This window comes from Myotis lucifugus, unplaced genomic scaffold (assembly GCF_000147115.1).
Source record: "Myotis lucifugus unplaced genomic scaffold, Myoluc2.0 scaffold_133, whole genome shotgun sequence".
NCBI lineage: Eukaryota > Metazoa > Chordata > Mammalia > Chiroptera > Vespertilionidae > Myotis > Myotis lucifugus.
The window spans coordinates 1,375,696-1,444,915 of NW_005871181.1; the positions used below are offsets into that span (position 1 = coordinate 1,375,696).

At 41.8% G+C, this 69,220-nt stretch overlaps 1 protein-coding gene across 2 annotated transcripts; it reads left to right on the forward strand.

The window, feature by feature from the left end:
- The first annotated feature begins 9,284 nt into the window (after nucleotides 1–9,284).
- Nucleotides 9,285–39,498, forward strand: GPATCH2 (G-patch domain containing 2). 2 transcript variants are annotated; one of them, XM_023758598.1, is made up of 5 exons: nucleotides 9,285–9,375; nucleotides 12,836–12,875; nucleotides 17,504–17,568; nucleotides 32,565–32,653; nucleotides 38,590–39,498. In XM_023758598.1, the coding sequence occupies exons 1-5, from the start codon at nucleotides 9,341–9,343 to the stop codon at nucleotides 38,817–38,819; spliced, it is 459 nt and encodes a 152-aa protein (XP_023614366.1). In that variant the 5' UTR covers nucleotides 9,285–9,340; the 3' UTR covers nucleotides 38,820–39,498. The 2 variants fall into 2 exon arrangements, with proteins under 2 accessions (XP_023614366.1, XP_006094376.1); XM_006094314.3 differs by having other exon boundaries at nucleotides 9,288–9,375; nucleotides 17,498–17,568.
- The last annotated feature ends 29,722 nt before the right edge of the window (nucleotides 39,499–69,220 follow it).

Genomic DNA, 69,220 nt, shown 5'->3' on the forward strand with positions numbered 1-69,220 from the left:
CGCGTGCTGGGGGTTATCTGGGATGTCAGCCAGCTCACCCCGGGAACAGTGGTGAGCAGGCGAGATAATGGGACGGAATTCTGAAATGAGGGTTGAAATAGACTAGAAATGGTCACAGGTGAGAACAATAATTTTAAAAAATAAATGTAGTCACCTTTTGACATCATTAGGCATATTTGGTAATAACTTTTAATGGGATATATTTTTTAAGTGGCTAGACTGGGTAGCATACAAAGTGAATCGTATGTAATTTTATGTTGGAATAGATAAATAAGAAATTACAAATTCTATCACACACACGAGATTTTTATTCATAGAGAACTACTGAGCAAAAAATGGGAAAAATATTTTTCTCTTCTCTATTATGATTACTGAATAAACATTACCTAACACTACTAAGGTTTCAACTTCTTAAGGTTTGGATATAAAATTACTTCTACCCAAACACAGGTGCAATAATGTAGAAATCTTTAAAAATGCTTTGCTACACTATATATCCAGGATAGTATCTTCATAAACAATTATTCATTCATGCCTTTTTTAAAGTCACACATGCTTTAAAAGATTTTTTTTTAATTCAGTCTTTCTTTGTACTTCTCTGCAAAGTCAGTTTGCCATACCTAACTATACTCTTAATTTGAGAAAAAGTGTGTTTTGTGTGATGAGCCTCCAGAAAGTGTTTATTTTTAAATATAATTGTGAATTGCTTGATATGAATTAAGATAATTCAACTATCATGGCATATAAATTAGAATTTTGGAAGCGGTGTGGATTTTGAGTGTAGTGATGTAGGTCGCAGTGGGATGATTTTGTAAAGTATTTCAGACCATCGTTTGTAGTGTGTTTATTCCTTTGCATGGTCTGTGTCCACAGTGGGCTTTATATAAGTACATGGACATTCCTTATTTTCCTGAAGCCCACAGCCCTGTGAGCATCATCGATGAGTGAGTTAGGAAGCCGTGGTCAGCCAGCAGAGGCCACTCACAGCTCGCTGCTGACACTGGGAAAGTGAAACTCCTACTTGAGTCACTATGGGCCCTCACTCGGAGCCGGTTCATTTTTAATCCCTTACTGCAGAAGAAATTAGGCATGGGGCAGTATGACAAAACGGTGTTGCCGTATTTGATTCTGAATTATGTAGATTATTCTTTCCTATGAATGCATTTAGATTATTAGTGTATACCGGAAATGAGAATGTATGCCCATATTAGAAGTATTATTATCCTAAGAGGCCAATAATTCTAAATTCATTATTAATGCTGACTTATTTTAATTGGGAAAACAACTGTTTGAAGATTTAAAATAATCATTGTTTACTCTTAGATGACAAACACGATTGCTAATGTTATGTTGCATGTATGTGTCTGCATATTTCTAAACCGTCACCAGTTTAGTCCCCTTTGCATTTGGACGATTCTTTGAGAGAAAGATGTGAGCTACTGTCACGTGAGAATGTCCTAAGACCACTCCAGATCCCCCGTCTGTCTTCACTGGCTGCTTCCCGGAGGCCGGCAGCTGCAAGGTTAGCATCTTCCTGTGGCCACGCAGGACTCCTGCTGCGAAGGCTAATCCCCAGGGGACAGGAGAGAGAGCCCTGTGCTCGCTGGGCTGCATTCCCTCTGATTTCTTTCTTTTTGGTTCTTCAGGAAACCCTTCTGGTGTAAGGTGTAATCTCACATTGGCACTGATGCTGCTTCTAAAGGAAAACATGGCCCGTGTTCTCTAATGTTCAAGTTCCTGCGCGTACTCGCATTAGGAACATGTGGACTCCTCTCTGGCTCAGTTTTTCCATGTTTCACCGCTTCGGCCTCAATGACGAGTAGCGGAACCATCGGTCATTCTCATCAGTGTGTCCCTAACACGGGCTGACAGCCCTGTTTGAGCCACCAGCTCGCTATGCTTACCACCGCCCAGGGCCACCCTGGGGTCACAGGGAAGCAGCACAGTGTTCTAGGCTGGAGATCTCGCGGGAGCATAAAGTCGCCCCCCGCCCCTATCCCCAGGGGACATGTTCTAAGACCCCTGGTGGGTGCCTGAACCCGCAGATAGTACCAAACCCAATACATACTGTACATCCCTACCTATGATAAAGTTTAAATTATAAATTATGCACAGGGCGAGGTTGACAACAATCACTAATAGTAAAATTGAGCAATTAAAATACACTGATAAAAGTTAATGTATGTGTCTGCATATTATAAAAGTTAATGTGAATGTGGCCTCTTTTTCAATACCTTACTGTCCTGTACTCACCCTTCCTATAGTGATGATGTGAGATGATATAAGGGCGTGTGATGAGCATAGGGCGGGGAGTGATGTGGGCGTGGTGACGTAGGCGTGGGGATGTAGCTTAGGCTGCTGTAAGAGGGACTGAACACAAGCACTTAGACCCCCTGACAGCCCATCCAAAGGGCGAAGGGATGGTGACTCACGTCCACCCTGGACGGGTCAACCCCAGATTTCCTCCCGCTGCTCAGATCGGGGCGCGATTTAAAACCTATGAATTGCTTATTTCTGGAATTTTCCTGTAATTATTTTTGGTCCATGAGAGTGAAACTATGATAAGGGAGATTCAGCCTGCATCTCCTGTGGCCGGTCCCCAAACACAGAACACACGTGTTCAGGGTAATTGTCTCTGGAGAGTAGTGGGCTATGAGCAGGACAACTGAGGTTCAAGTCCAGCTCGGTGCAGTGCTGTGATCCGGGCACGTGCCCGCACTCCAGGGAGCGTCAGTTTCTGCATCCAGTATTTGAGAGTCATTGTCTGTGCACTGTAGCCACTTTGCCTGTGAACACTCCTTATAGGTAGGCTAGCGCTATAAAGAATAGCAGTGTCGTTATCATTAATGACAATAATATTTCTACTAACTACATGCATTCTTGATGGCCATAGTGGTCATTATCACACTTTTTGTTGTTGGTTCATTTATGCTTACATCCCTCCACGGTGTGATTAAAGAATGCTTAATAAACATATAACTGCACAATTTGGAGCCCTTAACCTTGACTCAGGTTAAAAATCATCAGATTCACCTCCTGTGTTATATCCACTTCAGCATAATTTAGATAACACGAAGGCCATGAATATAAGATGCCACATAGATCCTAGGAAGAGGTTTTTTCCCTTAAAGTCTTACCAGTGTGAGCTCCGCTGATAAGAGCAAGATTGCTGGTCAATATTGGTATATTAAAAAAAATAGGAATGATGATGGAAACTTTGTATACTTTTCTGTAATGTTATTCGATTTTAGAAAATTCCAAACACTGAGGCATTTTAGTTGGAAAACCAACTTACAGGGTATAAATTTAGTCATTTAGTGGGGCCGTTTTTGGAATCTCAGGAAATTCACTTGTCCTTAGAAATGATCGTCTTCCTGAATATTCCTTCTAGGGCAGTGATGGCGAACCTATGACACGCGTGTCAGAGGTGACACGCGAACTCATTTTTTTGGTTGATTTTTCTTTATTAAATGGCATTTTAAATATATAAAATAAATATCAAAAATATAAATCTTTGTTTTACTATGGTTGCAAATATCAAAAAATTTCTATATGTGACACGGCACCAGAGTTAAGTTAGGGTTTTTCAAAATGCTGACACGCTGAGCTCAAAAGGTTCGCCATCACTGTTCTAGGAGGACGCTGTCTGACACCAAAACTCCTGGGAAGTGAGGATTTACGGTGGCCCTTCCCTGGCATCCTGCTTCTCACACGCACACCATCACGCTGCAGGCACCTAGGACAGTCTCTTGAAGCTGGTGAGGGGACTGTCCCTGGTGCACTGTGTAAACCCACATTTTATTTTAATAGAGATCTAGACAGAAAAAGTTAAAGTACGAATTTCTACGTGAATTCTTTACTGATATTTTATTCTTAAAAAAATACCTTGGAATTAGAGGGGTTCCTTAACATAAAACTTAATCATGACATCAAAAAGTTTAAGCCTGGCTGGTGTGGCTCAGTGGGTGAGCATGAACCTGTGAACCAGGAGGTCACCATTCGATTCCCTGTCAGGGCACATGCCCCGGGTTTTAGGCTCAACCCCCATTAGGGGGCGAGCAGGAGGCAGCCGATCAATGATTCCCCCTCATCATGGATGTTTCTTTCTTTTTTAAAAAAATATATTTTATTGATTTTTTACACAGAGGAAGGGAGAGGGATAGAGAGTTAGAAACATTGATGAGAGAGAAACATCGATCAGCTGCCTCCTGCACACCCCCTATTGGGGATGTGCCTGCAACCAAGGTACATGCCCTTGACCGGAATCAAACCTGGGACCCTTCAGTTCGCAGGCCGATGCTCTATCCACTGAGCCAAACCGGTTAGGGCCATCATGGATGTTTCTATCTCTCTCTCCCTCTCCCTTCTTCTCTCTGAAATCAGGAAAAAACATTTTTTAAAAAAGAAAGACTAGTTCAATGTAACAGGGTAACTAAGATGACCCCTATTACCATATACTACTTGTTATATAGTAAATTAGAACGTAATTTCATTCACACAGTAGGTAACTAGTAAGCACCTGCTGAATTGTACCAAGTGGAGCCGTTTTGGCTTTGGAACAAGGAGAGTTACTGCCTAAGGAGCTAGAGTAGAGAGAAGGTTTGCGTTGGAAAGCAGGAATCGGACTAGGGAGTGCTTTGCGTGTGTTTCTCACTAGTTTTAATTTGACTCCCAGGGTCGAGCCTGGACGGCTCTGGAATGGGAAACTGTCACGTGGACAGCAGAGTCGGGTTTGGCGAGCTGCTTCAGATGGACTGAGCTGGGAGAGTGCATGCGCCTCCCTGCTCAGAGCGGGTTCTGTCTCCTTGTTCCCCTACATCAGATACCTGCTCCGTTTCCCTGTAATCTCATAAGTGGGACCCCTTTGTGCTCCCTGAGTCGTTGGTTTTTTTGCATTTGCCTTAACAGTAATTCTACAGGAATTTTTACGTTTTTGTATGTTGCTTTAAAGGGAATTCTACTGTTATTTTCTTGAACATCCCCATAGAGATTGTGCCTGTTGTGAATTGTGACCATTCTGCAATATTATATGTGAGAACAGATGACATGGGAAATATTTTATTCATTCTCCCAGCTATCACATAACAGAACCTTTTCACCAACTTATAAAATTCGGGGGCCCTCATTTGAAATACTTTGGGGAAATCTTTCTACTTGTGTATGAGGTTAAAAAGGTAACTATTTCACGCATTCATTTTAGCGGTTATTAGTTAACATCATTTACTGCAAAATATTTATCCAATTACCTTCTCAGGCTTTAATGGTGATCTGTGTGCAGGCAGCCGAGCAACTCCCAGTTTTTCCGCCTCTGCTCTCCTCCCCTTGCTCCCAGCCCCAGGGTTGAAAGTCCTATTTTTAAGCCTGTTTCCTTTGAGTTGTTTTCCTTCATATCTGTCACTTGCTTTTGACTGACACGTTTGTCGAAGGCACCAGGGGGCCTTCATTGCGGAGCCCGCTAAACTTTAAAGGCTGGTTTCTCTCTTCAAAGGGATGGAGTCAAATGAATGATGGTCCCCCCAGGAGCTGGGGACTGTGGGGCTTGGCAACCTGGCAGGGCTCGGGCCTGTCTCCCTCCGGCCTGGAGGCCCAGGCCTCTCAAAACTGAAAGCTCCCTGCTGAGGGGCAGCTGCTGCCGGGTGTTCATCAGTGTGGACACCGAAGCAGGATGAAATGCAAATGGAAACGAGAACAGAGGTGAAGAGAAGAAAGGAGGATGGCTTCTGGCAAATATATGGAGACACAGCACTTAATTAGTTCACAGAGGGAATCTTAATTGTTGAGAATATGAGTAGAGTATCCCCCATATTAAAGAAGAATATGAGTGGAATATCCCCCATATTAAAGAAGAATATGAGTAGAGAATCACCCATATTGAAGAAGAATATGAGTAGAGTATCCCTCATATCGAAGAATATGAATGCAATATCCCCCATGTTGAAGAAGAATATGAGTAGAGTATCCCCATATTAAAGAATAATATGAGTAGAGAATCGCCCATATTGAAGAAGAATATGAATGGAATATCCCCCATGTTGAAGAATATGAGTAGAGAATCACCCATATTGAAGAATATGAGTGGAGTAGCCCCATATTGAAGAAAAATATGAGTGGAGTATTCTCATATTGAAGAAGAATATGAGTGGAGTATTCTCATATTGAAGAAGAATATGAGTAGAATATCCCCCATATTGAAGAAGAATATGAGTGGACTATCCCCCATATCGAAGAATATGAGTACAGAATCGCCCATATTGAAGAATATGAGTGGAATATCCCCCATATTGAGGAAGAATATGAGTGGAGTATCCTCATATTGAAGAAGAATATGAGTGGAGTACCCCCATATTGAAGAAGCTCTTTACTAATCCCAGAAGTCCGTTGGGGTTCAGTTGCCTGATTTGGGAAGTCAGATATTCGACTATCTAATTGTAGAAGAATGGGATGGGATGCAGTGGATTCAATAATTATAAAGTGAAAGTGAGATAAAGGCAACTGTTCTGTTTATCTTTTGATGAAAATCCTGAAATTGGTGTTAATAATTTAGTGCTAGAAAGAATAAGAAATTGCTTTTAATGTCTCTAATAAAATTGAAAAAAGTTATTATTTATATCATATAGCTACATTTCCCACATTGGTACTTAGGGACTTTAAGAATTTTTATGGTACTTGTACACTGGTTATTAAATTTTCATCTATCACTACTACATCCCTACTTTCTAAGGTTGATAACTTGATTGTAAATAACAATAGCAAAAACTTAAGACCCAGATGGTCTTTTAGCATTACAGTTTACTTCACCATTTAAAAAGACTGGAAGTTGACCTAAACATTGTTATCTAGAGACCATCCATCCCTTTCTAGCTTTGAGTTATGTTTGTTTTTCTATTTAATAATTTGTGTAATAAACATAGGTAATGAAAAGAAATATACCTACTTTATTTAGCATTGTAGTCACTATTGATGTAGTAATATTTAACAAATGAATCATAAGAATTCAGGGCACAGAGTGTGATGTCTAAGATTATCATCAGTAAATATTAGCTAATTATATAAATGATTGTCTCCAGTGTTTTAACAAATAACAAGAATTGGATTGTGGAGAGACTCCTTCTCGTGGACAGACTACCTGTTCCCTACCTAATCTTGTGGGATGAAAGCTACGTTTTCTAACAGATAAACTTTACCATGTGAATATTGGTAATGAAATGTTTACATGTGAATATTGTATTGGCTATTTAAACAGATATGATTTTTATAATTTGTGGTTTCTTTCTGAGACATTTCTGGAATGACTGGGAGGCATATTTTGGGGGAAATAAAATTGTGACCATACTTGATTATTTGCTAGAAGTGAACACTTTGATCTGATGTTTAAAATCGCTTCATTGTATTTTTATAAAGATTATTCTCCTACCCTCAATTGTAAATTTTTAGAAAGAATTCTGTAAGAATGTTTCTTGACATTTTCTAATACTGTGAAATATCCACTAATAAGCCATCACCGTAAGTACATGCTTTCAAGTTTAAAATGTACTGGCACTCCAGCATCGTGCTACTTCCCACAAGCTGAAATCTCTATTAAAGTCATTTGTCAGGTTTTCAGAAAGGGCGTCTCGTGACTGAAGTGGCACAAGGTTCCCACTGTAAGAACTCTGTACCCCTGAGGCCGGCCAGTGACATTGACCCTGAGAAGATCATCATGCATGGATTTCACTGTTGCTTAATTTCACTTAAAAAAAATTGAAACTGTACCTGTTTGCACATCTTTAAAAGTAAAACAAAAATTGGCTTGAAATAACAGGACAGGATATTTGCTTCTATTTTTTTTTTAAAGCACCATGTACTAGGTAGATCATGCAAAGTCATTTAAATATTCACATTGGCAACTATAAATCTTTCGTGGGTTACTTGCAGCAATTGGATTGAGCTTATGCTTTATATATAGGTCTGATTTCTGAGAAATACGTACCCTGATTATTTCTGATCAGGTTGAAAGCTTACATTTGTATCGTGAGGGTAAATTAGTTATAGATTCTGTTTTATTGTGTTCAGTTGCATTGTTTACATCAGGCAGTTTATCACATGGGTGCATGTGAAATTTCTCCATTTATTAAATTTCAGATTATGTATTTCAAGCCCGTGCAGGACTCTAAACATTTTTTTCCATACGTATAGCTTCAGGTAAACAAGCAATTTTAGCCCCGAAAATAGCTTCTGCTTCTGTCAACACGCTGTTTATTCTTTCTCTGAGATAAAAAGTTCAGTTTTCTGATATTTGTACCAAGATAAAGTCAGTAAACAAGATTAATACAGTGTGGAAAAGGTTGTCAGCAGCCCTGGCAAAGGAAATAAGTTGCCTGTACATAGAACACACTGTAAACTGAATAAAAGTGTCAGGTCCACCAGGAGATAATGTGATCATGAACCCTTAACAAAGCATGACATGGGCCCGGCCGGCTTTTCTGGCAGCCACAGTGCGGAGAATGGATTACGGCATCCCAGGGATACCCGCTGGAGGAGCGTGAAAACCGCATTTGGAGACGAATGCGGGATGGAGCCCTGGAGAGGAGCCACATGTTGACTGGCAGTGCTCGGACCTCAGGGTTGTTAGTGTCCTTGACCGAGCACGTTTGCAATATTTGCATTTCTTGGGATTGCCGATGGTACGCTGGCGTCCTTGTTACCCAAGTGATCCAAGAAGAACATATTTGAAAATGTTAGTGTGGGTTTTTTCCCCCCTCAGCATGCCTTTTGTTAAGTCTATACTCTAAATGGCACTTCTGTAGTTACAGGGGTATTGCATTTTTATTACCTCGGAGTATAGCAGGGCCTTTTGATGTAAGTTTCTGTCCTGTTGATTGTCATGGTGGGTTCATTCTTGCATGGTGTTGCTGATGCTCTCTTTGAGAGCCTTCTGTCAGGAGAGTTGTGAATTTATTTTTCCATGGGTGTAGGTTTCATTATGAAAATGCTTTTGAACCTTTCGTCCTTTATCAGATTTGTAAAACTTTTTAGAAGTATACAAATAAAATATTGTTCTTTTAGGCGCAGTTACGTTTTGTTGTATGCAAATACACAGATAATTCCTAACTTTGTGGGAAAGCTTTAGAAAGTTTTGTATTTAGGAATGAATGACAAAGACATTGGTCTTGGGAATGCCCTTTGCTCTGTGAGATTTTGTTTAGATGTTGAGACTTATCAGATTGTCCACTCTACAGCAGATGTCCTCAGGTGGACCTGTCTCTCTACGTCCCTGTCTTTCTAGAAACGCACCTGTGACTGTTTCCTGTTTGAATTCTCCTTGCAGGGGACCGCTCCGGGGCCAGTCAGTAACAAGAGGATGGTTCACTTCTCCCCGGATTCTCACCACCACGAGTGAGTGCCCGCTGACTGTACGCTGAGTGTAATCTCCTTGTTGGTGTTCTGCATCTCTCTTTGTGGAAACTGGTAGCCATTGCTGGTGAAGGCGGTTTAATTGGGTTCTATCTTAAGAAAGAGTCAATATCATAGACCCGTGACGGATGCAACTACCATTTCAATGCGTCCCATGGAGAAATTTAAATAAAGGTTTTTAGTACAGTCCTTCTTTTATTTGTGGTGGAATTGGAAACTCACGTGTTATCTGGAAACATTTAAATTGTTACATGAAGTAGCATCAAGCTCTTCTCCTCCATTCTGTCTGACTTGCTAACATGAGGACTAAGTGACTTTTTCTCCTGACTTCTCCGCGCTCTGCTCCTGTCCAGCATCAGCGGTGAGGGACCGTAATGTATTTCCATTTAGCAACAAAAGGAAGAGACTCATTCACTACATAATTCAAAAAACTAAGTAACTGAGCTTTGACTGGGATGAATTATTGGGTAAATTTCTAGGTGCTAATTCCTTTTCTAAATACATCTTTGTTGGAAGAGCTGAAATACATTATATACTTTGGCTCAGTCCCATATGTCTCCTGCGGAGTTGGTTGAACTTGAGAAAGGCCATAAAGTATGGAAAGACATGAATTAATTATTGAATTTTTTCTGGCAGCCAATCATATTAGGATCCATTGGATTCTATTTTTTAAATCCATTCTTTAATAAATATAAAATTTATAGATCAGATATAGCTTATTTTATATAGATTAATATAAGAATAATTTATGTGATGTAAAATGTTATTTATATAGATATAATTTTATATAGCTATTCATTTTAATAGCTTATTTCCTTCATTTTTATGATTCTACTAGAACAGTGGTTCTCAACCTTCTGGCCCTTTAAATATAGTTCCGCATGTTGTGACCCAACCATAAAATTATTTTCATTGCTACTTCATAACTGTAATGTTGCTACTGTTATGAATCATAATGTAAATATCTGATATGCAGGATGGTCTTAGGCAACCCCTGTGAAATGGTTGTTCAACCACCAAAGGGGTCGCGACCCACAGATTGAGAACCGCTGTACTAGAGGCTTAGTGCATGAAATTCATGCCCTGGGGGTTGGGGGCCCTCAGCCGGATTGCAAGAGGGTATAGGCCAGGTCAAGGGACCCCACCGGTGCATGTTCAGGGCCGAGGAGGAATGCAGGAAGTTGGCCAGCCGGGGAGGGACCACGGGAGGGCTCCAGGGCGTGTCTGACCCATCTCATTCAGCCCCAATCAGCCAGACCACAGCAGCAAGCTAACCTACCACTTGGAGCGTCTGCCCCCTGGTGGTTAGTACACGTCATAGCAATTGGTCAACTGGTTGACTGTCTGCCCCCTGGTGGTCAGTGCACGTCATAGTGACTGGTCAACTGGTTGACTGTCTGCCCCCCTGGTGATCAGTGCACGTCATAGCGAGTGGTTAAGCAGCCTTAGCATATCATTAGCATATTATGCTTTGATTGGTTGAACAGATGACTGGACAATTAGCATATTAGGCTTTTGTTATATAGGATAAGACCTTTCGATTATCCCTTGAACAGAAGGGAGGAGGGGAAGCAGAGTAAAGCATTTATTATCTCAGAATGACAACCAAAAGACTGGTACATTTTATCCTTAATTTTCAGTTCTGATATAAACCCAAAACTCTAGCCAGTAGATTTAGAGTTTTTTAAACCATAGATGCCTTTGGTAATGACTGTGAAAACTCTGAGGGCAGACAGGTGCTGTACCTCTCTCTCACCTGTTACCCATGGCACAGTGCCGGGCAGACAGGAAGCATTACTGAGTGAATGGAGAGGTGAAATGTGAATGTAAAACAGGACATTGTGTATTTCATTTTAAGGCACTTCTTTGTAAGGTATGGGATATTTACCTGAGGGACTGTATGTACAATGACACTTACTTTAAATGCACATGGATATATCTACTTATATCCTATGGTGAATTCCTTTATAAAGCAAATACCCTTTATTTTACCTTTTGTGTAAATATGGAGTTTGCTTAAAGCCAGATTTGCCTGGATCATAGGTTATGTTCACTGGGAATACTGTTACACTTTGAAATGTAGCATCTACTGCTATATAGTGAGAGTGGCTTGAACTTTATGTTGCGATACATCCACAAACGGGATCAGTTCCTCCTCTGATTTACTGTGATTCCCTTGGGTGAGTCGTTTAGCTTGCATATGTCTTAATTTTTAGTTATGGAATAACGGTAATAACAGTCCTTTCTCATAGCAGCCATTTTCACAAAATCCTTATGTAAAATGCAGAACGGTTATTAAACTAGGTATAAACATTTCAAGATAATGATGACGATGATGCTTTCTTTGGATAGCGCATTTTACTTCTCGAGTCTTTTCATAAGGGCCACTCTCCTCAGTGTGTTTACTGCTTCTCTGAGGCATCACAGCGATATCACATCCCCAATTTATACGTAATGTGATTGTTCTAATGCCAAACACTGTCCTCCACCAAAAGTCAGTTAAAGAAACAAATGTCTTCAGCATCTATTTCATATTTGCTAGAATGTTCCACCTTTCGGTGGGGCGGGGGGGTGACTGATAAATATTACCCACAGGTTTTGGCGTCTTTGATGACATTTAGGGATAAAAATTCCCTGAATGAAAGTTTGCCTATTACTCTGCTCGCTGTGTACAGTGGGGAAGAAAATTAGTATTGAAACCACTATTCTGTGCCAGATTCTTGGTCCCGTTTAAGCCTCCCTATACTGTAAGGGAGGCGGGATGAATTTGATTTCCTGAATGTCAAGCTCTGTCCCTGGACATGCCCACACTGGCCCTGTACCACGGGGGGACGGAGCTTGGGGACCACGGAAGGTGGTGAGGTTGGGATGAGATAACCCATGTGTGACCTTGAGCCTGGTACCCAGCGCACAGCTAACATTTCCTGGCCGGTGGTGTCATGAGCCTGGAACGAATGGGTTCAGGTACGTTCAGCTGATGCTCCCAAATCCACATCAAGGGCTTTGTGGAGCATAGCCGGGCGATGTCAGATTCTTTTTTATTTTTTAATGTTTTTTAAGACTCCCACCAATCTAGAGGTCATCATTTGTTGTAATGATGCCATAATTAAGTTGTGGTAAATGATAGCATTTGTAGATTTTACAACCAGAATTGATTCATAAAATGAATACAGTCCCAGCAGTTTATGTTAACATAATTAAATGGAAATTTAATTCTAACTGAGTTTGCTTATTAAATTGAAAATTACTGGGTTGTGAGCACTCTTACATTTCTGTCCAAATTGCTGTAAGTCTAGAATTACATGAACTATCCATTAGAATAAAGCCTATTTCAGGCGCCGTGGCTGGCGGTGCATACATTTCCCACAGCCTGCAGCCTGGTGGCGGGGGACTACGCAATTGGGTCAGGTTCATGCTAACCCCTCTCCTCTCTCCTCCGCAGCCACTGGTTCAGCCCCGGGGCCAGGACCGAGCACGGCCAGGTAAGGACCATTCCCATCCAAAGGAAGCTGCTTGGTCTCCTTCAAATACTTAACTGTTTCCCTTCAGGGCGGTAGATCAGCTTTACGAGAAAAAAATATAAATCTGAGCTTGAGGAATTAATTGTGTCCTCGCTTAATACACAGACCACATGAACGAGCCTCGGTGAGCACTGACTTCCCCCACTGCCACCATCTCAGTCACACCTGTCTCCTCTGTGAACAGACTCTGGGGTTCATCTTTGTGGTTTTTGGCAAAGTTAAGGCACCAAATAGTCCGTATGTTTAAGTAATTTGAGGTTATTTAAATGAGATCAGCCAGCAAGAGGATATTTTTGTCCTTGCCCTTTAGAAGGTGGCAATAGTTTCCTACACGTTATGTTATATTTGTGGATGTGTGTTTTATTTGCTCTCTTATTCGTCCACCTGGCAGTACAGTGATCAGTTGACTTAGCCAGAACTGACGTTCCCTTTAGTTAACTTTACACATAAAGTTAGTTCTCTGTGGCATGCTAAGGTAGTTTAGGGCTTACAGTTTTTATGTGTTTTATAAAGCGTAGATATCTTAGACTTGGCATCGTGGCCAAGCTTTTTTTTTTTCGTTATTGATGATAAACTTATTATTTAAGTGGGTCAAAAATATGATATGTAAGGAGTACATGGGAACGATAAACCCCAAATCTACGGAGATCGTTTCTCCTGAGGGTTGGTAAGTAGTAGGGCGGTGGGTAGAGGGGCTGGGCTTGGCAATGATAATTGGAAACATTACTGTATTGACCAGGAAACAATAACCACAGGATGATGATAGCTGCTTGGGAAAACCACAGAGGGCGCTGTACACCCTCTAAGGGCCACAGAGAAAACATGTAGCTTCCTGAGTCAGAGCAGAGTTTAGAAGTTGCTGAGTTCTCCTTTTTAAGGCTGAGGACACTGAGATGCCGGCTATGAGGAGGCTTGACGTTATTTTGCAGACATTTGAGGAGTTACCTGACAAGTGGCTGCCAATAGAAACCCCCCAAGCATTCTGAATATCAGGTAGTAAGGAGAGGTTTGCGGTGGAGTAAGAATTCTGCTCTTGGCTTCTTCCTTTCCTGTTAGGGATTTGACTCTTTTAAGAATCTTGTAAAAATATCATGAGTTACCACAGCAACTCCTCGCCCCCTGTCTATAAGAGTATCAACCATGATCCCCAAGGAACACGTCTCTTCCTGGTTTCATTCACCAACTTTTAAAATTGTGTTGATTGCCGCTCAGTGGTTGAGAGTTGACCTATGAACCAGGAGGTCAGGGTTCAATTCCCAGTCATGGCACATGCCTGGGTTGCGGGCTTGATCCCCACCCAATGGATGATTCTTTCATATCACTGATGTTTCGTTTCTATCTCTCTCTCCCTCTTCCTTCCTCTCTGAAATCAATAAAAATATTTAAAAAATAAGTAAATAAAATTGTATCCCTTTTGTGAACCTCACATTGTACTAGGCTCTGTGCTTATGAATTTTAATGTAATTCTTATGTGAGTCCTTTTTCAATATACACCTGCAGGTCACTAATAAGGGGCTTGTGTCTCCGTTTGGCCTAAGTCCAGCAATCTGAAAGTTGGAAGGTAAGAAGCACTTCGCACCATATTCAGAAATTCTGTTCGTAATCAGAGTTGACACTGTTGAGTCAGAACCTGAAAAGGGACCTCACTTGTGACACGGATAGGAGTTCAAGGAAACAAGACAATTACCAGTAAGAAGAAGGACACGTTTCTCCGGGCCGAATGCCTGCCTAAGCTTGCTCACCAGAGCACAGCTCAAGGATTCTTGTCTCTGACCCTGAATTCCTGACCTGACCCACCCGCCCCCGTGTTCATTCTATGAGGCGTGGCATACACCTGCTGGGGCTCTTTCGGATACAAATATATGCTTTTTTAAAATATATTTTATTGATTTTTTACAAAGAGGAAGGGAGAGGGATAGAGAGTTAGAAAAATCGATGAGAGAGAAACATCGATCAGCTGCCTCCTGCACACCCACCACTGGGGATGTGCCTGCAACCAAGGTACATGCCCTTGACCGGAATCGAACCTGGGACCCCCCCAGTCCGCAGGCTGACGCTCTATCCACTGAGCCAAACCGGCTAGGGCAATATATGCTTTTTTTACATTCTGGCAATAGTCTGGGTTAATTTTTTCACCGTTGCCCCTTAAAAGATGTAGGTTCCCATCTTAATTTGTTAAATTCATGACCCAAAGATCCAAGTCTATCTCTTTTTACCTGAGTTTGATTGTAAATTTGCAGTTACACCCAGATTTATAATATTAGTGATAAAGTGAGAGTGTTGTGATGGATGCCTAGTACAGGTGCACTGTATTAAATAATTCCAATATTTGTCCCTTTTTATAAGTAAAGCCTGTGGAAGCCAAAGATGTGAGGAAGGAAAGAAATCCCCATATGAATCTAATAGAAGGAGCCCTGATGTTGGAGTTCAGAGGTGTTGTTTCATTTAAGTTCCTCAAGGGGGTCCCTCTGAGCACTAGCCAACCCCGTAGCCAAAACACAATATTTATTTTGGTCACTGTAGTCACATTTTTAAAAACTAAACTATAGAATTCTCTTCTTCTCTCAGAATATTGTGTTAGGGATTTTGAGTTCTTTGTTTTAACTGATTTAACACAAACCTCAAGTATAGAGTTCATATATCTGTCTTTTATCTTAAAATTAGGAAAGTTAACTACTACCATTAATTTAAGGTGGAGGGAGAGATTTCATCACGCCACCTCTAGCTATCTGTGTCACAAATGTTGGTTTGTATATACACATATATATGTTTTTTAAAAGACACTAGATTTAGAAATGCCAAAGTAATTAACTTTTTTTTTTTAACTTTCAGAAACAATTTAGTTTCCATGGTACGAAGTGTTTCGAAATGGAAACACTTTCAGATTAATGGACTTAAGATAAATGGTTGCTCTTTTCTCTAAGTAGTAAATGATGAGATGCGGCTTCAGCTAAATATCAGATACAGGATCTCCCTCTCTACTTCCTTATCTCATTTATTTATTCATTCAACAAATATATATTGACCAATAAAAAGAATCCAGACACGTTGCTGGACCTTGGCTATGCAGGCAGATCGAGTAACAGAAGCAAAGGGCGAAAGGGGAGCAAGAACGCGATCCACTCCCCAAACTAAAATGTTTAGTGTGGCTGGGCTATATATTGTAGAAGTAAGGAGGTGAGGTTGGGGGGAGGAGGAAGTGTAATAAATGACAAGTCTAGGAATGTAATGAATCGTGAAGGGTCTCGAATGCCTTGTACAAGAATGTGGGGCTTATCTGGAGAGACTGGAATCAGACCTCAGTTTGGAATTCCTGGCTGCAGGGGGAGAATGGATGAGTTGAGGGCAGGGAGGCGCTTGGGAGGCTGTTTCCAGGGAGAGGAAACGGTGTCTGGATCAGGTTGGTGGTTGTGGGCTGGAAGAAGTCGATATTTAAGAGAAATTTAGTATGTACTTATTTAGTGAAGACAGTCCTGAAAGAAGGAAAGATCTAACTGTATTCTTGGTGATCTGATTAAGGTCCATACCTTCTCCAAGGCGACCAAATGCTGCTACTAACTGATTCTGAATGATGCCGTGGGACAGTTCAAAGCAGTTCTTTCATTAAAAGTCATTGACGCTGGTCAGACAATGCCCACTGACAAGCAGGCTCTTTAATGATCATTGTAATTGTCGCGTTTGAACCATTTTCTCAGCACGTCTAATGGTCATAGAGCTACGGGTCTCACGTGGTTTATTTAACAGAGCAGCCTTCCAGGTAGATATTACTGTTATCTACGTTTTATAGATGGAGACTGGGACTTAGGGAGGTGAAGTCCTCTGCCTGAGGTCAACACAGCCTGTAAGTGGTAGGCCTGTCACTGCCACTCGGAGACGTGTGACAGGCACAGCAGGCATTGGAAACCCGCTCTGCCCTGTGTTATTCCTCCTAAGATTTCTCTTTTTGTTGCTGTTGGTTTCTAACAGGGTACAGCTTCTCTTTAGCTGTATAATCATTTTCTGAGTGAACCCACAGTAAAGAGGATTGACTTTTTTGCTTCTTTTCAAAGAGTTAAAGTAAGTGTGAGAGGGTAGTGGACGGTGAGGCATTCTGAGATGGCAATCAAGTATATATTCCTTCTATTTATCTATTCTAAAGCCAATAATATCTTTGAAAACACAATGTGTTCAGTGTATTTCCTTGTTAGGCCAGTAAATACAGAGAAGATGGTATGTCATTCACGTCGGCCTAGGTGGCAAAGCCTCAGAAAGGTCCGAGTTGGTGCAGTGGTGGAGGCCGTGGGCAGAGGTTCCCCGACTCCCACCAGGACTGCAACCAAGAACGGGGCTGGAACTGAGTCCTAGACCTCCAGCTCGGGGCCCTCAGGGAAGCCCCCGATCGCCAGCTCTGACGGACATTTTTGCAAGGGTCTTGGTGGCATCTTCAGCCACAGCAGTAGTCTCTGTTCATGAGAAGTCAGTAGGGAAGAAAAGCGATGCAAGTGAAGGAAGAGTTCCCTGTGAATGAGAACACTTTTCTGCTCACAAAATAATACAATGAACGCGTTTCTGTGTCTACAACTTTGTCTTAACTCTTTGGACAGCATCAGCTTCTGAGAGACAGCCGAGCCGAGAGAGGACACAAGAAAAACTGCTCTGTGAAGACGGCCAGCAGGTAGGCAACTCGAAACCACGCTCCCTCTGATCTCTGACGCACCTGCCCTTGTTCCCCAGGCCAGTGACATGCCCGTGGTGAGGGGGGTCGGCTTGCCTTTGGTTCTAAAGAGCCGACTTAAAATATTTTGAGTGTCGTTTATAAGAATATATTTTAGGATTACTAAAATGCCATGAATTGAAAGATGCCATTTTGTGTTTATTTTTATTTATTTTTTATTTTTTAAAATATATGTTATTAAAAAAAATATATATATATGTTATTGATTTTTTACAGAGAGGAAGGGAGAGGGATAGAGAGTTAGAAACATCGATGAGAGAGAAACATTGATCAGCTGCCTCCTGCACACTCCCCACTGGGGATGTGCCCACAACCAAGGCACATGCCCCCGACCGGAATAGAACCTGGGACCCTTCAGTCTGCAGGCCGACACTCTATCCACTGAGCCAAACCGGTTAGGGCTTGTGTTTATTTTTAAAAGGTGATGAAAAACAAAGACTAAGATTTTTTAAAAAAGGAAATTTTCTATCTCCCATAACTAATGGATTTTAGTTGGGGTTTAGAATAATTATTTTTTTTAATTTTCAAAAGTAGAGTTAACTTGTTTCCAAAAATGTAAATGGTACTTAGACCCCATGAGAAAGCAACATACTTATTTATTCTTATAATATGTAACCGGGTATATAGAAAATATATTATTTTTAAAAAGTGCTCCTAGGTTCTTGCTCATTTTCTATTACTGAGTCGATGTTCTTTTTTCCCCTTTAATGCAAAGAATTTGCCCCAGTTTATTGCTTTAGGTGCTATAGCTTCAAAGTTTACATGTGGTGATTCTGAAGACTGAATTTTCATTTAGATAAAAATGGCTGTTATAATCCTGAGCAGAACAAAATAACAGACCTCAGCAGCCACTGTTGCATTCCACAGCTCCCCATGGCTCGTGTGTTAGCCACTATGTTCAGATCCCTATGTAGGCACCATTGCTTTCAAACACCATGTTGTACAAGCTAACCCAGCTGAGAATCCGTTAGATACCTGCCGAAGCAAAATGTCAATTCTATCTTACAGACCTAATGCTTCAACAGCAAACAGAAGTTGGACATCCGGGACAGTCAACATAAAACCAATATATTTATCCCAAAGAATATCAGATCCTTTTGCTCTGCCTTCACCTCATTAGAAATACAATTAAATAATTTCACCTTGTTTCTTGGGTCTTGGGTCATAACCTTTGCTAAGACCAGAACATTCAGTGTGGCCTTCCCCAATTGGAAGTCAGCACAACATGTACTGAGCGATGCCCAATACTAAGTGGTGTAATGTTCGTAACACATTTTATTTTTTATTTTTTAAATATATTTTGATTTTTTACAGAGAGGAAGGGAGAGAGATAGAGAGTTAGAAACATTAATGAGAGAGAAACATTGATCAGCTGCCTCCTGCACACCTCCTATTGGGGATGTGCCCACAACCAAGGTACATACCCTTGACCGGAATCGAACCTGGGACCCCTCAGTCCGCAGGCCGACGCTCTATCCACTGAGCCAAACCGGCCAGGGCCATAACACATTTTAATGTTTAGTGCGTAATAATTGGCTTTATTGTTCTAAGAATCCATACAGAAAGACTGATTGTTCACAGCATTGTGCTGAATTACGTAGATCACGTTAGGGCCTTTCCTTTTGTGTTGGGTTCTGTTTTGGGGTGTGTTTCTTTGGGGGGGAATTTGCCCTTCTTCCTTACTTACATGATTTTTGCCATTTACTATTGTGAAGCACAGAAGCTAAATCATCTTAGTAAGTAGCCTGATACATAATTTGAAATCAAATAAAAACATTTTTACATTTTTATTGCCATTATTACCTTCTACTAAACATTTTAAAATGCATTTTAGAAACCTGTATTAATTCATTTTCCTTTGTTCTTACGAGCATTCCATTTTTCATCTACTTAGTATGAAAAGATGTGACAATCCTGGAATCATGTGTGCTATAGTTTCTTATATACTTTTTCTTTGCTATCATCATGTCTGACTAGTAGTGAAAAGTCTTCTAAAATTTTTTAAATGACAATAGATTTCATCAGAGAATCAAAACAAATGCCATCACATTCACACACACATTATTTTCACACACACTCATACACATTCACACACACACTCACAGTCACAAACTCACAATCACACACACACAGTTACACACACACACACACAGTTTGGAAAGAACATTTCTGTTCACACTGACACAGCTCACTCATTTCCATATGATGACACACATCACTGTATTCTGTTGCAGATGTAACAAATACAATTACAGCTGTTCTTTATTTGATCTTCCAAAGACCCAGAGATGCTGGAGGATTCAGTTTGCTCAGTGCTCCCCATAGAGTCATCTGTTATTTGGGAAGGAGACCTAATTTGCAATAGATACAAAACTATTTGTCATTTTGCAGCTTTGCCAAAAATAAATGAAACTATTAATTACTGCATTTTTGAGCAGCTGCTAATAAATTGGGAGAGGATAACTGTTCATTAGAGTTCTGGTTAATGACATGGACGAATGTGCTCCGTGCTGCTTTTCACAGGCGTATATCAACAGCAGTAACTGATGCATTATTTCTGTTATTTAAGATGAGAACTTAACTATCTTGTGTTAATAAATTTAGAAATTTTAACAAATCCTCCTTTGTTGTACTAAAACTAATGATTCAACACCATATTTTAAAGCATCAACTTTATATATTTTGTGTATTTTATGTTTATATGTCCAAAATAATTGCTTGAATCTGCTTTTAAATACTAATTTTAAAAATTAAACTTCTACTATTTTATCATTGTCTCTTTCCAGACCTAAAATTAGCATTAAATTTCATTGTTCTAAAAAAGTTTACCCAGTCCTTCAGATAGAAAAGCATAGTTTAAATTATTTTAATTCATCCATATGTATGCATGAATGAACAAATAGAAAGTCACATACTCCCTCTAATTAGAATGTATACATTCCATATTTTTTTAATTGGAACACATTTAATTGCATATGTGTTCTAATTTTTTTTAAAATTTGAATAGCCTCTAGGTGTAGAGGTACTTAGACTAGAATAATTGGAAACATACCACATATACAACATCAAATGGTTTCCAAGGCATTTGATTCATCTGTTTTACTCTATGTGACCAAATTATCGTTGTAAGAAGGGCACATTCTCCCATTGCCGGCTCTCAGGCCTGCTGTCCGTTTGGCATCCTGAAATTCTAACCTCCCCTGCCGGAACTTTAAACTAATGATTATAGACTTATTTTACATTGTGATTACACTAAATAAAATTAGTTATTAGCCAATTAGAATTCTGCAAGCTTGCCTTCCGTGTGATATGAATAGCCCATACGGAAAAGGGGGATTTGCCATTTGAAAACATGTCATGTGTCCAGAGTGTGGTGAATAAAAGAGCAATGGAGCACTCCCTGGGGAGGCACTCTTTTCCGAGATCTGGCAGATGAACTCGGCTTTTTCAGATGATGAACGTATGCACAGCTGGGCCCCTCCAGAACAGCAGTTGCATTTGGCCATCGTCGCTAATATGGAACACAGTCAGCATCTGAAAGGTGTTCCCGTGACCTGTAGCTGCCATAGATTTGTCGTCTGAAGCCCATTTCCGTAAGGACAGGTGTCTGTTCCGCGGTTGGCACGCTCTGAATTGGTGCTGTGATTAAACGGGCGTGTGCACAGAGATCACCTTTCATGCCCTGAGACGGGTCTCCCGGGACGCCAGGAGGTGCACCTGCAGGGCCGGCACAGCAGGTTTCGGCCCCGCTGCTGCCGGGGTATAACTTCATTATGGGACGTCTGGGTCCCTGGCATCCAGTCGGCGTGCGTGCGTGCGTGCGTGCGAAATACTCCCCCAAACAACAAGCATCCTAATCTATTAGTAAAGGAATCGCTGTAAAAATTAATATTTTAAATCGGCCACTCAAGAAGCAGCAGCTGCTACCTGATCATCTGTACCTTAAGGTCCCCAGACTAAATCTAGTAAGTTCATCTACCACATTGTAGACACTTCCAACTTAAAAATAGAATGTTATGTATCTGTAGAGCAGATCACGTCACCTCCTGGACTCAGAGACTCATAATATAACAAGAGTCATCCTGCAAACTAAAAAGTTTAACGCATAAGTGTAATTAGAACCTTTTAATGTTCATAACTGAAAAAAAATTCAAATATTGAACTTTTAATTGTCACTTGTTTTAGCTCATTTTCATTATCTTTCAATTAGGAGACAATTTAAAACTTAACTTAAAAATCACAAAAGAATGTCCCAGAGAGATAGAAATATGTTTTGAAAAGAATCCATTTTTTTATGATCAGTATTTTTCTTGTTCTTTCTCTTTAGAAACATGTTTTCATCACTCTGTAGTGATTTGTTTGTATACCAAGATATTGTTGGGAATTTACTTTTGCTTATTTCATATACTTCTGATCAATTCCAGCTCATGCCCAATTATATTACACTAAATTAACATAATTCAACAGATGTTGATATTTAAATGTTTTCTGGCATTCACATCTTGGACAGCTGTCTTTGAGCTTGGGGAAAAGGCAAACATTTAGAGTTAAATGCTGAACATATGCTTAAATTACTAATTAGAAAGATGGAATAAAAACTATGCATTATCCTTTCTAAGGACAATAAAGCTCAGATAGGGATTTCTGTAATCTTTTTACATCAAGTTATAGTCCGGGGTATCTACAGACCAGAAGACGTAGACTTCACGGGTAACTTAATTTCAGTTCTCATCATTCAGAAATTACTGAGAGCCTCAGTAAGACTTGAAAAACCTATAATGACTTTACATTGTCAGTCTTACGAGTTGAAAAGATGCCTTTTCACTTATGATGTCAGGATGATAAAAGCCATTTTTAACAATATTATTGTTAAAATTTTCATCATGCAGAAATAGAGAAAAATAGAAACTCAATGGATACATCCCTGGCTTAGATATTTATCAATGTGTGGCCACTGGTGATTCGTTTATATCCCTACCCACTCCTTCCTCTTATCCCAAAGCCCATCTATTATTTCAACTAAAATATATTAGTATGCTTCCATAAAAAATAGCAACCTCTTTTTTTAAAAAAAAAAAAAAAAAGAAGAAGCCATGGTACCATATCTATAAAAGAAAGCAATAATTGCAATTTCTTCATGTATATGAATATATATGTACATACATGTTGTGTGTATATACATGTATATACATATATGATATTGGCATTTTCTGATTATTTTAAATTCTCTTATACATTGTTTGAATTGGAATCCAAATAAAATCTTCCTATTATAACTGATATCTATCTCTTAAGTTCCCTTTGACTTATAAAGTCTCCGCCCTACCACTCACTCCTCCCTTTATTTCCTCGGAATTTTATAGCTGAAGAAGTCAGGTTTGTCCTGTAACGTGTCCCTCATCTCAGGAATGTTGCTGATGTGATCCCCGTGCCATCAGTTAACATGTGCCCCTGGCCCTTGGGTTGCCTGTGATTGGTGCTTGGGTCTAGAGAGCTGATTAGGTTCCATTGGTTTTGTGTTGGTTTGTCCTGCCAGGACTCTCTCGGCGGCGGTCTTGTACACTTCTCTCGCTTCCTGTCTCTTTATCATATATTCGTCATAACCACCATACGACTGCTGTTCAATCATTTGGCATTTTGTTTCCAAAGTTTAAAAAATGATATGGGACATGCATTACATAAATGCAGTGAGGAAAGACTCCGTTTATATTCCAAATTAGTTTTCCTAGGGCATTTCCCCACGGACATTTAAAGGCAATAGTCCTTCCGAGTATGGACAGTAACAGGCCTGAATTAACAGGATCATGAAGGCTCTTGATGGCAGAACTGTTCTGGAGTGTAAGCTCGTGCCCCCTAACTGTGCCAGCATTTCAGCTGGACGGAGCGAGGAGCATCTCCAAGTTCTCTTCCTGCTTGTTGATCATTAGCGCTCAGGCTATTGTCACAGCCTCCGGGTGGCTCACCTGACTATGACCGTCCATTTCACAGTCTAGGATACACTTGCTAACATGTCTGTGAATATTTTATAGACAGAATGTTCCTTCATCTGCCAAAACATGAGCATGGAAGAGGAGGAACTGAGAGCATTATTTTTATGAAGTTACAGTTAGTGAAATGCAGAATTATATAGGAAGAGGACTAGGGGGCCTGCATAGGCGTTAGACGCTGGCTCACATGTACAAGCTTGGTTTTATGGGCATGTATCCCCCAGAGCCCAAGGCATGGACCCAATGTGTTTTGTGGTTTGCTCTTTCTGTAAGTAAACATTTACTTACGATAGAAATTGGAACCTCAACTAAAATATTGACTATCATAAAAATAAGTTAATATAAAAGCCCTGCCATGCCTTGTTAAGTTTCATTCAATAACTATTTAATGCGTGTCTCTGTCGGCCAGGTTTATAAATGCTAAGGGGAATTTACTTAAAAAGGTAAATCAGATGTGGGGCCCACAGCCTTCAGGGAATGTACGTGCAGTGAGAGTGTAGGTTCATGTACACACAGGGCTGCAGTTGAAGGTAGAAGACACTGTGAGTGAGAGAGTATTCTGGCAGTGGCAATCAGAGAGGGCTGCCTTGAGGAGGTGACATTTCAACGGGGTCCTAGATTCCCAATTGAACTCCACCGACCAACAATAATTTAACCTACATTCAAGTAGCTGATATGAAATAGGAACACTGTCTGGCATATTCCAAGTAGAATTAACTCCTCCCCTCTTTCAGAAGTTTCAGACATCCTGTGATGAAAATACACTGTGTTTATTACCTCAAAGTAGCCATACTCAGCTGATGTACGTTACAGCATATAGAACTATGACTGTAAAATGAGTCCCGGCTCAACAGGGAAAGTCAGGGGACACCTTACAGAAAATCACAGCTGACCCAGCTCAGCCTGGAGCCTGTCGCTGCCAACTGTGTCACAGAGGCCCTTGTAACTCTGCTGATGAGCCGCCTCTCGGCCTCCAGAGCCACCTTGGACAAGAACCCACACTTGATTCCATCTCTTGGCTGAGCGGCAACTTTCCCACAGAAGCGGCAACAAAACCCAGAACCAGGTCTACAAAGACCTGGGAACAGGCTTTTCCTACTGGATTCAACTATCTGTTTAGTAAACACTGATGAACTCAGTCCAGCAGGCAGCTCCACTGTTTGTTTTCTGGAGAATTTAAAATAATCACGAATGGACAGATTCATTGTTTATTGCAACTTGATGTGACGCGTGCAAGGAGGCGCCATCTCCTCCCCCACCTCCCTAGTCCCAGGTCCCGTCCGATTGAGGTGCTCACACCCCCAAACATGCCACGTCCTGGGTGAGCTACAGGGTGTCTGTGCCCCTGCAGGCGTGTCCTCTCACCTGGGGGCCTCGGACCCCTCACCTGCTGGTTGGAATTCTCTTTGAATACTGAGTTGAAACCTTTTTCCCACATGATCGGTAGACTTTAACCCCAGGAAATGAAAACCGTATCTTTTTTATTTCTCAATCCCGTTTTATGGCAGAGGGCATGGCATGCATTTCATTCTCAGTAGACATTTATTAAATGGAGGGTAATAAACTCAGCTGAATGATGTAGTGAGGAAGAGGGAAAAAGTGATTCTTTTGAGGCAAGCATTTCTTGGCTCAAATACAATCCCTTCATTTTTTGTGTATGTGATTTTTTTTTGACAAGTAACAGTTTTCCTGAACTCCGGGTGTCTCAGAACTATGAGGGGTTAGGTTATTGGGAGGATTAAACAAGATAAAGGATGTGAAAATGTTTAGCATCATAGTCGGCACTCAATGAGCTTGGATGTTCCCTGTAAGTCAGATGATCAACTCAAAGACTGAGGAAACCGACATGGATTCAAAATAATAAAAATAATAAAATATATTCTCTGCTGCCCTTTTCACTCCATCATTCCCTAAAGCTGGTGAAAGAAACTCCCCACCCACCATTGGTTCTAAGTGAACAGAACTGAACTTAAATCTTGTTTTAGAGTCAAGTATCAGGAGACTAGAATAAAACAATCAATTCAACAAACATTTTCAAATATTATGATACACTGCAATGGATGACGTGGATATGAAAATGAGTAATGCAAGGACTTCAGTCAGAATTTTAAGAATATTAGGAATATCCTTAATGTAATTATAGATATTATAAAGGGCAACCATACCAGGCTAGGGAATTTCTTAGTGCTGTTACCAGAGAGGGAATGTGGGATTATGTCTGATTGATTTTTTTAAATGTAAGGTTCAAGAACCAACATCCCATTTTTAAATGTAGACACAAATCTTTTTGCATTTAATGGAGATAGCCAAAGAAATTATGTTCATTTTGAGTACTTTTTTTTTAATCTCTCCTAAGTCATCACTAGATTCATTTTATCATATTTAAGGAAATTAGAATAAACTTATTCTTAAACTAAACACCAGTGGTATACATATTCCAAAAGTGTATAGTTATAGCTAGGAGTCAAGGAAAGTAAGTCAGTATCAGTTTACTAAGTGCCTACTACTTCCTAGGTGCCATGGTGTGAAGAATGAAAGAATACCCCAAGATGCCTCAAGTATCTTAACTCCCGCTTGGAGAGACAAAATCCAAATTTGAACTCGAGGGAAACGAATTTTCCTCAGTTTCTACCCAAAAGGTGGTCTGCTCCTCTAATCCTTTAGATTTATTGCATTGTGTAGTGATTTCTTGTTCGTGTGTGTGTGTTTCCGGCCTGAGGCTCTGAGCCCTGATGGTAGGAGCTGTCTGCCTCTCCTCTGTCTCATTTAATGCCTAGTATTTTGCCTGATTCGCAGTCTAGTCTTGTTAATTATTAAATGAATGTTTTTGAGTCAGTTTAAATAACATTTCAAGAAAGTAGACGTGCTATTTAAAAAAATGCAGGATTGATTACCAAAGGAACAGTTGTTACCGTTCTAGTTCAGTAAGCAAGCACTGTGCTCCTAAGAGAAGAGAAGCAAACCTATGTCCTGTGAGTTTGACACGGTTCTGGGCCTCAAGTTGCCCGCAGTCTGTATTTATATAAACGGGCAGGAATCACCTTGAAGCCACCTACAGGATGCGTGTCCCAGCAGAGAGGCGCACCGATGGGTATGAAGCACAGAGAAAAACAGTTGGACGGGGCGCCAGGTTAGGAAGGTTAAAGAAGAAGAAACACAAAGGTTGGCCTGCGCTGGGAGAAGTTGGGAGGGAGAAAGAGCAGACTCTCCAAGCGAGGCAGGGGCAGGAAACAGAAAGGCGTGTTCTGAAGTCGGTCGAATGCATTGCTCTGGTTCACGCATGAACGTGGCGTTGGTGACTCACAGGTCCTTATAAGACAACCTGAAGGCGTCGGGCAGATGTGGGGAGCAAGCTGTGTGCACCGTGGGAGCTAAGATGTCACAGCAGCTCTTCCAAATAGCTTTCTAGAAACGACTGTGTTGTTTGCTCTATGAAGAGAGGCGCTCCCTCCAGGAGTGGGACTGTCCTCGTCCACGGACACGCAGCCCATCCTAACACCTGCCTGAACCACACAAAGCATCCCCACCACCTCCAGGTGCCATTGATGTCGCCAGTGAAGAGGCACAAAAGGCAGAAGCATTCAAGTGAGCTGTTTGGAGACACAGACGCCTGCTTACTGTCACAGGCGAGGAATGACATCATAGGCCAGCTGACCCTCGGGGCCTCGGATTAAGCTTGGAAGTCAGCACACAGGAGAAGCAAGACACCGTTGATGTAGGAAGTACCAAGTGGAGCCAAGAGAAAACTCGCAGAGATGGATGGACAGAGCCAGTTGATGGATTTCAGAGTTGCAAGCCTCTTTGGGGCTTTTACTGGGTTTTTGAAATGAAAATGAGTGCTTTCCTCATACACGCTCTGACACATTTAAAGCAAGCCCAACCAAACATTAAAGAAAAATTTAAAATTTCTACTAGCTACCAAAAAACACCTACTCGTGGGGACCCTTTTCCCCCTCCCTACATGGGAGTCAGTTCTGTGGGACTCTTCCCCCTCCCTACATGGAAGTCTGTACTTGTTCTTCACTAAATCTCCATCTTTGCTATACAAAAAAACCCAAAAAACAACAAAAAACACAAAACACCTAGTTGTGATTTAGAAATGACCCTCATTATAGCCTTATGATAGCATATTGATAGCGTTGACATGTAATGGCTGTGTACTGTCCGGCGTTTGTCCGGTGGGTGTTCCGTGACACCCTACACGAGCCGAACGCCTGCCCTGTTACCCCACCAAGTGCCCTTCATCAGTCCCCTTAAACGAGGGAGCCTGGGTAAGGGATTTCACTTCCCTGGGCCCTGGGCTTCTGATCTGTAAAGTGGGGATGGTAACGTTAGTAAGGTGCGCAGCTAGCACTGCTTCCGGTGTGCAGATGTTCTACACAAACGGTTTCTAAGTAAAATCTTCAGAAGGACCTTTGGGAGGAGCCCTGGTCTTATCACAGTTCTGGAAGGTAAGGAAATGGAGAGAAAGAAAGTCTCACATGCCATTGATGGGTAAACGTCCTCCCACATGGACAAAAATGGGGACAGGTTGGGTTTTTCCGAGATCTGGTTGGGGAAGTAGAAAGGGTGGCAGGGGGTGGGGGTGGGGGACAAGTTCTGACTCCCTGACTCATCCCACATGCACATGAGGCCACGGAACCCACAGCTGAACTCACACCCCAGCCTCCACGCGTGGACCATCTGATCATGCCTTTGACCACAAAATCCCTTCAGTTGCCCTAACTACTTGCTTTTATTACTTCCATTGTGTGCTATTTTCTAATTTACCTCATTTTAACTGGCGTTTTTTGCTATTTTCTAATTCACCTGGTCATGACTTGTATCTCTTGTTGTTGCTGCTCATGGTAAAATAAAATCCAGTAACAATGGGAGGAATAAAGAAGAACATTCCCACAGAAGGCCACACACTTAAGGGTGTGACAAGAGAGGGTAAGGACGGAATAGAGCGAGGGGCCCCGTGACGGGCCACCAGGCCCGAGTTTAGTGCCCTTCGTCAAGTCTGGGTCGTTCTGAAGGGACGGGGCATGGGCTAAGGCAGGATGGTTAAGTCCAGTGGCCACAGCCAGAGAGAGAAAAGGCCCCAGGACCCAGACCTGGTCAGGGTGTGACCGACACCACCAAACGCAAAGGGTTCTTCATGCACAAGAAGGGGCTTTGAGAGCAAATACCAGGAAAGACAAGGACTTGATGCAATCCTAGGAATGAAGAAAGAGAACATCTGCACAGGATGGATCGCCCAGCCGCCACCCTTCCCTCTGCCCCCATGGCCCTGCAGTGACAGGGACTGGATCTCCCAGCCCCCACCCTCCCCTCTACCCCATGGCCCTGCAGTGACAGGGACTGGATCTCCCAGCCCCCACCCTCTCCTCTGCCCCCATAGCCCCCGCAGTGACACAGTGGCCCTGCCTCACTTCTGTGCAGCTGGCGCCCTGTCCGGGCTGATATTTTTCCTCTGCAGCTTGTCGGGGCTGCTTGGGAACACGTTCTATCCAGGGGGCAGCTTTAACGGGCCTCATTCCCTGAAAAGCCTCTATTTGTAAACACTAGGCAGGAGAGACATGCTCCGATGGTCTCCTCTTTCATGCTACCGTGTCTGACACGCTGCGTCCGTCCTCGGAGCCCAGGTCAGAAGCCAGGTTCCAGGCAAGGGAGTTCTTCCTGGGATTCTCTCCTGCCTCTTGGTTTTTGAGTTGTTATTATTTTTTCTTTTGGACAACACGCCCCGTTTCCCACCACCGCACTATCTAAAGGGATGATGGGATACGTGAGTGAAGTCTGTTTCAAAAGAAAAAAAAGTGACTTCTTTGTGAGCTCTGCTTTTCTACTATTTAGTAGGAAATTTAACAATTAATGCAGGGGTCCTCAAACTATGGCCCGCGGGCCACATGCAAATACAAATATTGTATTTGTTCCCGTTTTGTTTTTTTACTTCAAAATAAGATATGTGCAGTGTGCATAGGAATTTGTTCATAGTTTTTTTTTTTAAACTATAGTCCGGCCTTCCAACAGTCTAAGGGACAGTGAACTGGCCCCCTGTTTAAAAAGTTTGAGGACCCCTGAATTAATGTATGGGAAACCGTGGTTCAGGTCATAACTCCGTGCCAGTGCTTATGAATAGGAGACAGCATTCTTCCTGTACCCTCTCTGCTTAAATACTGTGTCTCTGACCCCCAGTGTGGAAGGCGTCAGTAGATACCGAATCATCAGGCTTCGATTGGTCTGCCCTCTTCTCCATTGTAAGTCAGTCCTCTGATCAAGTACACGGACAGGGTTGGCTGGTCGTTTCCAAACGGCGCCTTACAAAAGGGTCCTAAACATGATCCTTTAGTAACTTTGGGTCTATTCGTAGGACGAGGCATTATCATTTTTCAGAGCACCACAGCCAAACAGAAACACAGAAATGGCCAACTCTCGCCTCCACTCATAACCCCAGTGCTCAGCTTTGCAAAGGCAAATGACTCATTTAGACCAAAGCAATACGGCCGCCTCTGAGACATCCACTGATTTTAAATTAAATAATGACTGCTATGTTTTACATAAAGAGTGAGAACTAAATGACAGGGTAGACCTTCCTTGGTATTGTTTGTAGCAACTCCACTGCACTGTCTAAGGCACTGGTTCTCAACCTTCTAGCCCTTTAAATACAGTTCCTCATGTTGTGGTGACCCCCAACCATAAAATTATTTTTGTTGCTACTTCAGAACTGTAATGTTGCTACTGTTATGAATTGTAATGTAAATATCTGATATGCAGGATGGTCTTAGGCGACCCCTGTGAAAGGGTCATTTGACCGCCAAAGGGGTCGCGACCCACAGGTTGAGAACCACTAGAAGGGAAAAGGCGGGGGGGGGGGGGAGTTCCTGACAATTCCTGGACTACAGCGAGCTGTTCTCATGGCTCAGGTCTTCAGGTTCTAGAAAGAATGGGTTTCCTTTGCTTTCTGTTTTCTCTAACTTGGAGTTGAGAAGAAAGTGCCCATGACTGCAAGGGTATCTTCTAAAAGCATAGTTTTCCATGGAAGCACAGGTTTTTCTCCCAACCAAAGGAAAAAAGGCACATTAAATGCAACCTGTTATGTAAAGACTAAAAGTAAAATCTCTGGCAATTGTTAAGAATGTTGGTTTTTGCCTGCCACTGCCACCACTGTCCCTAATTACTCCAGACCCTATGCCTTTGTCTCCCTGCTCAGACTTGAAACTCTCCCAATAGGACTTGAACATTTCCTTCTCTGGTATCTCCTGTACCCTCTCTCCTGCTCTCCGCATTTTCACCACCACGATGGGGTCTTATGCTGAGTCAGGAGTAGATGCTAATACTTGCTGAATCAGTGAACTCATTACTTTTGGATAAAAAGGATGTGTCTTTTCTGGTACTTTAATTTTTTATTTCTATGCTTCTCTGATGTTGTAATTTTATTTTAAATTTCTATTTTTTTTTTAATTTTAAAAGTAGATGTGATCATAACCATTGATTTTCCTTGTCTCTGTGAGCCATAGAGCACACCACAAAAGCCAATAAAATGTTAGTTATGCATGTTAATGAACACTTTGACATATATGTGTGATAAATATATTTCTGCAAAGTTAGTCATTAACTGAATGAACTAATTTTTCAATCTATCCACTGAGCCAAACCGGCTAGGGCTTAAAAATATTTAAATAATTATAATTAGTTATTCTGTAACAGGGAAACACTATGCACTCAATATAACGGCAAGAGAAACCAGACAAGTGCCCATTTGCATCCTGTACTGGTGTATTTCTTTGGTTGTGTATAGCCCCTTGAATTAGCCTGATCGTTAATTATACTTTACTTTGTGCCTTATAGATAGAACTTATATTTAATTTTATTCCACAACTCCTAAGGTTTCATAATATTTAAACACCTGAGTGCATCTGCATAACCACATATTTGGGTTCTTAACTGAATTGATATTTTGCTTTTAAGTTTTTCTCTAACAAGCTGGATGTTTTCAAATTGGGTTCTATAAAACTTGAAGCTACTACTACATATCTCTGTGAATTACTAAAAGAGCGTGCACTCCCATAAATGACATGCTTCGTTTATTTCTGCTTCATGACCACCAGACACGGGCTCAACCGATGTCAGGGACTGAGATCCAGGAAGTGGACAGGGTCCCTCTGTAGCTTGAAGAATCTGAAGACCTTTACGTCCTTTCCGTGTTTGTAATACTTTGTCTTGGTTTCCAATGGGCGATTTCTAATTTCCCCAAATCTGTTTAATTCAAGAACCCACGATGAGGCAGAATAATCTAACTCTAACTAGTTCCAAGAATAGCAGAAGGTTCTCATATGCTGTTTCTTTACGAATATGATCCAATACCCCATTAGCCTGTTCAGGAGCAGCAGACCGGCATTAATGCATTCCCAGGATGTTGCTTCACCTAACTGGTAATTAACTGAGGAATTCTAATCATATGAATTATAAGGGAGAGCATCGCTGTTTTCTTCTTCCTATTGAAAATGTTTTAAGAGAATTTGCTGCCGCATAATATCCTCAAAGAAATTGATCATACTTTTCCTGTAATAAATGTTGTTCTGACAGTAAAGCATTAGTAACCAATTGATAACCTAGCAACAATATTGTGATCTCTTTAGATAATTAATCTTAGCTATTTTCCTGTCAGAAGCCACAGCGCTTGATTTTATGTTGAGCCAGAAAGATTGCCAGTTTTGAAAATTAAAAAGCATTCCTTTTATATTATTCATTCCAGTAACAATTTATGGTGGCGCATTTAGCTGCTGAACGCTTGTCAACAAACGTAATTATGTTTCGATATAAACAAGATTGGTGGTTTTACGATGCCGCTCCATCTTGGTTGAGAACCTTTGGATTTAGGTTCAGATTGTACAAGCTGTGTGTTTGTGTATCATGCTTTTTCTCCTTTGTTAATAGTTTGTTTGTTTTTCTGATAATTGCCCGTAGGCAAACCAGCATGCATTTAGGATCCTTGTGCATGGGAGATGTCAAACGGAGAAGGAAGGCAGCACCCTTGCCTGGACCTCCTACAACAGGTAAAAGGAAGGGGGCAGAGCACACGTGTGAGGTTCATGAGTCATCAAGAATGAAATAGTGATCATTCTTCATCACTGCACCGAAGAGGCACGGTTGCCAGCAACTGTTACATCGTTTGCATTTGGTGTAGGGATGGATGCACGTGTGAGGATCTTCTTCTCTATAATATTGATGGCAAAGGGAGGTTTTGAGCCCACACCTGCATGACCCCTAAACCCATGTTCTTTCTATGACAACTTACTCAAGACCTTTTTGTAAGACTATATCTGTGAAGTCTATCTCATTGCATATGCTTACTTGAACACACACTATTACATATTGTAAGTTTCATAGAAGATTCATCTAAATATTGCTATGCAGAGATACAGAATATTAATTAGAGCACTTCTATATATCTCTTTATGTGGGAACATATAGCCACTTTCAGATCAAATACATGTCATAAGTTCTTCAGTTCAAATCTCTCATAGGCAGGTGTAGGCTTCTTAATGCCCTTGTTCCATTGAATGGTCCCCTGAATTCTCGTCTTTCAGTGATTCAGACATTAGTGGCAGAGACAGAACAATCGTAGGAATGGCAGTGCAGCACCTTCATGCCAGCAATCAGGAGCAGACAACAGCTGGATCAGGCCCTCACTCTCTCAACACATGTGCAGGGAGAAGGAAAATACAGAATGGTCGAGGAGGGTGGTATAATTATTTCTGCGAGGTGGTTTTGACGTTACAATTCAATAGTGCCAGAGGGAACCACTTATACTGAGTATGTGTTGAAAATTGTCAGAAAATTAGGCACTTTCACTTTATAATTCCAAACATTAAACTTTAGCCTAAAACATTTAGAAGCTCACACCAGCATATTCCAGATGTTATACCTCTAAACTGCTGTGATTTTCTTAAGATTCTGGATTTTTATTATATTACTAGATTTTTTTCCTTCAAATTTCCTTCAAGAATAAAACTCATAAAACTTTTTATGATTATTCACAAACCAGTGACGTAGGAGAATTGTGTCACTCATATCCAGAACAGTCTCAAATCTATGCACACGTTCCTCTCGAAGAGAAGGAGGGTGAGGTTACTTAAAAAGACCTGTTTCTAAAAGAATTTCTTCCAATATTAATGAATCAACTCCAAGGTGAAGACTATTACTCGAATTCAAGTAAGAAATGCTTTTGCATAAATACACTTTGTTAATGAGGTCGTGGATCCTAGATTGTCTTGTCTCTGAAATTGTCATTTTCAAATTCTGGAATATAGCCAGTCACATAATAAGGAGTCAGTTATATCTGTCAGCTTCCGAAGTTGAGTTAGCAGGTAGAATTAAAGAGATTTTTTTCACCTTTTTATAGGCCCTTTGCAGACCTCTCAAAAAACACACTGAATTGAGACATATTTTCACAATCCCTGCCTTTAAGTCAACATTCCATCTGAGCTGGAAAAATGCAGGTGAAGATCACCTCATTTATAATATGGAAGAAGAGCTAAAAGCCTGACAGCTTGAACATTGTTTAATGATCCCCTCTGATTTACATGTGAACTACTATGCAGTCAAACAGCAGGTTAAGAAAAGATTTACCAAAAGAATTGTCAGGAAATTAGGCGCTTTCGCTTAATTCCAAACAATAATTTAGGACCCTAAATATAAAGTGGTATGTTATATACATAATATTATTTTTTAAAAAGACTTAACAAGTCTTTTATGAAATTAATAACCCAAAATGTGATCATCTTTACCGCTTACTATGTTGAAAATTGTACCCACCCCATCTTAGCACCAGCATGAAGCGTAAGTTCATCGCTTCATAAGGCTGTGCACTAGCCAGCAGCATTATCGCTTGAACATTTATTAATTGTGACAGGAACACCAAGTTTATTTCAGTGCTTTAGCTTATTTACTGCTCCTTCACCTTTGTAGTTTGTATTGACAAAGTAAAATGAATATTGATAAGGTTGGATATTGATTTTTTTAAATGTATGGCTTGTTCCCTGCCTCATTCAAAGTCACATAGGCAGAGACGGTGGGTGTCGCCGCAGCGAGGATGTAGAGTTACTATTCTAAAATGAGAACTGTTGAAGCAGGAAGGCTTGCCAGCAGAATGCATTTTATTGTTTGAAAAATGTCATCTGTAAAGGTGAAGAAAAGCCCTGAACAAAATAGGAGGAATATTATTAACGCATTTTAAAAAGGCAGTCAGCAATGTTGGTTACGGTCTATGTTTGTGGTAGAAGTCACAGCTTACTGAGGATATGAAAATTAAAAGATGTAAATATGCTTATTACTATTATGGCAACTACCTTTTTTAAATGTTTTGTCCACTATACATTACTAAACTCATTGTTATCCAGAATGAGTTTTTGCTGTTACTATTTTGATTTCTAGTGAAATAATATCATAGGGAAAATAGTCACCAGAGGAGTCAACCTTTTTTCTGTACATTTTAAATTATACAAAATTATATGAATTGCTCCAATGTAACAGTGTTTGTTTTTACTTCCTCCTTATTGTTGAAAGTATTACAGATGTCCCCTTTCCCCCCATTTGCCCCCTTGCACCTCACTCCGGGCCCCTCCCCAGGCCTCCACCACACTATTGTCTGTGTCCATGGATTATGCATATATGCATACAAGTTCCCTATTTAATCTCTTCCCGCCCCCCTCTTCCCTCTGAGATTTGTCAGTCTGTTGCATGCCTCCGTGTCTCTGGATCTATTTTTTTTGTCAGTTTATTTCATTCTTAGGCCCAGAAATCAGGATTTTAAAAAGATTCCCAGGTGATTCTAATGTGCAGCCAAGGTTGAGAACCACTGTCTTATATAATAAAAGACCAATATGCAAATTGACCGAATGGAGGAACAACCAGTCACTATGATGCGTACTGACCACCAGGGGGCAGACGCTCAATGCAGGAGCTGCCCCCTGGTGGTCAGTGCTCTTGCTAAGGAGCAGCGAACAGGTGGGTGGTAAGGAACGAGGGGTCCTGGACTGCAAGAGGATGCAGGCCGGGCTGAGGGACAACCCCCACCCCGCCCCCCCAGTACAAGAAATTTCGTGCACCAGGCCTTTAGTAACAAAATAACCTTCCTGAATACTTAAGGCACAAAAGGCAGGTTGTAAATGATAGTAATGGCTGAAGATTTTTAAACAGTGCACTTTTTATTAAAAGTCGCTCTGAACAGCCCAGCCGGTGTGGGTCAGTGGTTGAGCATCAAACTGTGAACCAGGTTCATAATTTCTTTTTAAATGAAATAATAAAAATATTCGACAGAGAGTAGTAACACCTACCACTTTCTGTACTTAATGCTGCTTCTTTTCTTTTTTAAACAGTAATCAAAACCTATGATCCTAAGTTAGTTACCAAGAACTACAGGACAGTATTATAACTTAACAGTTTAATAACATCACTAGTAATAACGATAGCCCTGGCCCTGGGCTGGCTAGTCAAGTGCGGAGGAAGGATGGGGAGAAGTGTGTGTGGACCACGGAACGCCATCGGAGCCCAGGGCAGGAAGCGGGCTCACGAGGCGATGCGGGGAGCAGCCCGTCACCTCCCCTTTCCACTGGCTGCTTATCCAACATCAATACAACACTTTAGGAGCCAAATTACTAAACAAGCTGCCAATTAGGCTTGCAGTCAGCTGGACAGATTAGCAGCTAGGAGAGGCCGGTACAAGATTTTCATCTCTTGAGCCAATTACGCAAGTGAATTACCATCCGCAGTGGTTTTTGGAAGGTGTGAGGGGAGAGGACCGAATGGGCTATAATAGATACGAGAGCTCCAACATCAGGCGGGTTGGGAGGGAGCACGCGGAAGGTTATTGCTAAAATTGCCCTAGCGGGAGGAGCGCCTTCCAGGGAAGAACTTAAAGGATTTAGCACTGCCAGGAGCAAAAGACAAGGAAAATTGTGGTGGTGGTGTGCTGAGCAGAGCCTGAGCTGTGCCCTCCCATGCCTTAATCTCATAAAAAGAAAAAGGATGCGAAACCAACAGTACATTTCATTCTAGAATCAAAGTATCTCTCCATTGTTTGAATGGGGTTTTTTTTAAGGTTGTATGGAAAAGCCATTGCTTTTTTGTTTTGTTTTTGCTTTTTTGATGAGTCTGTGTTTCTATGTGGAAAGATTTAGCATTGGAGACATTTAACATTTCTTTTTTGTTTGTTTTTCTTCAAAACACAAGATGATGCTTTGCTTTATTTTATTTTCATTAAGGAGCGAAACTAGCATTTTTAAAAAGAGAGGGAATGGATTACTTTCCACCTACATGAAAACACAGCACTCCAGGGCCACTATCCTTGAAATACCAACATTTTAAAATCATGATAGTGAATCAGTTTTCCTTTGCTCTTCACTTGAGAACAGAAATGTATCACACTTCAGCAGTTTTTGCAGGGACATTTTAAATTGGCCTTATTTTTTTTTTCTTAAATATAAAACACATTTTAAATCTGAGATTTTGCAAGCTCTTTATCCAAAATATGATTAAACAGATCGGTAGCCTAGAGCAGCATTAGACCGCGGATCTGATTTTAGCTTATCCATTGAAATAAATTAATTCGTAGCAATCTCTCAAAACATCAGGGCCGTGGGAGAGAATGCTCACATACTGCTTAACTGAAAATACTGGTCAGTAGCTATTCAGTAAAAAATTAGAGACCTTGGAGGTCTGTCTTGGGTACCACCATAATCATAATTTCTAAATAAAATTGTAGTGGCTTTTTAAATGTTTTTTTCTTTTTTATTGAACATATTGCGGTGACATCTATATATATAAAAGGCTAATCTGCTAAGTGTCGGTCCAACTGGTTGCTGACACACACTAACCACCAGGGGGCAGGTGCTCAATGCAGGAGCTGCCATGATGCCCACTGTCCATTTACAGAGAAATGGCACTACAGACCTGGTGCCCCCAAAGCAACACTCAACTTCCCCCAAGTGGCGGTGGAGGCCCTGCCACCACCCCAGAGCCCACCAAATCGCAGCCGACACTGCCGAGACCCTATGGCACAAAATGCAGCCCACAGTCCAGCCCAGCAAGAACGGTGGCTGTGGGTGCCAGGTAATGATGTCACATAGCAACACCCGGCTTCCTCTCCCTAGCAACTAGCCTCCTTGGAGTTTCTTCATCCCAGGGACATGACTTGCTTTATAGTCAGGTGGAAACATTTTACACTTTAACCAAATGTCTGTGAAGCATTTTCCCGTGCCTCATCTCATTTGATCCTCACAGAATTTCTGGAGTAGGTAGATAGAAGACTCGGTGGAATCCTATTTTCTTTTCATTAGCCAGAAAATGGAGATTTAAAAGTTTAGAAACTTGACCTGACTGAAAAGAAGTAAGTGGTGGACCTTGAAAATGACCAGGTTTTCTCACTGTGCAGGATATAGTCAAATACTGCTGCAGTTAAATATTTTACCCTTTGTTCTCCCTGCATGATCTATAATAATAATCTGCTTAGTGTTGATATTTACTGCTGTGTTGCTGACAATTACCTGAAAGAGAAGTTGGGGTGCTTCACTGAGCTGGAAAAAGTTTAGCCAAATCAGAAAGCAGGTCTAATTAAGCAAGTTTATCTATATATATAAAGCTCTTGCTGGTGCCAACTGCACGCATGTGTTTCGATCTGTCATTGTGGATCATGAATTTGGTTGACACTTCTATTATGGAGAAAGGGCGAATAGCAATTAAAATATTTTTCCAATTAATTTCCTTTCGATGTACTAAATCTGTGCACGGGGCCACTAGTTGGTTAATAAAATTACAAGGTTTCAGGTGTATTAAAGAAGTATTTTGACGCAAGGCATTTATTTTTTTGTAAGTAAGAGTTTCCCTCCCAGGTGCCTCTGTGAAAGAAAACTGAAGAGAACATGGTTTTCTTGGCCCGAGAAGACCTTTGCCTGTGCCAGGACTAACATCCTTTGTCGTTTTACATTTTCAGGATTCGTTGGAGAAAACGCCCAGCCCATCTCAGAAAACAACATAGGGAACCGCATGCTCCAGAACATGGGCTGGACACCTGGCTCGGGCCTCGGACGCGATGGCAAGGGGCTGGCCGAGCCCATTCAAGCCATGCAGAGGCCAAAGGGCTTGGGACTTGGATTTCCGCTACCAAAAAGCACTCCCGCAGCCCCCAGCGCCCCCATCCCCGCCTCGGGGACATCCGCCTAAGAAGAAACACTTCACAGTTTTGCTTCGCTTGCTCTGTGTCCCGTTGTTCTGAAATTACAGCACAGCTTCTGTTCGTGGAGCAGAAATCGACAAGGCCTCGGACTTGTCACGCCAGCTTCCTAACCGCGTCCAGTCCTACCACGGCGACAGAGATGCGCCTTCATCCCAGCTCATGGTGCTCAAGTTCAAACCGTTCCCTTTAAATGTTGTCAGCAACTTTCGGCTGTTTTTAGATGGAAAGAACAGCTCATTTCTCTTATTTATTTTGATGGCAAATGCCAGTAATGTCTAATGCTTTTAAGCTTGATTCATTCACGTGTGGGTGTGAGGCCCGGGCAAATGTGAGTGCACCCTAGGGTTTCTAAAATGAGACAGGCCGGGGAGGTTGTGTCTCGTGCCACCCCGATCGAGGGTGGCTCAAAAGACCATCAGTGAGGACCTAAGCGAATCTCTGATTGAAAGACGTGTCAGTTCCATATTTGTTGAGTTTGGCGTTTGTGAGTAAGTGAGTGTGTGTGTGTGTGTGTGTGTGTGTGTGTGAGTGAGGATTCTCTAATGGGGAGAGGTACCCATTAATCTTCTAACCTTGGACAGTGTAGTGTGAAGTTCACAGTTGACCAACCGCAATTAACGTATCCCTCTGACGTTTTGACAAAAATAAACCTCATCCCTATTATCACCAGAGTGCCCTCAACATTACTTTAGTGCGTGTTTTATAAATTTTACCTCATTTAGGACATAAAGTAATTATTGAAAGAAAAATGTATTTTTTAAATTCATCATGATTGAACTATAAATTCTATTAATCTAGACCAGTGGTTCTCAACCTTCTGGCCCTTTAAATTCAGTCCCTCATGTTGTGACCCAACCATAAAATTATTTTCGTTGCTACTTCATAACTGTAATGTTGCTACTGTTATGAATCGTAATGTAAATATCTGATATGCAGGATGGTCTTAGGTGGCCCCTGTGAGAACCGCTGATCTAGACTGACTTCTACCTCTCTCTTCCCAAAGGTTGATTTTTTTTTTTTAAAAAAAGAGCAACTCAACTATAGTAAACTAATTTTAAATTTTAACCATTGGTGTACGTTAGAATATTGAACCCATTTATTTGAAGATATAAATGGCTCTCCCAAGAATTCAAATTCCAGGCCATGAGCCAACCCATCTACAAGGTGAACAAAAATGAATGGAAGCGACTTGCCCTTTTCACATCTTAGCAGTTTCTTTAAAACCAAGCAAAGCAAGTCATTTTTATTATGTGCCTAGTATTGTTATGTCTGAGTCACCTGCTGCATAATGTTAGAGATTCTAAATTGCTCCCTAGTTTAGAAGATGTTGGTTTGTTATCTCCTTCATTAGTAATGACCAATAATAATATTCTATTTGTAATGGCCTTTATTGGTTAAGTAAAGACCAAGATAACACATGTGAATCTCCTTGCTAGAGGTTTTTTCTTTTTCTTTTTTTTTTTTTTTCTTTTTTTTTTTTTTAGGCTTTGGTGTTTTGGGAGCACTTTTAGGTTCACTGCAAAATAAGGTGAAGGTATAGAGATTTCTCATAGACCCTCTGGCCCCACACATGCACCGCTTCCCCTGTTATCAACATCCCTGACCAAAGTGGTACCTTCGTTACAACCAAGGAACCTACCCTGATACATCACCATCACCCAGCTTACATTACAGTTCACTCCTGGTGCAGCACATTCTATGGACTTGGACAAACGTATAATGACATTATAGCATCGTTCACAGTAGCTTTACTGTCCTAAAATTTCTCTGTGCTCCACTCTAATAGGTTTTTGAAAATCTGTAAATTCCCAAGAGATTTTTAAAGGAGGGAGAGGGTTTTTGTGTATGTCATAGACCTTTCGGGAGTGGTCCCCTAAAGAAAACACCGCCAATCAGGGAGAGGAAGGCTGCCTGCCCTTGGAAAGCCTGGATGATTTGCCAAATGTACATGTTTTTTAAGCATCACCTTCTCTCGTAGAGGTACAGTGGTAAGAGGACAGTTTGAGGAAATATGGACTACCAGGGGAATTGATCTTTGGAAGCTTTCTAACTGGGTGAAGTAACTGCTATTTTGTACAAGCTTGTTACTTAGAAAACTATCATTTTTAAAAAGTGCTTTTTGTTAAATACTCCTCTTGGATGTAAAGGGGGAAGCTAGGAAAGATAGTCCAGATAGCGATCTAAAACCTTCTTTATGGTAGTTTATAGCAGTGATGGCGAACCTATGACATGCGTGTCAGAGATGACACGCGAACTCATTTTTTTGGCTGATTTTTCTTTGTTAAATGGCACTTAAATATATAAAATAAATATCAAAAATATAAGTCTTTGTTTTACTATGGCTGCAAATATCAAAAAATTTCTATATGTGACACGGCACCAGAGTTAAGTTAGGGTTTTTCAAAATGCTGACACGCCGAGCTCAAAAGGTTCACCATCACTGGTTTATAGGTTCTAGGTGTGTTCAAAAGACTTTTTCCCCCTTAAATCCCAATATTTTCTGAAGATCTGGAGCTCTTCTAAAACCCTGGCATTTTGAAAAACCAAATTTGGAGCTACTGATAAACACACAGTAAGGTTATCGTGCGACTGGCTCCAGACGCCTGCAAACGTGGCTGCTCCTTCCACTTCACCGGGTTCTAACTCCTGAGGGAGGAGCAGACCATACACAAATGGTAAAGATTGCGGCCTTCATGCCTGCTTCTTACTGTCTTTTCTATCGTCCCAGTCTTCTGAGGCAACACCTCTAGGTGCTCCTGCTCCCTTAACCTGGGTGTGGACCTCTGACACCCCCCACCACCACCACCATCAAAATCCATCTTTATTGTTTCAGCTGATAGGAGAAAGGGCTGACTCTTGGCTTCTAGCGCCCTCTACGTGGCTCGCAGAGGACTTAAAATAGTTCCTCTTCTATGGAAGTGCTTCACTATACGGAATCCATGAATCCACGCCCAGAGTAGACAAGTGGTGATGTCCAGGCGCCCCCCACCGCCCCGCTCTGCACAGACATTCACCAGAAGCGCACACGTCCCTGCACCATTCGGTCCTTATGCAAAAGCAATGCAGACACATGACATCCTGCCTGTACTGATCTTAATGGGAGAAATAAGCACAATTTAAAAATGGGACTTTTAATGTAAATCAAGTATCTTTTAAGATATGAAGTCCACTAATTTATTTTATATATAGCTATAGTTACTATGCCCATGGAACCCAAAGCGCCCAGAGCAATTTATAATGAAGAATGTGTCATCCTTATCTCCTTAAAAAGGTGGTGAGATTTTTCTCTGCTCCTCCTTAAAGCCACTCGTCTACAGTAGCAAAAGCTTCCTATCACACTAATTGGTTGTGCTAAAAATTTTAGGGAGCGCATAGGTCTCTTCCATTACTGTCCAAATTGTCCATTTCCCAGCAGTAGCCAAGAGAGGCTGAGCATGAATTAGCAATTCAACTTTTTTTGTCTTTATATACTTATTATACTTGATACTGGCCCTCCCTCCCTCCCTCCCTTCCTTCCTTTTCCTCCTTCTCTCCCTCCTCCCCCTTCCTATCTTCCTTCCCTCCCTCCTTCCTTCTTTCTTTCTTTTCTTCCTCCCCTCTTTCCCACTACTCAAATTTACTTGTTAAGACTATATTCCCTAGATTTGTTTGCTTTCATTATTAAATTATATGATACCCTTTTAAAAGATAGTCCATTGCTAACTAAAATTTAACCAATTAATTAGTCTCAACTTTTGAATACACAGATTTTTATAACTCGTACTGTGGCTATCAAAGAGAAGTTAAGACAATATGGTTAAAGATAAACATAATGTATACATATGTGTGTGTTGACAGGGCACGTAAGTAGGCAACATACAGACATAATTGCAAAACATTGCATTTTATTAATGTCTATTTTAACATTGTGAATTGATATTCTTGTAATTAATTGAACTGACAATTGCTTCTCTTCAATATATTTTCATTTTGAGCAGATGTTTCATAAAAGAGAAAAATCATTGTTGACATGCTTTTAAAAACCATTTCTTCCTGTACTTTTTCTTTCTTTTTTTTTTTTTTAAAAAAAAGATGATCTAAATTGGTATTGTAAAATGGAGTTGTTTAGCAAGGAATATTTTGGATTTTTATTTTATTTTATTTTGGTAGAAAGCTATATTAATAGTACAACAAAGAATCGAAGAATAAACTTAATGTTTAAGAATGTTATTTATAAGAAGTCATTGTCTTTGTGCTTTGTTCCCCTCTAAAATTAATAAAAAATAAAGTTGAAAATACTTTAAATTGTTTTTTAAATTGCTACCCATTTACAATTAACATCCAATGACGCAATTAAAATTCATTGTTCATCTTTAAGCCCTGGAAAATGTCTGTTTTCCAAAAAATTTTAGATAAAAACATGTTTGACTTCCATTTCTTCTCAGCATTTTGGGACCTGTCCTACCATGTATTTTTCCTGTTTTTTTGTTTGTTTTCTCTGAAGCTGGGCTAGACTGAGGAGCTGGCTTAGGTCTCTTTCCACTCAGAGATTCTAGGATTTCAAACAGCAAGCACAGGTTCTCTCTCTGGCCACTTGAAACATCACAAGCCACTCCATTTCCTTCTGGAAAATTACGTTTCTCATAAACATGCTTGGATATTTTAAATATTTTATAACACTCATCACAGTGTTGAGTTCTGTTTGCTGTAAGAAGCATCTCATTTGTGAGGATACCATTTTATCTTTTCTCCCTAAAAAAACGAAGTAGATCTTGTTAGAGTAAGTGGGTTTCTTTGTAATCCAATAGGTATTAAATACTCATTTATTTAACAGGCTTGCAGTAATATATACTCAACTGCCAAGCGGACCATGAAGGCTCCTTCTGCTGGGGCCTACTTAGCGAAGACTCATTACTTGGCTCACCTGACATTTTAAGTAGATCCAGATTTGTCTCCAGCGAGTCAGTGCCACTGACTGCCAGCAGCATGATGGACTGTTTTCACTTGGGGTTTTATCTGTACATTAGGGCTGTCTTCCGTCTCTGAATTGTCAGACAGTTTAAATCTTTCTCACATTCACAGGCCCCACTCCTGGTGCATCACCCACACGTACTGTGCTTCCTCCTTAGTCTCTCAAGGATGGAGTTAGGGAGCAAGTGAAGGCTCGTTTAGTCTTTAGTAGTTGTTTTTTTTTAGTTTGGATTTTCAGAATAAGTCGCTGGCACTGTAAATGTGTGTATAATACTTGATTTTTCAGCTATATGATGATGGAGTCAGGACAGCATTCTAAGTAAAAAGAACACCCCAAACTATTTTCCACCTGTTTTCATCTTCCTACTACCTTTCAAAGAAATGGTCATTTCTTTCTGAGGACAGCATCCTATCCTATATAATAAAAGACTAATATGCAAATTGTCCCCTAGACCAGGAGTTTGATTGGGGGGGGAGGGGGTGGCCAGACTCCACCTGTGCACGAATTCGTGCACTGGGCCTCTAGTTCTTTAATAAAAGCAGAAAGGATGAGAAATAGTATATTAACTCCATATATACTTAAAAATATGCTTTCCAAACACAAACAAATTCTTACATTCCTTATTGAGGTGAATTTCTTCAAATGCCATAGTTAGATGAGCTGGTAAGTTTTGGGGGGGGAGTGACTTAAGGTTCTGTTAGGAGGCTGCTGGCTCACCTGTGGTTCTTTGTTGATGGCTGTCATTCACTCTGGAAACTGTGGATAACCCATGCTGCATGTACGAGGCATGGAATTCACAAAATAATGTTCTGAATGGCTGTGAAGCCCTGGGGAAGCACACAGTCAAGGTGTGAAACCTGATTATTTCTAATACAGTGGCTGTGGTGTCTTCAGGTCCCCGGCAGGAAGTAAAGTGTTCCGCATCCTGTAAGGCTTGGCTGTTGGCCCTCCTGCATCTTTATATACCCGTCCTTTTCCTGGGCCACTTCAACTTCCTCCCCACACATCTTCATCTGCATCATGTTTTAAAAAATATGTATTTTTATTGATTTCAGAGAGGAAACAAAAGGGAGACTGATAGAAACATCAATGATGAGAGAATAATTGATTGGCTGCCTACTGGGGATCGAGCCCGCAACCTGGGCATATGCCTTGACCAGGAATTGAGCTGTGACCTCCTGGTTCGTAAGTCGATGCTCAACCACTGAGCCATGCCGGCTGGGCTACGTCACATATGTTTAATAGCACGTGACAGTCTTTCCCAATGAGGAGAGCATTGCCGAGCCCAGCCAGGGACACCGGCCTTTGCTGACTGCCCTGCCGCCGGGCTCTGCACGCGGCCCCCTACGCAGGCAGCTAGCAGCAGATTTCCCCACTTGGGGAGTAATTGTCGCGCCTCAGTGACAGATGTGCAATAGAGCAGCTTCTTCAGGAAAAAATGAACAGTTTGTCCAGTATGTCAGCTCGCTCTTTTTAGTGCTGGGAGGTCTTGGCCCCATTACGGGTGATTCAGAAATTGAGGCGAGCCAGGCCCCGCTGCCCGCGCTGAAGCCTTGGTTCGGGCCCTCATCTGCATTCCGGGGCTGGCTCCCCCGGAGAGATTGGTGGAGCCCCTCCAGCCAGGAGATGAGTGTGGGCTGACAATGCCTTGATTTGTTGAGAGAGAGAATAAATGGGTTTTTCAGGAGATGAGGAAATATCACCATTACTGGCCAATTTACAGCATTTTATCTGTGCTTCAAACATGTCACTTTTGTTATTGTTGCCTGGTAATTACATAGTGAAACGGAAAGAAAACAAATTCTGGTTACGTATTCCGACGGATTGCAAAATCATATCCTGATAAATGCCCATTTATGATACACACGGATGAAAGGTTCATTTTAATTTTGAATGGCCAGCTCAGCCATAAATAGGATAGAGGATTAAATTTCAGAGAATCTGATTACACAAAAGCAAACAGTCTTTCTCTCCACTTTTTTACAGATCCCAGAAATTCAGGGAGGTTCTTTCCGTAAGGCATTTTCACAAACAGGATTTTCCTGAGACAAGACAAAAAGCAATTTCAGAATCGTGTCTGAAAAGGAGAACTTTGAGGGAAGCCAGAGAGCTGTCTGGTTTTGGAGACCCGTCCGTCTTACATGGTCCTCAAAAAGAAAGTGGGCTTGCGGTGGGCGAAGTATTCCCCGCGTGGTGGAATAGCTCTGTGTTTTGAAGTTTATGTCCTGGTTACTTCCACAACCTCGTCAAACCTTTGGATGCTAGAGAGCAAATGCTTTTTCTTGCGTTTGCTCCTCTTTTAAAGACGATTTCCCCCCTTCCCTAGTTCCCATTGTAAATGAATGCCGCCTGAGGAGTTTAGCTGCGCACGTAGATATCAAATAGCATATTTTTCATGAATCTCTTGTTGCTTATCCTTCATCCCTTCTTTCTGCACATCCTGGTTTCCCGGTTTCCATTCCTTTGTCTATGGCCTTCCTCTCGTCTGGCTACAAAGATTCCCCAGTAACCGGTGTCCATTTAGAATCAGGTTAAATCTCACTTCCGTCTACCAAGCTTATAACTTGTTTGTACCTTTCTAAGCACCGATTAGCAGCCTAATAATAACATTAAACCAGCACGAAAGCAATGTAGCTACTTTTAGTTACACCCTGCACGGTGACACTGACCTGCAACTGAAATTGGACTGATTGAAGAAATGAATAATAATAATAATAATAATAATAATAATAATAAAAGAAATTCTGCAGGCCCAAAGGCTATAACCCCCAAATTAGGAATGTTTAAAATTGCCTCAAATGTTTGAGAATGCCCCAATCAGAATAGCTGCCTGACCATTTAATTTAAGGGGAAATACTAAAATGCAGTGGAAAGGCGTGGAAAGGTTTCACACAGGGCTGCCTCTGGCCCATTTTCTTAACTAAGAGGGTGAGTTTGCAGAGACCTGTGAACGAATTGTCTGCGGGAGGTGCCAGGAGAGCAGGGGGTCACACTCCCTCCCGAGGGCGCAATTTCTTCGCCGGGCCAGCTGGCATTTCACGCGCGTGGGCCTGATGTCACACCCGCTGGCAGCTGTGTTGTCCCGACGACTTAGAAATAAAGGATCGATTCGGAGGTGTCGCTCCAGTCACCGGCAGGATGATAAATCCCAACTTTAACACCAAAATAAGCGGTGAACCATGAGCTCCGGCTACTGCTTGGACCTCGTGTTTAACTCAATCTCCAGGTTGTCAGTGTGGCCGGGGGAGGTCTCTGGGCAGGCTCAGGATGGGCTTCAGCAACACAAGGCCCCACTGCTGGCTGCCCGCCGGGATGCCCCCATCCCAGGCCCTCAGTCCCCAAAGTGGTTTTTGAAATCTGAATAAGCGCTCAGCGAGCGTCTACAAAACTGTGGCTCCTCGCGCAGGAATTAGGAAGAGATCCCGTGTTTCGCTTTGTGCTACTGGCGAGCATCCTCAGAGACACGGGCTTTCGGTAATAAGCTCTCATCGGAGGCAATTGTTCTGGAATGTGGTCTCGGTGTCTGATTGCAGGGTCTGCAGGCTCCAGACAGTAGGGACGCGACGCTTAAGCCTCCTCACTTATTGCCTGCTGGCGTGCAAATATAGGATTTGGCCACTTAGCCTCCAGCTGTAGTCTCTCTCGCAAGGTACACCCACTCTGGGAGGTGACAGGGCTGTGGCTCTCGGCAGGCCCGGAGACGAGAGGGGGCCCGGAAAGCCGAAATCACAGCCAGGGTGTGGGTCGGCCGCATGCATAATCAACCCGCAAAATACCAGCCGCTGGACCCCTTGCAAGAGTTGAACTCTGGACTCCCCGCCACGGAAATAAAACAAATAAATGAAAACGAACAGCCAAATCCTCATAAATGCAGCAAGGAAGCAGCTGGTCACCAAACGACCACGTTAATAATAGGAATAAAAATAAAACCAAAGCTGGTACAAAAAGGCTTATAGCTGTTAAGGAAAAAATAAAAAAAAGAATTAGTGTACAGAAAGGGATCAAAGCCACGCTGGTATCGTGCCAGCCTGCAGCGGAGGAAGGCAGGGGAGAAGAAGAAATTTCCAAGTCAGAAACCATCCTGACACTCCCCAGAGAGCAGCCCGCTGCATGAATACATTTTGCCGGACTAGGTTTTGAGTTTCAAGTTCCTCCTGCAGTGGAACAATCTATATATTTTGCAAAAATATTGATGAGCAGAGTTCTTCGTACAGGGGCATCCCTGCTGACCCCACGCTTGGCAGCCGAGTCCTCGTTGAGTTTTGTCAACCAACATGCTTTGCTGTTAACTACATTCCCAAGTACCTTTGTGATGTAGCAGCCTGTCTATGTAATGAGGCCCGGGTCCCTTTGACAGAATATTGATGAATCGTGACAGGATTTGAATGCATGTGTCATGTAAACAATGATGGATAAAATTTAGGGTGTTTAGAACGCCATGTGGGCAGCATGTGGGGCTCTGTGTCAGTGTCAAACCTGCCCGTCTCTGGGAATTTGGAGCGCAGCCCGTTGACTTTGGTTCCTTCCTGCCCTCATGGGACAGTTATCCTCCTACGGAGGGAGGAAAGGAGACCCGCAGAGGCCGCATGTGCTGCTAGGAAACGCAGTGGTTCAGGGTTGGAGTCCCGGCCCCGGCACACACTGGGTTGGGGCCTGAAACTTTTAAAGCCTGTTTTCTCTCTTCTCCTGGTTCTCACTTTCCCAATGGGTTATAATGAAGATCAAATGAAATAACATCACATGAAAACATTTTTTAAAAATATATTTTTATTGATTTCAGAGAGGAAGGGAGAGGGGGAGAGAGATAGAAACATCAATGATGAGAGAGAGTCATTGATCAGCTGCCTCCTGCATGCCCCACATTGTCCCGGGATCAAGCCCGCAACCCAGGCATGTGCCCTGACCAGGAGTTGAACCACGACCTCCTGGTTCATGGGTCAGTGCTCAATCACTGAACCAAGACAGCCGGGCCATAAAAACATTTTGAAAATTGAAATGCTAAGGAACTGTACAGAAGAGTTTATGCCAAGGACCCAAATAAGTTTTATGTGAAGCTATCGATGTTCAAATATTAAAGATACCTGCTTACAGAAGTGATTAAAACAGGCTAGTGTTTCTTCTGTCTTTAAAGAAAAGCAAGCCTTCCAGACCCCCAGGTGGAGGTAGACCTTGTAGACAGAGGGGACAGAGTGTAAAAAATGTATACATGGTCTGTCCAAAATCTAGAAGGTAGTCTCATTTGTTGAGCACATGGGGCATCTAGTATTGAGAGAATTGTCGATATTTCAAATGGCAACATTTTTCATTCTTTCATTTCAAATGGAAGTTACAGCAATGCCAACAACTCAGATGCCACATGTCACATCCAAATGGGTAAATATTCACAGCTCAAGCTGTGTTTTAGCTTTTTTTGTTTACACAATAGTCCCCACTGTAGATAGTGTTAACATTAACCATAAAAAAATTTAAAATAGTTTCCCAATTTCCTTTGCTGTTCTTTGCTATCATGGCTGATTTTTTATATTAGCATCTCTATTGTTTCAATATTCCTGCTTTCCTCGTGTGCATTCTAAGAGATTGCTGAGTGCCAACTCGTTTGATTTATCATTGAGAGAAAGCGCTTGTTCAAAAAGTCGGCACTGGATCTGAGACGATGATCGCAGGCAATGAATCCCTTCTCGACATCTGCAAGACAACTCTCCCTTTTCTTCCTCCACTTAACTCTAAGTGAGAGATCTTAAATACACTCAACGAAGCTCCACTCAGCTTACAGAGTATCCTCATAAAAGCTAGGATGTCAAAAACAGTCAAGTTTCCAATGCTTGTCTTTCCTGGTTGAAGTAACACACACACAAAGGTACCAACGTAACATTGAAGAACATCTCTCTCCCTGAAATCCTAGCTAATATTCTATCATTAAAATATTTATCTTTCTTTTCATAGTATTTTGTTATATTTATAGAAAGCTTTATAATTTATCCACTGCTCTTAATTTAAAAAAATATTAATTTCTTCTTAATCATTGAATCATAAAAATACAGGCAGGAAAGAGTGAGGTTGCTATTTTCAAATAAACTTTTTAATGTCCCGGTTGGTGTGGCTCAGTTGGTTAGAACGTCAGGGCACATGCTGAGGTTTTGTGTTCGATCCCGCATCAGAGAGGGTGCAAAGGTAACCGATAGATGTTTCTCTCTCACATCAGTTTCTCTCCCCCCCCCCCTCACCGAAACCAATTTTTAAAAAAATGTTTAAAATAGAGAGATATTTGGGCTAGTAAGTTTTAGCAGCAAAAAAAGTACACACAGCACTTCTACTCAAATGTTTACAACTGCTTTCTAACATAGCGTTGTTACTTCTTTTTCATGTTTTTTTTTCTTTTTTAGGTAAACAAATTTTCTTAGTCGATGAAAGACTCTGCTTGGTAAGGGTGTCTCAAACTTACAAGGATGCTGGCATCTCTTGAGTTTTACACCTGGCAAACAGATGCATTTAGACGGTGTGGGGGGCCTGGGTCCCCAGGGATGCCAGAGGGCCAAGTCCATGGGACCTTCCCCAGACCTATCCCCCGCCTGGGGACCTGGACAAGAATGCTAGGAGGCCCCATAGACAGTACTCAATTTTGCAGTGGGCTTGAGTGAAATGATAATAATTATTGATCCAACAAACTATAACAGCTTTGCCTAAGTCCTTGGGGACTGTTGTGCCAATGAGTACTTAGGGACCCTTAAATACTGCTTATTAATGTTTGACAGCCTAACAGCTCCAGAGGAGCGATTAGAGACCGCGGTGTAAATCTTTCTGGGTTCTCACTTTCCCGGCCCCACCCGTCAGAGAAGGCCACAGGAGACTGAATCAGACAGTGCAAAGCAATGGTCCCCACACTTCAGAACAACGCAGCCATACCATCCAGGGCCAACGGGCCATGTTTTCCTGAAATTTGTTGCTTTTCTGCTTCCTCTCTCTCTTTTTTAAAAAAAATGTGTTTTTACTGATTTTTAGAGAGAAAGAGAAAGGGAGAGGGAGAGAGATAGAAACATTGATGAGAGAGAATCATGGATCGGCTGCCTCCTGCACACTCCACACCGGGGATCGAGCCCACAACCGGTGCATGTGCCCTAACTGGGAATCAAACTGGTGACCTCTTGGTTCCTGGGTCAACGCTCAACCACTGAGCCACACTAGCCAGGCTGCTTTTCTCTCTTTAACATCATGCATGTAATTCATTCTCTTAGACATGTTAATATAATGTATATAGTTTCTTAGGAGCTTTATCTCTGCTTTTTGTAATCTGTGTCTATAGATTCTAGAACTATAGTAAAAAGAATTGGCTATGTAGTAGTCTTTACAATGACGACAATAAAGTCTGAAAAATATGTTCCTACAATTTTTTACGTTGTTAAATATTTCATTGTTGATTGCCAGCCTATCCACAGAGCCCAACTAGAAAAAATGGGGACTTTTTTAGTCCTTGTGGCTAACTCTGGAGCAGCGGTTCTCAACCTGTGGGTCGCAACCCCTTTGGGGGTCAAACGATCCTTTCACAGGGGTCGCCTAAGACCATCGGAAAACACATATATAATTACATTGTTTTTGTGATTAATCACTATGCCTTAATGATGTTCAATTTGTAACAATGAAATTGGGGTCACCACAACATGAGGAACTGTATTAAAGGGTCTCGGCATTAGGAAGGTTGAGAACCACTGCTCTGGAGGCTTTATGAGCTATGGTATATTTCACGGACACATTTTCAACTGCCTTTGAAGTAACATTGCAAGGGCAGGAACGCTGAGCAAACTTTCCTGGTGTCTCACTCACTCCCCGGCTCATGTCAGGCATGTTTTTCCTTTCATAACCGAGGTCCGCTGAGATGCTGATGGAGGCGAAACCACGGTGTCTGGCCAGAGCAGATCTCATTCCGAGTTATCCCCTTTGCTTTGCAAACCTAATCTGAGGACTGAACTTCCGAGGCCCGGGCTCCGTGGCCGCAGGAGCCCACGAGGGTTTACGCTGCGTCTTTTCAATGCATTCTGGCATTGCCGCCTGCAGCCAATAACTTGTTTTTAACTGGCAACCTGCCTCCCACGGACCGAGGCAGCAGATTGCCTCTTTGCCGAGCACTTAGACGAGGTACTGATCTAACGACAGTGGACAAGCAGCTGGGAGCGGGGCTGTCAGCCTGTCACGCGCTGACAAATCTGTTGTTCATATCCAGGCGGGACGTGTGCGCTCGCGCGCCAGCCGCACCATCCATCTCCGCGGGCCCTGTGCAGTGGCCGCTCCCCCGCGCACCCCTGGACCCCCGCTATTATTACATCCTTCGGAAGGTGCTCATTTGCTTTTTTTGTGATGGGGCCTGGCAAACGAGACAAGTAGGATGGCCAGCCTCCTGTTTGTTTCTCTTTCTTCGTGCAACACACCGCGACGGCCTATGGCATTGTCATTTCGAATCACCTGCATAAAATCAGAACTCTAAATGGCTCCATAGGGCTCGTCGGAAAATCCACAAGGAAGAAGGGAGAGAGAATGTTTGAAGGGAAAAAATTGGAATAAAATGTGGATTTTCTGTGTTTTTGTTTTGTGTGTTGTTGTGTGTTTGGTTGTTTTTTTTTTGGGGGGGGTGTCTTTTATTTTTCAGGCAAGGCCAACTTTCAGTTGATCTCTAGCAAATTTCCCCCAGAGCTACTGAATTTGTGACAGATTCTCACTCTCTGTAGATCCATTTCGGGGGAATGTGAAAGCCGTCTTAGACTAAATTTACAATTCCCCACCCCAACCATATCTACATTTAGGTGGGCCTTTGTAAATCAATGAAACATATTTTCTTTCTAAATGTAGGCATTTGGAGGAATTTATAGGTGATTGAGGCTATATCCCAGCGTTTCTGATAGGACGCCATTTACCGTTTGTTGGTCCTTACCTAGAAAATCTTAAAACAAAATTCTGGCTATAGATTCCTGAGTTGCATCAGTTAAACTATATACATACATATATACTAGTATAATCTTGTCTTTTTCCTTTTCCATCCACAGCTCACCTTATTGCTCTGGGGGAAACAGAGACTAAATTCATCAGAATGAAGACTATGGTGTATTTAGTTGTGTTTTTTAAAATGTATTTTTATTGATTTCAGAGAGTAAGGGAAAGGAAGAGATAGAAACATCAGTGATGAGAGAGAATCATTGATCAGCTGCCTCCTGCACACCCCCACTGGGGACTGAGCCTGCAACCCCAGGCAATATCATAGTAAAACGTTTAGTTAATTAAATTATCTATCGATAGATAGATATGTGTGTGTGTGGAAAAAATTATATATATATAATGGTCTGACATTTAGAAAATTCATTTATGGGTCTTTTTTAAAAGTAGCATAATGTGAATGTACTCTTAACTGAGGAAACATCTTTGATTCCTTGAAATATTATTATCCCCCCATTTTACCTTGCTTTAAGCTATAACACAGCTTTAAGCAAGTATTTTACTTTATTACAATATGTTTCCCACATTTTTATGGCTCTGGATGAGAAGGAAAGTGAAAATACTCTGTGTTTAAATCAGTAGTGCAGAAAAATAGGAAAAAAAATGATTCATCCTTTGGAAATGAAGTTGTTCTAATAGAAAATAAACCATAAATATTCAAGAGGACTAAAGAACTCTTGTTGACTCTATTAATATCCACATTAACTCCTCCATATACTCTCCAATTTTAAGACTGTGCCTATTTTTATATATAATGATGTAAATTCTCCCCCATTATAAAATTTCTGGGTGCTCTTCATTCTGCCCAGAGACTGGTGATTTTTAAAAAAGTATATTTTATTGATTTTTTACAGAGAGGAAGGGAGAGGGATAGAGAGTTAGAAACATTGATCAGCTGCCTCCTGCACACCCCCTACTGGGATGTGCCTGCAACCAAGGTACATGCCCTTGACCGGAATCGAACCCGGTACCCTTCAGTCTGCAGGCCGACGCTCTATCCACTGAGCCAAACTGGTTAGGGCGAGACTGGTGATTTTTGATTGATAGAAAGACTACCTGATAAATCTTCACTGCAAATGAATGACTCTCTGAATACAACAGTAAATGGGCAGGCATATGAAAGCCAATGTAATGGGTGTGGAAGACGATTTTTGCATGACCTTTGTGCAAAGCCAGGTACAGAGGTCATTCCTCTTGCCTTCTTCTGTCACAGGACTGGTTCTTATGTACACATGCCCCACCTGGCCCTCGAATTCCCCATCCCCATGCCGCCTGCCACTCCCTAACTAACATTTAGCTTTTGTGAATAAAACCGGACCAAGAACCCACCATTCTTTGCGGAGCTCTGGAATAAGAACACAACAGTGTTGCCCGGCCAGTGTGGCTCAGTGGTTGGACATCAACCTATGAACCAGAAGGTCACAGTTTGATTCCCGGTCAAGGCACGTGCCCAGGTTATGGGCCCGATCCCTAGTAGGGGCCATGCAGGAGGCAGCCAATTAATGATTCTCTCTCATCATTGATGTTTCTCTCTCTCTCTCCCTTTCTCTTCCTCCCTGAAATCAATAAAAAAATATATTTTTACAAAAAGAACACAACAGAGTTGCCGGTGGCAATACAGAGTGTCAACTTCTCTTGTTTCCTCCTAAACCTCCTGCCTGTCTCAGCTTCTCCCACTCTCATTGTCCCTATGACTACAACAGCATCATGGCTCTTTATATGTCTGTGGGTTCCTTACAGGAACATCTTTTATTCATGTCTGTGTCCTCCACACGTGGCATAATAGCTGTCACTCAAGACGTGCGTAATAAATGGGTACCGTCTAGAACAAAAGACAGTGGTTTTCAGTCATCCTTTCCACTTGAAATGATCATTTCAAGTCAAAAGGTATACTGTCAATTCTGGCTGGAAAGACAGTGTTCCTTCACAGAATCCAGATCCCTTGTCCACTGTTTAAAAAAAAAAATTGAAAGAAGAGAAAAAAAGAGGAAAGAAATATCTTGACCATCGTTCTGACCATTAAACCAACTTAATGCAACCCACAGGATCCAACAAGTTGACTGACGTTTGAGACAGTTCATTACACACCAGTCCTGTCCATTTCATCTGTCGATCTGGTGACATCATCTGTTCTTGGGATTTTCCTTACCTATAGACGCATCACCCCCAACGTCTTCCATCACTTTGAAATCCCACCAATCTCTGGGGTTAAGATCTCTGTTACAGGGGAAAAGATTTCCCATACACAGCAGAGGTTCCTTAAATCCACTCAAGGCATATATTTGGCTAAGTCCCTGGCCCCCTTCCCTTTGTTCTTTGCCTCCAAAGGATGGTTCTGAGGACATCTACCTGTTTGCCCCCATCTGCCCCTTCCCACTTACTGGACACCCAAAGCAGCCACCTTTTGTGTCAGATGTGTTATCTGATCCAAGTCCTGAGGACATCGGGAACAAGAACGCATTTTCTAGAGCCTCTGTGTCCTACTGCAACAAGTAGCCTCTCGAGGTTTACCTGACATTCATCTTCTAACCTCAGCCCTAAAAATAAGCAAAGACAAAAATAAACACGGGACCTTCTAAAGACCCACAGCACCAGCAATGTAGGACTTTGGCCGGGCTCTACCCACCCAGTTCTATCCTGACGTGGCCTCTCGCTGGCTGCCTCCCGGCATTCCCCGCGGTAGCTTTTGTCTGCTGTCCTTGTTCATGGCCGGCTGCCTCTTCCTCCTGGATGACTGGGTCCCGGGATCTGTCTGTTGAGCTCCAAACACAGACATCTTCCCACCAGACAAGCTGTGGCTTCCTGGGATACTAATGAGCTCGGGGCTATTCATTGGGTCTCCCTTTGCCCATCCCCCCTGCTCTGCTCCTTGCATCCCTTCCTGCCCCCACCCCCAGCCCGGGCTCCTTCAGCTCCCTCTCCTCCCTGCCTTTATCCAGAGACTGAGAGGGAGAGAGGAATTATTTATTGTGTGTCTGTTTAAAATGAAAGGCTTTTACATTTTAATGAGCACTAAATAGGTGCGAGGAAATATTGTTCATTAGCCATAATCTGCGGAATTGCTTGAGTGAACTTCCTTTGGAGGCTGCTTTAAACGGTTCACTCAAGTAAAGCCGTTTGTATGGTAATTAAGGGAGCATTTTTCTGTCAACATCTGTGCTGCTATTTATAACAAGGGAGGTAGCTCGCAGCAACTGGGGCGAGCAGGAAGGGGTAGGTCCTGAAGGTGCAGGTGGTGGCAGGGGGTCCCTATTTGGGCCGGTGGTGGCACCGCTATTTCTTCTTGGCACCTTACAGTCATGACAAGCTCCCTTTTCTCCTTTTCTTTCCACTCAACCTCTAATAATCTAAAACCAAACAAACAAAAAAACGTTTGCCACTCGTCCTGGCCGGGAAGAATTATCTCCCTGACATCTCTTCATTAATCACACCCTTCACTTGGCAGCCCAGGCAGGGAGATGCAAGCTGCTCTGGAGAAGCGAGTGGTCTTCAGCGTTGTCAGATGCTTGCTTTCTGACTGTCATCCTTTTTCCTCTCTCTGGAGGAAAACTGGGATTCAGGGCAGGCAAAGATCGCGGGAAACACAGCACTGGATTGGATGCCTCAAATTCCTGCTCTTGTAGGGAATTGGCCATCTTTCCCTAATACGTGATGTAGTCAGCTCAACTGGTGAGCAGCCCATGAATTGTAGGACCATTTGCATTCTTCTTAATTAAAGAAAGGCCTGGTCCTACGGTCTCCGGACCAGAGAGACTCAGGACAGGATGCTGATCTGGAAAATTCCAGAGACAGTCAGTCAGGGAAAGGGAGGTTGGTTCATTAGGAAGGCGGCCCGGCTATGCTGAAGCCAGAACCAGTAGACACAAGAGCTGGCAATTACCAGATGCAGACAGCCTGGAGGAGGGCTGGCAAGGGGAGCTGGTCGATCCCATAGTCAGGGCTGGGGCTGGGCTGGGCTCCAACACTAGGAGGGACTGCAGAGCAGCAAGACCGGCCACAAGTGGATGAGCTACCCTTGAACACCTGGTAGGTCTTTCCAAATCTTTTCTGACTAAAGGCAGAGCTACTCCAAAATTCTCAAGAAGAGCCATTGATTTCCCTAACTGTGAAGGTTATAGCAACACAGGGACAAGGAGTCAAGCAGATTTCAACTACTAAAGGGAGACTTGATCATTTACCAACAAGACTGGGATTCTTAAAGGCAAGGAAAATGTTCTCTTCATCCCATCCCTTCCCTTCCCTCCCTCCCTCTCTCCTCCCTTCCTTCCTTCCTCTTTCTTCCCCTCCCTCTCTCCTTCCCTCCCTTCCTTTGTTCCTTCCTTCCTTGAGTAGGTACTCAAATATCTTTTAAATGAAAAAATACGCAATTGAGGGTCTGTCAATCATGAGAACAAAATAATGGAATAATAGAAGGGAGAGTGATAATTGTCAACTTTCCTTCTCCTGGGGAGCGTCTAGTTAATCAGTGATTAGTAAAGAATCAACATCCTTAACGTCTTCGAATACTCTTGTTCATCTCACTCAAAATCTGGAATGGAAAATACACTGAGAAGCTCACACGGTGTCTGCTGAGAGAGACCACGTGCACACACAAGCTCTACTTACTTCTGACCACAGTTATCATACTCTATCAGGACCTCGCCTCTTTATTAAATGTCCTCTTCAGTGACAGCACTTATTTCGCACAGTATTTTATTCCTAGGCTAGTTTTTGTCTCCACTGTATTTCTACTTGTTTATTAATGAGTGTTTGGGTTCTGTATCTTTTCCCAAGGCAATTTCACTAAATGACTAATTTTAAAGAATGAAATAGACATGAACAAATGCAGAAAACTTCCAATGGGTAAAGATAACTCACACCCGGAGATAATGTGAATAACTCCAATCTGCACGTGACCCCCAAATTGCTATCACATTAAAGTAGCTGCCTGGCCATATTTGATCGGTATCATTGGGCTGGAAAACCCCTCTTATGTAAATATTGTGTTCCCCGCCATGATCCAGTTCCAAGTGTGATCTATAAACCAGTATATGCGATATCCTTGCAGGAGGTGACACAAGAGCTAAACCACTGAGCGAATGGAACTGGAGTGCCATCTCTAAGAGTTCTCAGATTTACTTTTTCCCAGGACCCACTGCCAGCCTGTAGATCCATGTTATGCCTCATCCTGGCCCTCAGTGGGGTTTTAAGTATAGACATGGAGATAGATTTTAAATCAGTAAGTATGATAAAGTCTTCTGGATTCCATCGCAGGTGTATGCACTGGATGGAGTAGGAGCATGAGGAGATAACTGTCAATAATACCTGAGAGAAAGGGCACCAGCACGATATATGGGGAGTGGAGACCTTGGGGGTGAAGGTACAATGAGCTGTGAGGGTCAAGGGTAGGAGTCATGTTGACATTCTGAGGAATTTCCCTCTCAGTATAATTTGTAGGCAATAGAGAATCACTGAAAATTTGAAGAAAGAAAAACCCCCGTCTTATTTGAATCTTAGACCCCTGGGCAACAGCAGAGATGGGACTAGAAGAGGAGAAGGCTCCAGTTAAGAAAAACCAATCGGGAGTCTCATTGTAATAGAATTATTTTACATTTCTTAATATTACAAACTTGGAGAAAAGCACAAGTATAGTAACCCAGGGAGAGAGGATGAGATTCAGAACTAAGGCAACAGCATCAATGATGATGGAGATGGAAATTTGGATTGCCTATAGGTACAGTGTCTGTAGGACTTGGCAATACCTTCCCAGATCACATGCAAACCATAAGCCTACACTACAGGGAGTTATGTAGCAGACACCCAGCAATCTAGCCAAAGAAATGCTGAATAAAGGGCGATGATGGGACTCAAGCAAAGAGTGTGGCCAGCAAGTAGAGGGCACTAGGTGCAAAGCAAAGATTTTCTGGCCAAAGACATTCTGAATAATGGTTATAACTGCTCTTGGCTGGGGAAGGAGGAACATAAGAATTCCTAAAAAAAAAAAAAAAAAAAAAAAGAATTCCTGAGGTAGGGGTGGGGAGGGGGAGAGAGAAGCCCAACACCTTTCTATTAGGAAAGACTTAATCTTGCTTAGATCCTGGCAGAGCTCCTGCAGGAAAAGCAAAGCATATAATAACCTGCCCTCTAAGATCCACAGACTCTTCCACATGACACAACGACTGAGATATTCACGACAACATATAGAGCAATAAATGGTATATAATTATCATCTCTGACTATAATTTGTCTTATGGCACCCACTTTGGCAAACATCTTGCTTGCTGGAGGGAAGTTATGTGAAAGCTTGTTAAAGTTAATATGTGAACAGTCTTTATTCACTCAGACATCTGACTAACTTGTTTAAAAATACCTCTCTCCACACTCTGCTAGGAAGACGTATTTCCTGCCCTCAAAAAAGATTACAACTTGATAAATTCACCTGATTTTGATTAATATTGAATGATTAACATACAGTTTTACTTAATTGTGAAAGTCAAGACAAATTTCGTATTTTAATTTTGGGAACAACATTCTCAGGGGAAGAGTAATCCTTAGTATTTACCAAGTTATTTACTATATAGCATTAACTAGATCAGATAAATGCCCACATTTAAACATGTTAAATGGCATGTCCTATAATATTAATATAAATAATTACATTAATATAAAATACATTGATAATCAATATATGATATGTTTATTTTAAAGTTATGTTCATACAATGTTTATATTCTTTGGTCTATCACAAAGACAGCTTTCCAGGGCAAAGTTTTTTTTATAATGTTAACTACATCATTATAGAATGAATACATCATCATTAACAAAAGACATAAGCAAACTCTTTATTTTGCTTATGTATAAGACCATGTGGATTTAAAATATTCAAAGCACCTTAACTGGGTGATGAAATATCTTCATTTTATAGAAATGTAATTAATTTCCTACCTCAAACCTCTACATGCTTATAATCCTATCTTGCAACAGAATTTCATCTCATTAAAGAAGTGCTAGGAAAAAAAGTGGTTTTAGGCTATGGAATAAAAAAGAAAGTATCAGAATGTAGTATGGTGTTTACTGAACAATAAAAATAAAATTGGTGCTTTTTCAAATGGCACGCTCCAAGCCGAGGAGATGGCGACACAGAACAGGTATGAGAGGCATAAAACCTAAAGGAAGCACAGTCCCCGTGCCCTTTATAAAGCTCTTTTCAAACACGGGTGCATCAAGGATCATAGTGTTCGCATTAACTACTCCGCTAACTGTAATTCAGAGCAGCTTGGCTATGCTGGGACCCATAATGTTCCAGCAGATGTTAACAGTGAGGGAATTGGAAGATTACGGAGGTCCATGGGTGCAATAAAGCTGCAGTGGGAATGGAAATATTGCCGTGGCTGTTATGTTCTGAGTGCATCACATTTACTGACAAGGAATACATGAGTGATAGTGGGGGCCCAGGGAATGGAACTTCATACTTACTGGTCAGCAGCATATAAATTCCATAAATTAAACAAAGTTTTATGTATTCTTCATTTCTTTGCAGACTGATCTTACTCAGAGGGCCTTTGTTTCATGTTAATTCCACCATCAAAGCTTTGTTCGACCACACTGTCCTCTTTAGGAGTATATATCCTCACCCGGGGTTTTCTGCCTCGTACGCAACCCCGTTATTTTAAAATCTTGGCATGATCTCCATGTGGACCTTCAGGCAACCTCACCATTTATTTATTTATATATTTTTTATCATGGGCTCTATCCATCTTCCACTCCTTACAGAAACTCCATCCTTGTCTATTTAAAAAAGATCATGTTCAGCTTATTTCTCCCCTTCATGATCTAACAGGAACAAGGCGATGGAAGAAAATTTGGTTAAGAGCCTTATCTTCCCTTATGGGAAGGTCTGCTCCACTTAAGGGGGACCAATGGGGAACGGGCATAGTGGTTCACATATGCCTTGGTGTGACCTCCAGCTTTTTAAATGGGGCTAGACAATAGGCTGAATAGGTTGCAACCTACTAACCTCATTGGACCTTAGGACAAAGTTAGAATGTAAGAGGCAAGAGTGAAGTTATCCTATATAATAAAAGCCTAATATGCTAAGTGTCCTGTCATTCGTTCAACCAATCAAAGCATAATATGCTAATGATATGCTAAGGCGGTTCAACCACTCGCTATGATGTGCACTGACCACCAGGGGGCACACAGTCGACCTGTCAACAAGTCGCTATGACGTGCACTGACCACTAGGGGGAAGTCACTTGCTGGTGGGTTAGCTTGCTGCTGGGGTCCGGCCAATTGGGACTGAGTGAGACGGGCTGGACTCGCCCTGGAGCCCTCCAGCGGTCCCTCCCCAGCTGGCCAACCTCCCACACCCCTCCCCAGCCCCGATCATGCACCGGTGGGGTCCCTCGGCCTGGCCTGCATTCTCTCACAATCTGGGCTGAGGAATTCCTCACCTCCCTTGAGGAATGTTGGAGAGCCGGTTTTGGCCCAATCCCGCAGGCCAGGCCGTGTGACCCCACTGGTGCAGGAATTCGTGCACCGGGCCTCTAGTACTTTTATAATACAACCAAGTCAGCAACCATTTTCATGTTGGAAGTTATAAGAGTTAGACAAATAGTTATGGGCTGCATGCGAGGTAAGATGGCAGCAGAGCTCCCTGAATCTAGTCACTCCTGTGTATACTCTTAGTTCAGATCTTCTTTCAAACAAATTCTTCGTCCATCACAGGATGTCAGGGATAGAAGTTATGCACTCTTGAAATATAAGTGGTGAGAGCAGTTTTCATCGTCTTGCTGGCGCTATTATCTTTTAAGTCCTAATGATCTCTTGTTGTGCACAGGCGTTTGCGCCTATAAATCAGTAGAAGTTCAATTAGCAACGTGGTAGGAACTCTTCAACAGTGTGAGGCACTGATAAAGCAAACAATGCCACGCTGGCGCGCTGCTTATGAAGAGGGGAGACGCCCACGCAGCCCACGCGACGAGGGACAGAAAGCCTTTCTAGGTTGACGGTCCTATTTCACTGTCTATCATAAACTTAGCCAAGCAGGCTCTCCCTCTCCTGCTCCCCTTTTATCGGATGTAAATCACCCCTGACAGGAAGTTTTATGCCGAAGTCCGTTTACTGTCCTTGTTCGTAGTACCTAAATTAATATTTATAAGCTGGAAGAGGCCTAAAAGGATGCAGCAGTAAAACAGCTAAATGCTCCAGCTGGGCTTGAACTGGTTCCCGCCTCCTTGACCATTGACATTGTTTAATTACTCCAGGCCTGGCATCCATTGCCAATGTCATGCTTGCTCCTGCAGATCACTGGATATTAACCACAGAATCTTCAAGACATATTGTCATATGTTTACAGTGTTTTATCAGTTCCCTGCACTGCCGCTCTCCTCCCCGCTTTCCTGGTTGTTAATCTCTTTCTCAGTAAACGTTCTTCATGTATCAGGTGATCTCTTAGCTAGCTACCTGTTTATACGTCAGAATGAGCCACTAGGAAGCTCACTGGAAGCCTTGTGGGCTTGCTGACTGACAGTTTGACCATAAGGTGAAGTGGGGACTAGCCCATTTCACTGGGGATCCTCCATGACAGAATCTTATTTTATTCCTGTCTTTTCCCTTGTATTACTCAAATTCCTCAGTCTCCCGCCTGGCAGACCTATCTGCATTTTTGTCATTAAGCGAAAAGGAGCTGGGGGTCTCAGTGGTCAGCATCCTTTCACTTAATGATCCATTTATTTATTTATTTATTTAAAAATATTTTTTAATTGATTTCAGAGAGGAAGGGAGAGGTAGAGAGAGATAAGAACATCAATGATGAGAGAGAATCATTGATCGGCTGCCTCCTGCACGCCCCACACTGGGGATTCAGTCCGCAACCTGGGCATGTGCCTTAACTGGGAATCCAACGGTGACCTCCTGGTTCATAGGTCAACGCTCAACCACTGAGCCACACTGGCCAGGCCTTAATGACCCATTTAGTAAGGATTTCCATTCTTGCTTTGCAGACGTGTAGTCTAGAATGCAGAGTCTCTCTGGATGGGGATCTCAGAGAGTGACCCTCACGTCTTCTGGGGTGAGGGAAGAGCTGTTGCCTGGAGGGGCAGAGGGATCTGGGGGGTTAAATTGCTCCTTAAAGACATTTTCAAAAAATCCTCTTTCTATCACCCCACCCAGCAGCCCTGACTCTTAGGTGGGTGTTGCCCCTCCTTCCTGAGAACAGGCTCTCAGGTAACACCAGACTCTCCCCTTGCTTCCCTCAAGACAGGCCCAGGTTTCAGCTTTCCGGGGTCTGCCAAGTCCAAGGCCACTTCTCCACCCACTTTTCAGTTTGCAAAGGATTGATTCCTGTTTGGGTCCTGCACCTCCTCTCTCACTTTCTTCTTCCTGGCAGATTTATGCGTTTCCTGTCTTCACTGTCACTGCAGTGCCGCTTCCGAAGGAGGCTGACATAGACAGGTGTGTTTATGTAATAGATCTTCTTTTATTACGTATTTGACTTGGAAAACATAGGAACTAAATCTGCGAAGTAATATGCATCATCCTTCTGGGTAATGCTGTGTTTTGTCAAATGCAAACTGTGATGTGAAATAATGAGATTGGCTTTCTGACGTGGCTCATAATCCACCTCCAAAGGCAATTTGAAACGATCAGTGTCAGAATGTTGTGGGCAACAGCTGCCTGCTTAAGATAAGTGGCTCACCTCCAAGGGGCGCTTCCTTCGTCGGGGACAACACTCCTCTCGCTTTTTTAATTCTGCTTTTGTATAAAAGTCCATTTTTCACTTCGCTCAGATAATGACTGAAAATTGCTCTTTGGTGCATGTTGTCAGTGAAATCATTGACTCCACCAAGGAGCTCCATGACACCCCAAGAGGTGGCCATTGAACCACTCCATCCAGAAAGAACCGTGGGGATTGAGTAAAAAATGCACTTTCTTGAGCCCTAACTCAGGCCAAATGAACCTGAATATCTGGAGGGTTTGGGGCCTGGAATTAGATTTTTAACAAGCAGACGGGTGACTTTTATGCGCAAAGTCTGAATGCATTGCTTTAGCTTTCTATGTGATTTGTCTTCACGTGTCTCCCCTGTACACTGGTTGTGCCAGGAGTAAGGATACGAATGGAAGCTCACAATCCCTATTTAAAAACCAATCAATAAAAGCTTATAAATCAATCTAGGGATTGTTTAAAATAATACATTGCATTCTCTTAATTTCACGGGTATCCCTTCGTAAGGAAGTGGAAGAACAATATCAAATGTAGCATTCCCAGGCTTCCTGAAGTTCCAAGTAAAACGTGGACACAGGAAGAGAGCCTGCCCCAGCCTGGGGCCTGCCCCCTTCTCCTCCCACCCCAGCTCCGAGTCCCACTGTGAGCAGCCCAGGAACACGTGCAGGGACAGCCCTCCACCTGAGCTCTGGGTGCAGCTCGTTCACAAGCAGCATCCCTGGGGCCCAGGGGTGAGCACATCATGTTACAGTCCCGCTCAGGAGGCTGGACCCTAAGGAGAAGCCCGGGCAGGTCCAGGCAGGTCTGGAAAGTCGACTCAGGACCATGTGGGTGGACAATGCTGGATTCTTCCGTTTGAAACCGTCTAGAGCAGCGGTTCTCAACCTGTGGGTCGCGACCCCTTTGGGGGTCAAACGACCCTTTCACAGGGGTCACCTAAGACCATCGAAAACACATATATAATTACATATTGTTTTTGTGGTTAATCACTATGCTTTAACTATGTTCAATTTGTAACAATGAAAATACATCCTGCGTATCAGATATTTACATGACGATCCATAACAGTAGCAAAATTACAGTTATGAAGTAGCAACGAAATAATTTTATGGTTGGGGGTCACCACAACATGAGGAACTGTATTAAAGGGTCGGAGCATTAGGAAGGTTGAGAATTGCTGGTCTAGAGGGAGGAGCATGGTCTCTGGGGACCTCCTAGGCTCCTCAACCAGGTGGGTGTGGCCAAGCAGGAGCCTGTTACCTAAACCCTCCCACCTGGTGCAGTGGGTACTAGTACTAAGTGTTTAATTGGATGCAGTAAAAAGAAGATACAATCTGAATGTTTTTATCTTTTGAGAACTCAGAAGCTTTTTCAGACTTCAGGGTATTACATTTCTGCAGCACATGAATTTCAGTGTTAAGCAAGGCTGGCCTCCTGAGGTGAAAGCGGATTAGAAGATTCTGCTTAGCCCAGGGAATCCCCCTGAAGGGACTACAGGGCCTCTGAGTGAGAACAGACACATTTTTGCCCGGTGGTGGCCTGGAGGCCACTTGGGCAGTGGCCACTGGACTGTGCCTGGGGCTCTAGCTCCTTTGTTGTCCATCTGGGTGGTGACAGAGCCCAAGAGGGAAAGAAGAGCCTCTTGTTATTGTCCAACTCAGCTCACAGAGGGGGAATTCTCTAACCGGCAACCACAAAACACCTACTCGGTGCAACAAGGAGACAGAACGGCGGGGGCATGGCCACCCTTCTGGACCCACTATGTTCTCATGACCGAGTGCCCACTCACTCCCAGGCCAAAGCAGCGAGAGGTCGGGGTCTTGGATGGAAGCAACTTGGGTACATGATTCAAGGTGCTTTAGTTCCCTGGTCCAAAATTGTTATTTTCCCCCCTCGTTTAAGAAATTTGGAAACTGGGGGGACAGGGAAGATGAATCAGTTGCCCAATGTCCTATGGTGTCTAAATGCTGACTTTAAATTCAGTTTGCGAATTGTCATGGCCTCACCCTGGGAAGCAAGAGAGTCCCTTTTGGGTATAGACTGAAGAGCAGTAAATATAAATAAATACTGTGCCCTTAGACTTCCTGTTTTCTCTTTGAAGCAGAAGCTCTGATTTCTGTACCTGAGCTAAGCAGGACCAGAATCCTGTCACTGGCTAGATTTTCCTGCAAATCTCTGCCATGACTATGAATGAGATCACTCTGTCTTAACTTCCTCCTCAGTCTCCAACCTCTCCCCCAGATTTCCCAATTTTTTAGTAAACCCAACTTGGAATGTTTCCTATGATAAATGCTTTTGAGCAACGTATTCTATTTCTTGTATGAACCCATTTCTATTCCTGTTCTTCCTTTCTTTTAAGGGACCTGCAAGCTGGATTGCTCACAATGCTTTCTATTCCGGTACGAGTTTGACAATGATATTTTATTTTCATTTCTGTGTTGTACTTGGTGACGCCAAAAACACACAAAGACGAAGGCCAGACCGTAACACCCATTAGCATTAATACTAACACGGGGCCAATAGGGGAGTCAGTAAATGAATGTCAGGGAGCGATAAAATGCATGATGGAGAAACGCTATTTCAGCCACCTCTCATAGACAGAAGCTGGCCTCCAGAAGATGTATGGGCCTAATAAATCAATGGGAAGGAATTCCAAAATGGATAAATCAATACTCAAGCAGTCCCAGAATCCTACAGGTATGTGACAATGACCCATCGGGGCCTTTAAAATTCAGCCAGGAGGTGTAGCCAGGATCGCCTACAATGACAGATGAGCCGAAATGATGAATATCTCTGTGGGGGATGCTGGCATTGTTTGCATTTTTCTCCCCACCAGCCTTTGCACAATGGCAGTGGAAACTGACTTTAAATACTAAAGAACAGTCTCCTATGGAGGCTCCATTGCAAAGCCATACACCAGGGAAGATTCCCCAAGGAATTAGTTCATGTTCATAAGAAATGTTAATATGCATATAGGTAAGATGTATTGTTAAATAAAAGCAATGATATGCAAAAATGTTTATAATGCAGATTTAAAAATAGGCTACAAAACTACATTTATATCTACAATCTGATTAGGATTATAGTTTAAATAAATTTAAATACTATTAAATCAAAAGATGCAAACTTCCAGTTATAAAATAAGTAAGTCATGGGGGGTAATAGAAAGTATGGTGATTACAGTCAATAATACTGTATTGAGTATTTGAAATAAATATTAGGAAATATACCAATTAAAATATGCCTTGGTGTCTGTTTGCATATTTTTCTATATTTTCCCACATTTTCTAAAAGCATCCGAATTATTTTTATAGTAATCAGAAAAAAACTCTTATTTTACTTCTTTTCCATTGACCTCTTAATTTCACTTCAGAGACTCTATCTTAAAGATATACTCCAAAATATATTTAAAAAAATATTCACAATGGCTAATGTGAAAAAATAGAAACTTGCTAAATGTCTGACACTAGATTGAGTAAGAAAATTATAATACATAATAAAATATTTAGGAAGCCATTAAAATTACAATTTTGTGAACTTTTAACAATATGAACAATATATATTAATGTTAAGTAAACAATTACTGTATGATATTGTGCATAAGGTATAAATATTCATAACTATAATAACAAATGCTCTAAAATGCTAACTATGGTTTAACCTTTGGATGGTAAGTCATTCAATGAACACTTACTCTTATTACTTTATTTTTCTAATATTCTATCTCAAACACAGTTAACATTTATAACTGGGTACTAACAAGTGAACTTTACCATTTTTAAACCTTTCTTTGGATGTCAGCCCACTATTCAATAGTGCTTTTTCCTGCATAAATCACACCCATAATGTCCTCCCCAAAACTATGTTTCATTAAAATGCTACAAAAACTTAGAGACGCAATCTGAGGGCAGGCAACTTCTCCATGTTTGTCTCCAGTCTTTTTATGTTATCTTCCCTCCCTTTTATTTTACAACATGTTGAGTGACTCGTCTTCATTAAGTTTTCCAAAGAATTAATCGATTTTTCTTAGAAAGAGCTCTTTGCCTCACAAATATTTAGTTAGTTTTCATAATATTTAATGAACTTATTTTAAACTATCAAGTACAACTTGGCATAACTTAGGTTTGGGAGCAGACACAGCTAACTGTGGATACGCCTTGGACTCAGCTGGGTGGGTCAAGGACCCTGAGGCATAAGCAGCCCAGGCCTTTAGGAGATCACGTGGAGTGGGCAACAGTCAGCGTGTTTACAGGGAAATGAGGAGCACAAATTACTTTGGCCGCTGAAGTGGCGGAGTGCTCACCGAGTGTTTAGCCCCCTTGCTAGATGCTAGGGACATAAAGAAGCGGAAGACTCATGCAGTGACACACGAATCCAGGCTCAAGTCCCTTCATCTGCTCACTCCTATGACTGAGCAACATCTACTCCAGCCGCCTCTGAGAACATTTTACACTGAATTTTCTGTAACTTGCCCATGCCTGTCATTAGACTAAGTTTTAGTGAGTTCTTTGTTTTTTTATTGCTTCATAAGAATTCTTTTCATATTTTGGGTATTATTGCTCTTTACTGTGTATATGTTGTAAATAATGTTTCCCCAGGTTTGGGCTTTTTCTATGATTTCTTTTGACACAGTGGTTATACATTTTGATTTGGTCAAATTTATCTAGTTCCGTTTTATGTCTTGCTTAAGGAAGTTATCTGTATATTCTGCTCTTTAAATACCTCCAACACTTGTATTTTTAACGGTCAGTGCTTTAATTTATCTGTAATTTATTTTTGTGAATTGTATGAGTCGGTCATCTAACTTTTTTTTTTTTTAAATATATTTTATTGATTTTTTACAGAGAGGAAGGGAGAGAGATAGAGAGCTAGAAACATCGATGAGAGAGAAACATCGATCAGCTGCCTCCTGCACATCTCCTACTGGAGATGTGCCCGCAACCCAGGTACACGCCCTTGACCGGAATCGAACCTGGGACCTTTCTTTAATTTATCTGTAATTTATTTTTGTGAATTGTATGAGTCGGTCATCTAACTTTTTATATTTAAAATGGATAGTTAATCTCCCAACACAATTTGTTGATCCATTCTTTCCACATGATCTAAATTTCCACAGTTATTTTGTAAGTAATTTCCATGCATATACGAGTCTGTTTCTCAATTCTCTCCACTGTTTCACTGATCCATTCTTCCCTGAAACAATCCCATGGTGTTTTAATTATTAAGATTTTTAAAAAATATTCTGACATCTGGTAGCAGAAGCTGCTGTGCTTACTCCCAAAGTCTTCTACTTAAAAATAAAAAAATCTTGGTTTTTCTTTTACATCTTTCTTTTAGATGAATTATAGAGTTAGCTTATTGAATATCATTTTACAAACCCTATTAACATATTAATTAGTGTTGCCTTGAATTTAAGCAAAATTTGGAGAGTACTGTCAGCATTTAAACAGCAAATTATTCCATGTAATCATAATTTTTAAGAGTACAGATAAACAATTTCCATATTAGTTAAAGACTAGCAGTACATATGATCAGGTTTATATTTGTATTCTTCTACTTTGTACTCCACCTTTCGGTACATTTTTCAACACAGTTCTACAAGCTTATCGCCCATAATATCCTCATGTAGGAATCAATTAGAATGAAACTTCACTTATAAAGGGAAGGCCGAGTCAGCTTCCAAACTCATCTACTTTCTGTTGTTGGCCCAATGCTTAACAAACTATCTGTACTCTCAGCTTACTGAGTGCTAA

Coding starts and splice junctions, on each gene's coding strand:
- GPATCH2 (XM_006094314.3), top strand. CDS start 9,341: ATGGTTCACTTCTCCCCGGATTCTCACCACCACGA. Junction 17,569..32,564: donor TCTGTGAAGACGGCCAGCAG/GTAGGCAACTCG, acceptor AATTGCCCGTAG/GCAAACCAGCATGCATTTAG. Junction 32,654..38,589: donor GCCTGGACCTCCTACAACAG/GTAAAAGGAAGG, acceptor TTACATTTTCAG/GATTCGTTGGAGAAAACGCC.